The 72,089-nt window shown below is 36.0% G+C and overlaps 1 protein-coding gene and 1 pseudogene across 1 annotated transcript; both read right to left on the minus strand.

Annotated features, from left to right (window-relative positions):
* Nucleotides 1–23,417: 23,417 nt before the first annotated feature.
* LOC118854109 (40S ribosomal protein S15a) lies at nucleotides 23,418–23,860 on the minus strand. Its single transcript, XM_036764439.1, has one exon. The coding sequence runs from the start codon at nucleotides 23,848–23,850 to the stop codon at nucleotides 23,458–23,460; it is 393 nt and encodes a 130-aa protein (XP_036620334.1). The 5' UTR covers nucleotides 23,851–23,860; the 3' UTR covers nucleotides 23,418–23,457.
* A 9,197-nt stretch (nucleotides 23,861–33,057) lies between these two features.
* Nucleotides 33,058–43,092, minus strand: LOC118854852 (annotated as a pseudogene).
* Between the last annotated feature and the right edge of the window lie 28,997 nt (nucleotides 43,093–72,089).

A 72,089-nucleotide genomic window follows, 5' to 3' on the forward strand; every position in this document is an offset into this window, starting at 1 on the left:
GGCATTATCTAGCCATGAGAACTGAATATTTTTCTAGCTATTAAAATTATTCTTTAAAGGAGGACTTTGTAATTGAATTTATATATATTTTTTGGGTTTTTTTGGTAGTCTAATCCCCAGATGTTTTATGCATTTTGTAATTATTTGGAATTGCATTTCTTATCCTATTTTTGTGTTGTTTTATTATATAGAAATAATGTTGGTTTTTGAGAGTTTATTTTATAGCCTACAAGTTTGCTGAAGCAATTAATTTTCTCATTTAATATTTTTGCTGATTCTCTAAAATGTTCCAAATATATTGTGGTATCATCAGCAAAAAGGAATAGTTTTTATTTTAACTTTACCTATCTTTATGCTTTCAATTTATTTCTCTCATCTTACTGCTTTTGCTGGTATTTCCAAAACTACATAAAATAATACTGGAGAGAATAGGCATGCTTGCTTCATTCTCTTTTGGGAAAAAAATTCTAGTTTATGCCCATTGCACACAATGCTCACTTTTGATTTTAGACATATGTATTTTTGTGAGAGTGTCTGCACGATGTTTTAGAAGTATGCCATATAGAGTTTTTAGCATAAAAGTGTTGAATGTTAGCAAAGGATTTTTCTACACCTACTGATATGAATTTATGGTTTGAGATGTTTTAGTACACACACGTATACATAAATACATACATATATATAGTACGTGTGTGTGTGTGTGTGTGTGTGCATAGTGTTGATTGTTTTCCTAATGTTGAACCACTCTTGTACCTCTAGTATAAATCTCAATTGGCAATAATGAATGTGTTTTTGGAAAATCATTGTAGTCTGACAGGATTTTGTTTGAAATTTATGAGTAAATATTCATTAATGATATTGGCCTATAGTTTTCTTTCTTTATTTTATCTTTCCCTGGTTTAGGTATTAGGACTATATTTGCCATAAAAGCATGCTAGTGGGGTGCCTTCCATGAATAAGAATGTGATTTTTTTCTAATTAACGTCATAATGCTTTTTTGTGTCTATGTGATCTGAAAAAGTATACAATTCACAAAATCCCTTTCACTAAAATTATGAGTCAATGTGACCAAAGCATAATTTATTTTAGTGATATGCTCACTAAGTAGAATGAAATAAATATACCAAAAGTTCTACTTAGATGAAGACCTATTAAACTTCTCTAGCAAATTAATTATTTGGTATAAATTTCAGGATATACAAACATATTAAATAATACTCCTTACTGACAGACTGTTAATTATGATACTACTTCTAAATACACATGTAGTATTTATTGCTTTGGAGGCCAGCCCTTTCTCTCTTTACTGTTTCTGGCCTGGCTGTTCTTCATTCAACCTGCAACCAGACTAGCAGGTCAGGACTTCCCAAAGGGACAGCCATGCTGTCACAGCTCAGTCTCTCAGGATTTGGAAAGTAACCTTGGTGGTGGCAATATGCTCCAACTGCTCCATTACAACTGTGTGCCTGAGCACCTACTGGTGTGTTAACCCATTTACAAATCCACCAGGATGAATTCCATAACTCCTAGTCATGAACATTTATTTATTAAGAAACTAAATGAAAACAACAACACCATAACATTTTACCCACAAATTGAGAGACACTCTTTCACTGGTGTACAGTGTCTATGGTGGAGTTAGTTGGCACAAACTTGCAGAACTATTGGAAACTGCTGCATCAATATGGAACATCTGTGTTTAGGGCAACTCATGTCCCTCTGGATTATGGGCTACATCCTTTTTTCCCACAAGGACAATCTGTAACACAATTCATTGTTGATTGAGGGATTCTTCATCTGGGCCTCTTCAGTCTACCACTGGCTGGGGTGGTACAGTGGAAAAAGCACTATACCTGGAATCGAGAAGACCTAAATTCAAATCCAGCCTCAAATGCTTACTCTATGTAATCCTGGGCAAGTCACCTCAACTGTCAAATAAAAATAATAATAGTACTTACCTTCCAGGCTGGTTGTGAGGATTAAATGAGATAAAATTTGTTTTTATTTTTTATGAGCACTTAACATAAAGTCTGCTGATTCTTTTCTCTCTTTATCTTCCTGTACCCTTGGGCTGCAAAAGTAGAAGTAAGTCCTTCCATCAAGATTGAAATCTTAACCCCATAATTGACAAAATGCTTGACTTTGCACAGTGCCTGGTGCTAAGCAGGCACTTAATAAATCCTTGCTAATTGTAGATTGACTTCTTGGACTTAGACTTGGGGTTCCTATCTCAGCTCTGATTCTAGTTGTATGAGCAAGCCACAACTTCCCTGAATTTTAGTTTCCTCTTTTGTAAAATAATGATAATATACTCAAATGCCTCACAGGTTTATAGTTAAGACAGCACTTTATTAATATGAGAGCACCTTCACATACCAAAGGATTTGTAGCTTTTTTCCTAACTTAATTCTTTTCTTAAAATCTTACCTGTATATTTTGTGTTGCTATATTACACATTGGCTTATATGGCATTATCGCTTCCACTTATTAGACAGCTATGATGCATTATGTAACATTGTACCATACTAGACCTTTATGCCATTTCTTTTGCTTACCTTGCTTATAGTTAGTTATACAGTAGTCATTTATCTTCAACTCACCATATAACACAATTATCCTGCTGTTTCCCAAGCATGGACTTGCCCAATCTAGCAGAGAAAAAGCTGAGACAAGAATTAAAAATACCTCCAGAGTCCTGTGGTAAATTGAGAGGGACTGTCTGTGTTGATCCTCCCAGGGTTGATCCTGCTGCGAGAAGAACAGTATCATTAGACTATTCTCTAAAATCTGGGACTGTTCCAGTGACAAACTGCAACCAACACCAAAGAGATATCATCAGGGACTGGCCCCTAAAATTGAGGACATCTGGTAGCTCAGTATTCTCAAACCCAGTTTGGCCTTGCAAGACACTTTGCATACTATGGAAATTGTCCAGGTCAGTCTCAGCTGGAGAGGTTCATCACAGGATGAGACAGCTTAGCATAAAATGGGAGCAGATGTACCTGGTGTAATCTGTTATTTAGTGCAGTTTATTATTGCAATGAAAACATGACCAGCTCTGATTTCCAAACCTTGAAGGAATGTCCGTGTTATGGAAGACTTTGAAAAAGTGAAGGGATAAAAACATTGGGTTCAGAACAGGCACTAAACATTAAAAAAAACCAGAAAAAATTCAATCAAGACTGGAACAAGCAAGGGAACAACTGTTAGATGCACTGGGAAAATATTCTTAAACTCTGGGGTTGAGTTTAAAAAAGCAATTTAGAAGTCTTATTTCTTTGGCTGTTCACATACTAGATTTTGCATCTAAAATAAATATCTCTTTAGTTTTATTATATTTATTGACTTTCCCTCCCCCCACTATTTAGTGGTTTCATATTAAATAAATTTAATACTCCAATTTTTTAATAAGATAAATATAATTGTTTATAAATGACATAGTACCTGTCTGTATTTTTAAAATGCCCTTCATGCTTATGCATAAAAGCATGGTGTGTATTTTATAGTTTTTTTTGTTTTTTTTTTCATATTTTCCTTTTTTTATTTTATTTATTTAATATATTTAGTTTTCAGCATTGATTTTCACAAGAGTTTGAATTACAAATTTTCTCCCCATTTCTACCCTCCCCCCCACTCCAAGATGGCATATATTCTGGTTGCCCTGTTCCCCAGTCAGCCCTCCCTTCTGTCACCCCACTCCCCTCCCATCCCCTTTTTCCTTCCTTTCTTGTAGGGCAAGATAAATTTCTATGCCCCATTGCCTGTGTATCTTATTTTCTAGTTGCATGCAAAATCTTTTTTTTTTGGTTTTTAAACATCTGTTTTTAAAACTTTGAGTTCCAAATTCTCTCCCCTCTTCCCTTCCCACCCACCCTCCCTAAGAAGTCAAGCAATTCAACATAGGCCACATGTGTATCATTATGTATAACCCTTCCACAATACTCATGTTGTGAAAGACTAACTATATTTTGCTCCTTCCTAACCTATCCCACTTTATTGAATTTTCTCCCTTGACCCTGTCCCCTTTTGAAAGTGTTTGTTTTTGATTACCTCCTCCCCCATCTGCCCTCCCCTGTATCATCCCCCCCCTTTTTATATCCTCTTCCTTCCTCTTTCCCATGGGGCAAGATACCCAACTGAGCATCCATGGTATTCCCTCCTCAGGTCAAATCCGGTGAGAGCAAGATTCACTCATTCCCCCCCTCCCCTGCCCTCTCTTCTCCTCCCACAGAACTGCTTTTTCCTGCCACTTCCGTGAGAGATAATCCACCCCATTCCATCTCTCCCTATCTCCCTTCCTCAACATATTCTTCTCTCATCCCCCAACTTGATTCTATTTCTTTTAAACATCTTCCCTTCATCTTTACCTCACCCTGTGCTCTCTCTCTCTCTCTCTCTCTCTCTCTCTCTCTCTCTCTCTCTCTCTCCATATATATATATATACATATACATATATACATACATACATGTTCACTTATACATATATTTACATAAACATATATATATATGCATATTCCCTTCAGCTACCCTAATACTGAGGTCTCATGAATCATACACATCATCTTTCCATGTAGGAATGTAAACAAAACAGTTCAACTTTAGTAAGTCCCTTGCAATTTCTTTTTCTTGTTCTTTTTCTTGATTACCTTTCCATGCTTCTCTTGATTCTTGTGTTTGAAAGTCAAATTTTCTATTCACCTCTGGTCTTTTCACTGAGAAAGCTTGAAAGTCCTCTATTTTATTGAAAATCCACATTTTGCCTTGGAGCATGATACTCAGTTTTGCTGGGTAGGTGATTCTTGGTTTTAATCCTAGCTCCATTGACCTCTGGAATATTGTATTTCAACCCTTCGATCTCTTAATGTAGAAGCTGCCAGATCTGGGTTTATTCTGATTGTGTTTCCATAATACTCAAATTGTTTCTTTCTGGCTGCTTGCAGTATTTTCTCCTTGATCTGGGAACTCTGGAATTTGGCAACAATATTCCAGGAGATTTCTTTTTGGGATCTATTTGAGGAGGTGATCGATGGATTCTTTCAATTTCTATTTTGCCCTGTGGCTCTAGAATATCAGGGCCGTTCTCCTTGATAATTTCTTGAAAGATGATATCTAGGCTCTTTTTTTGATCATGGCTTTCAGATAGTCCAATAATTTTTAGATTCTCTCTCCTGGATCTATTTTCCAGGTCAGTGGTTTTTCCAATGAGATATTTCACATTGTCTTCCATTTTTCCATTCCTTTGGTTCTGTTTTACAATATCTTGATTTCTCATAAAGTCATTAGCTTCCACTTGCTCCCTCCAATCTAATTTTTAAGGTAGTATTTTCTTCAGTGGCCTTTTGGACATCCTTTTCCATTTGGCTAATTCTGCCTTTCACGGCATTCTTCTCCTCATTGGATTTTTGGAGCTCTTTTGCCATTTGAGTTAGTCTATTTTTTAAGGTGTTGTTTTCTTCAGTATATTTTTCAGTATTTTTTTGAGTCTCCTTTAGCAAGTCATTGACTTGTTTTTCATGGTTTTCTTGCATCCTTCTCATTTCTCCTCCCAATTTTTCCTCTACTTCTCTAACTTGCTTTTCCAAATCCTTTTTGAGTTCTTCCATGGCCTGGGACCAGTTCATGTTTTTCTTGGAGGCTTTTGTTGTAGGCTCTTTGACTTTGTTAACTTCTTCTGAATGTATGTTTTGGTCTTCTTTGTCACCAAAGAAAGAATCCAAAGTCTGCGACTGAATTTGGGTGCGTTTTCACTGCTTGGCCATATTCCCAGCCAACTAACTTGACCCTTGAGTTTTTCAGTGGGGTATGACTGCTTTTAGAGTTTAGAGAACTATGTTCCAAGCTTGGGCGGATGTGCTGCCACTCCAGCACTCCTCTTTGCCCAAGAACCCCCAACCCAGCCTGGACTTAGATCTTTAGCAGGCTCTTCACTCCTGCTCTGATCTGCCACTTAATTCCTCCCACCAGGTGGGCCTGGGGCTGGAAGCAATTGCAGATGTACTTCTGTAGCTGCCCCACCTCCGCTGCCCCCTGGGCAGTAGCCTAATGGCAAACTCCTTCCTCCCCCCGCAGCTTTTCCCACTAACCTTCTTTGTTGTGTTTGGTGTTTGTGGGTTGAAAAGTCTGGTAACTGTTGCAGCTCACTGATTCAGGGCGCTAGGGCATGCTCCACCTGGCTCCTGGTCTGGTTGGTCTGTGCTCCGCTCTGCTCCGCTCTGCTCCGCTCTGCTCCCAGCTCCTTGTGGGATAGACCTCACTCAGAGACCATCCAGGCTGTCCTGGGCTAGAGCCCTGCTTCTCTCTGCTGTTTTGTGGATTCTGCAGTTCTAGAATTGGTTCAGAGCCATTTTTTATAGGTTTTTAGAGGGACACAGCAGGGAGCTCACGCTAGTCCCTGCTTTCCAGCCGCCATCCAGGTATTTTATAGTTTTTAAGATATTTTAAAGTTAGCATTTTAAAGTTTTTGGGAAACAGATATGATTCCATACCTAAATTCAATTAAAAAGTTTTCCATTTTTCTAAAAATAACATTTATTTTGTATTTCTAATAATCTAAAATTATCAGGATCCAACTTCCAATTTTGAATTTACTCTGGCCTCCCCAAAAGTTTCTTTTATATGTATTTAATCAAGATGTTCCACTTATGGTTCATATAATATTCTATGGAAAACCAGACAGAAGCATATTTATGCAAAACATTTTCCAAACATGAATTACTCATCGAGGTTGGAACAACCAACCTTACTTTGACAAGTCAGATTCTGAGCAATTCCTATTGTATTTAGAACCATAAAAAAAAATATGAAAGCCTGTCATTCTGTAGGGGACATCTATCCATACATCCATTTGTCTATCTGTCTATCTATCTATCTCTCAATCTATCTACTTATCCATATAATCTACTTCTATCTCTACCTTTATAGATGTTAGATCTCTATCACTCTCTCCTCTTTCTATGTGTCTTTCCTCTTTCTCTCTACAGCTCTCTCTCTCTCTCTCTCTCTCTCTCTCTCTCTTCACACACACATACCCAAACACACACACTATATTATATACATATATATCACATTTTGATTACCAATTTGAAAAATGATAAATTACTAATATGGACTTAAGTAAGCCTCTACGTATCCCATGGAAGATATTCATCTTTCCTACATTGCCTTTCTGTTCTGTGAGATAGCAGAAAGATTATTTTTAAGTGTATTTCTTTTCTATTTTCCAGTAATGAAAAGAAGAGAGAGAGAGAGAGAGAGAGAGAGAGAGAGAGAGAGAGAGAGAGACTTTATATGGTGGTAGAGAGAAAAGCCATATGGAATTTTCAGTATTTCTTCCACTGTAACCATTACACATAATTCTGTTATTGGTTTAATATCTTGATGAAGCTGATCCTCACTCATTAATAGCTACATAATCCATGGAACAATTCAGAGAACCAAAAGATATATAAAAGAAGTTGGGGTTAGGATCTGGATCGTGGATACCCAATGAGTACACAGAAGGTTTTTGTTGGGGGAATATATCACGTATAATTCATACAGGCTACTACACAATTTCAATAGCAGATATAAAAGGTTAATATTCTGTCATGAGGGATTTCCATGCCCCCAAATATATTTATTTGTTAATAATGTAGAAACAAAAAGGGGAAAGTTATGTAATTGAAGGGGGACAATTACAGATAGAAGAAAGGAAGAAATAACATCTGTACAGCCTTGTGGTTAGTATTTGATCTAATAGAGATCCTTGAAAGAAGCAACTCATATTATTCAATATTGCATTAGAAATATTAGCAATAGCAATAAGAGAAGAAAAAGAAATAGAAGAAATCAGAATGGGCAATGAGGTAATAAACTCTCTTTCTTTGTAGATGATATGATGATATACTTGGGAAATCCTAGAGACTAAAAAGCTAATTGAAATGATTAATAATTTTAGCAAAGTAGCAGGATATAAAATAAGCCCATGTAAATCAACAGCATTTTTTTATATAACCAGCAAAATCCTACAAGAAGAGATAGTAAGAGATACCCCATTTAAAATAACCATAGTCAGCATAAAAGTACCTGCCTAGACAAACCCAGAAACTACAGGAACATAATTAAAAAACAATTTTTTATGCAAATAAAGTCAGATTTAAATAATGGGAAAAATATTAATTGTTCATAGGTTGGCAGAAACAATATAATAAAAAGGACAATTTTACCTAAATTAAATCCAATATATTAAAAAAGACAATTTTACCTAAATTACCTACATTAAAAGTTATTCAATGCCATCCCTATTAAATAGCCAAAAAATTATTGAGTTATAAAAATTATATCAAAATTCATTTGGAAGAACAAAGGATCAAGAATTTTAAAGGAATTAATGGAAATAAATGTAAAAGAGGTTTAGCAGTACCAGATCTTAAACTTCAAATAAGTCAGTAATTATCAAAACTATCTAGTACTGACTAAGAAATAGAAAGATGGAGTGGTGGAACAGAGTAGACATACAATGTACAGTAATAAATGATTATAGTAACCTTGTATTTGATGAAAATAAAAATTTAAGCTTTGGGGATAATAATATACTTTTTGGTAAAAAAAAATTGTCTGGAAAACTAGAGAGCAGTCTGGGAGAAAGTGAGTATAGATAAATATTTCACACAATTTACCAAGATAAGGTTAAAATGGATATATGATTTCTAGGCCTAAGGGAGATATCATAAAAAGTTAGAAGAACATGGAATATATTACATATCAGGCTTATGAATGGAGAAGAATTTATGAATGAACAAGAGATAAATAACATTGCAAGATGTAATGTAATTTTTATTACATTAAATTAAAAAGGGGTTGTGAAGTACAAAACTAATATAGCCAAGACTAGAAGGAAAGCAGAAAATTTGGGGGAAAGTATAGACAGTTTCTCAGATAAAAGTTTCCTATCTCAAATTTTTAGAGATTTTTGCCAAAATTATAAGAATATGAATTATTCCCCAGCTGATAAACAGTCAAAGGATATAAACAGGCAATTTTGGAATGAAGAAATCAAAGCTATACTTAGACATATGAAGAAATGCTCTAAATCATTGATTAGAGAAATGCAAATTAAAACCACTTTGGGATATCATTTCATGCCTATCGGATTGGCTAAAATGTTAGAAGAGAGAAATGCCAAATGTTGGAGGGGATATGGAAAAAATGGGACACTAATACGCTATTTGTGGAACTGTGAAGTCATTCAACCATTTTGGAGGGCAATCTGGAATTATACCTGAGGAATTATAAAATTGTGTATACCTTTTTGGCCCAGCAATACCCCTATTAGGTCTATTTTCCAAGGTGACCTGGGAAAAAAAAAAGAACCTGTATATTCTAAATAATTTGTAGCAGCTGTCTTTGTGGTAGCAAAGAACTGGAAATTTAGGGGATACCCAACAATTGGGCAATGAGTAAACAAATTGTGGTGTATGATTATGATACAATACTTCTCTGATATAAGAAATAATGAGCAGGTGGATTTTAATAAAACATGGAAAAACTTGCATGAAGGGTGAAATGAGCAGAACCAAAAGAATGTTGGCTACACGAATGGCAGTATTGGTTGAAAAATAACTGAATGACTAAGCTATTCTGAGTATTATAAATACTCAGATCAGTTACAAAGGACTTAGGAAGGAAAATGCTATCCATCTCTGGAGAAATAACTGATAAATAAAAGTGTGCATTGTGTGTCTGTGTTTGTGTGTGTGTGTGTGTGTGTGTGTGTGTGAAATGGCTTCTCTAGTGTGGGGTGGGGAGGGAGAGAAACATTTTGAAATTTAAATATAACAAAAATAGATAAAATTCAATTTTAAAAAAGAAGCAGTTCAGATGAACTGGCCTGAGCATACATGCTTCATCACTAAGCCAAATGCTCAGTGAGCTTTACTAAATGGTCAGTGACAGTTGCACCAAAGGGATAGATCATAAAATTTCTCTGTATATGTTCTTAGTGGAGGTATTATTAGGAAATGACTACAGATTCTAGGAAGGATACCAGGGCCAACAGTATGAAGAAAAGGCTATTGGACATTAAGAGGTGACATAAAAATTAAGCAGAAAATGTGAAAGAATCCGAACCCTCTTTTAATCATTATTTTGTTTCATTTTTATGGAAACCTTCATACATAGATGAATTAAGAGAATAAGGAATGACAAATCAACTATTTTGAAAATTAGGAGAGAAAGTTAACCCAATGCCTTGACCTCACAATCAAAAGAATCACTGGTAGACTGAATAATTCGTGATTTAGTTTATTGTTTAGGCATCATGTAAACACAACTTGAAGCTGTTTCTGGAGGGAAAAAAAAAACAACTACTGGTTATACTTCAACCAACATTACAAATGAAATATATCAAATATTGGTTTTGCTTGGTGTTTTCTTCCTGCAATTACTAGTGGTTGGAGTGAATTGACTGAATCAACTGGCTAATTGGGCATATTATATGTACAGGGACATTCTGGTACATATCTACCTCAAGGATCATACAGCAAATACTGTTTAATCCTGAAATTTCTTTTATCTTTGCTATAAAATATATTAATTTTAAGCTATTCAAGTAATAGACAGTACTTTGATTTCTTTTTTAATTCCTCATAATTCTTAAAACAGTATTCTGCATAAAGTGAGCATTTGAAAAAGGGAACTGATTATCTGATTGTTGCCTTCCAGCCTGCCTATGTCATCTGTGAAAACAATAGCCAAAAGTTAATTTAAAGTATCTCACTATTTCAAGCAGCTCACAAAATAGTCACCATGGTTGATAATGGGACACATACATTTTAGTATACCAATATGTTTTATTGTGTAGAATATAAGGGGGGAAAGTCACAAATTAATAATTAGTTCAATCATGCTAATTCATAATTTTGATAGGATTCATAATTTTGATCATATATGAGCATTTATATTTTCCTGTGTTTTGGTAAGATTTTTTTGATGCATTATGAACATCTGAAACTTCATTAAGTTCCTAGCCACTAAAAGGTAATAAAACCAATGTCTAGTCCATTCCAGTTAAATGAAGGAAGACACAGTATTTCTGTTGATGTATATATTTCTTATTTCAGTTTAATATCTGCCCCAAATTTTCTCAGTCAACATTTTCTGATATGGCAATATTTTTCACAATATTGTTTTTAAGAACACATGATGTTCCCATTAAATGTGATTTGTAAAGGAAGCAGTTAACTCAGGGCAGATGCTGAGCAGCATGCATACAGATCTATGGCAGGTACAAAATGACACATGAAATTCACAAGTGGGCATGAATGGCCAGATGGTATTGGCATCTGAGATTTATTGTACAAACTTGGCATAAACTTAGTGTGATCACCAATTTAACATCCAAAATTGGGTCCAAATACTTGTTTATGCTAAACAAATATCCACTGTAAGTATCAGGTGCAACATATTTTATTATTTAGTTTCATACATTTTTGGAAACAAAATCTGATCTAGAAAAAAGCATCATTTTTATGCAGAAAAATGTCATGCATATAGGCTATGGTTGAACAATCAAAGTTAAAAACTATAGATACTTTTCCAGACATTTCAATCCTCAAATATAATGATAATAGAGTATAAAGATCTTTCTCCCTTTAATTTGTGTGGACAATTTATCTGGACAAGTCTGTCTGGTCTAGTTCTACATTTTACCTTGCACAATTAGATTCAATAGTATTACATATAAGCTGTCGACCCTTTTACAGAAGTGGTGTGCTTCATATATAGAGACAGAACATTTCCCTATAATTAAAAATATGTTTGCAGATGGACTGCGTAGCACTCCACTTTCTGCATCATGGGGACATGGAGTTAGCCTGAGATATTTCAGGAGAAGAAAGGGGTTGTTACCAGTGCCAATAGATCTACGTAGGCTAAATGAATTTCCTGCTGTTAGTTTTCACAGGACTTCAGTGAACCTCAGTAGGCAAAACAGACACTACTGTTGTTGTCTGGGAAATTTCCCTGACATAGACATATCCCTCTCTGTCTTCTTGAGGTTGCTAACTGACAGGGAAGTTTCTTAAGAAGAATATCTTTGTTTATTTGTACCTTCCTGCCTGTCTGTTATCTTTTGTTGGCATATACCATCCACACACAAAAAGTCAGTGTTCAGGTAAGGGCTTCATTTTATGATAAGGAAACCTTTTAGAGATATATTATTTGCTGCTCTTGTTTTGAGACTCTGTCACATCATTCATTCAATAAACAATTATTAACTACCTACTAGGTTGGATATATATTGGATATATGTTGGATAAAAAAGGGCAAAAAATAGTCCTTAACCTCGAGAAGTTTACAGTTTAATGGAGGAGACAACATGCAAACAAATATACACAAATCAAGGTCTGTACAGGATAAATTGGAAGTAAGAGGGGGTAGGGAAGGCTTCCTGTAGGAGGGGAGGTTTTTATGAGACTTAAAGGAAGTATTACCCAAAGGGTCTTTTTTTAAAGAGGTCTCACATTATATAGCAGGGCTAAAATACCAAAATGTACCTGGTAGAAAATGTCCCCAAAGGTCCCTTTAATAATATATGAGATTAATTTCTACAATTTTTTTTAAAATGTTCACCACACTGGAATTACAGAATGGAATTCAGAAATCTCAGCACAGTTCCACTGCTAGACCGGACAGGCATAGGAACATTTTATTCTTTCTCCCTCTTTGTTAATTTGAGATACATTAGATGGATTGCAGATCTTTTCCAACATTCCAGATAAAAAAATTTAATATTTGGTTCAAATTACAAATGTTTTGCTTTAATAATATCTGGATATTCAGACGTAGCTGGACAATTTTAAGACTAAAAATAGCTATTATTTATCCAGCCTCAGTCCCCATGTCCAAACTAAAAACTCACAGTCAGTAAGAAGAGAAAAAGAAAATCTAACTCATTTAATATTCATTATCTCACATAATAATTCAATGCAGTTTTTTATCTATTCATCATTCTACTCTTGAGACTATTTTCCAAATTATAGTAAATAGAAGTTGGAAATAAAGTAAAATGAAAGCATAATTAAGTATTTACTTTGCAAAAGATAAAATGGGAAAATGTGGAAAACTATCAAGTCCCATTAAATTAGCATGGTTTTTATTATTTTCTTTGATATTGATTTGAATAATGACTTTTCTTTTGATTTCCCTTTCTCAAGTGGGAAAAATACCTGCTCAAAGTAATGTAGAGAGAAATAATTAAAGCATATCAATGAACTATTTTGTGCTTCTCTAAAATGAGTTATATTTTTGTCATAAAATTGCCTAAATCTTATTCTATAGGCATATACAAACTACATTTTTTAAAAATTAAGCAACTTTTTTATTTTTTTTCCCAGCAAGGTACCTGAAGACTACCTGTTGCCCCCTACCCCCAACTACTCTGACTATTCTTTGTCATGTGCAATCCTTTCCTTTTTTTTTGAATTTAGGGTCTTCCATAATCTAGCTCTAATTTATACCTTTATCTACCATACTTTCCAAACAAATTGGATTATTAATGTTTTCCTGATTATTTCCAGTCTCCACCATGCTTTTGAGGAACTTATCTCCCCTGCCTAGAATATATCCCTCCAAATCTTTTTTCAATATCTAGTTTAGATGGCACTTCTATAAATTTCTCTCAACCTCCTTACTCTTCCTGCTGGAGAGACCTTCTGACTGCCCTTCAGCCCTAGCTGAAAGTTATTTATTTCTCATATGTATTAGGATTGATTTTCTAGACTCCTCCTTTGATCTTGTTACATGTATCATACTTTTTGGGCTGGTATTATACCCCTCCTCTCCATTATGTTACAAGCTCCCTGAGGGCAGGGATTGTGTTGTTTTTCACTTATGTATCCTAGTTGAACTAAATAATGCCTTGAACATGTTGTTTTTCATCCTTTGCTTTTGAAGAGGACCAATGACATCACAGTGTTGGAGGCAAGGTACAGTGTATTCAGCTATGGCAGGCAGTCCAATAGAAGTTGCAAAGGCTCTCCCACAGGTTGGGCACAAGTAGTTCCTTAGAATAGTTGGGATGGATGTGTCTCTGGATTTGCAAAGCTCACATTCCTTTGTGCTACTGGAATTATGATTTCCTCATAGAGCACAGTGCCTTTCTTGATGTGGGTACACCATGCTGGGCAGTCCTGCACCAGCATCTCCCATATTTTGCAATCACTACTAAAGTTCTTCAGAGAGAACTTGAGAGTGTCCTTGTACCTCTTCTTCTGACCATCATGTATGTAAGTGGTTGCTTGCCTTCTGTAAGTTCTACATACAATAATATTTTAGGTAATCATGCATTTGGGCTAAGCAGCCAGCCCATTTTTGTTGGGCTCTCTGCAATAGAGTTTGAAAGTTTGGCAGTTCAGCTTAAGAGAAGATCTCAGTGTCCAGTACCTTATCTTGCTAGGTAACTTTCAGAATCTTTCTAAGACAATTCGTTTGGAAGTAGTTTGGATTTCTGGCATGGAACTAATAGACTATTGAGGTTTCACAGGCACACAGCAGAGAAGTCAGTACAATAGCTCTGTAGACCTTCAGTTTTGTATGCTCCTCTCTCACCTTTTTTTTTGGAGACTCACAAATGCTGAGCTAGCTCTGGCAATGTGTGCATCAACGTCTTCTTCTATGTGGACATCCCTGGAAAGCATACTGTCAAGGTAAGTGAATTTATACACAGCCTTCAAAATTTCTCCATTTACTGTGACCAGTGGTTGCATGTATGGATGGTGCAATGTTGAATGGTGGAAGACTCCTGTTTCCTTGGAGTTTCTTTCTGTTCACAGGTGATTGTATTCTCAAGGCAGCCTCTGGGAATGAAATGTAACAGAGTATGAGAGTATGGATTGTCTGCTGTTTGTGCTAATTTTGACCTGACAATCAACTTCGAGCTTACTTAGTACTTAAATGGAGATTGCAACCCAGCTATTTCTGCCCATTCTATGTGACTCCCATCCACAGCCTCAAAAAGTTCACCAAAAATTGGGTGGGACATATTAGGCACCTTGTACATAGTAGGAAATGAAAAACTTTGTCTGCACTTTGTATCAATTTAGCTTCAATATCTTACCTCCATTATAAAAAGAGTGCCATTTTCATTACAAATCATTTTAAAGACATGCCTTCATTTAAGAATATCACTCCATTGACTATATATGTATATGTATATATACATACATACAAATATGCATATATATACATATATGTATAAATGTATATATTTCCTAAAAAGTTAATTGAAAAAAAAGAATAGTAGGAAAGCCTATGATTTTTAAACACTGAAAAATACTTCTCAGGTTCTTTTAAGAGCTAGTGTAGTTAACTTTCAGGGAGTATATTTAAAATTTTAAATGACATTACAACCAAGAAATCTAAGAACCTTTATGCTGAAGAACAAAATCAGATAGTACTACTGTTCCCCCATATATACTTCTCTAAACAATGAAAATATTTTTTACTATGTTGTTTGCAACAATCATAGGAACAAAGTAGAATTAGTAATCAAAATTCAGATATATCACTGGACTAAAAATTTTTTTAACATATTACTGTTTCTTAAATAAAAAAAAAAACAACTTTATTGCTCAATAGCCACCAAACAGTATAGTGTTGTTCTTTGTCCTTCATTTTCAAAGGCATCATGGAGTGACATCTTGACTTTCCTGTGAATTGGATTTAAGTGAAGCAAAAGATGCACAAAATAGTCAGCCTCATTTTCTCTTCCAGAGTCACTGAAGTTCGGTGGCAAGGCAACAGTCAAGACCACTAGCAATGGCCCAAGATGCAGTGGATGACCGTAGCATCTTCGATGTCTGACCAAGCTCTAAGTACTTGGAGTACCTGTTTCAGCTGCCTTCATGGCCATGGGAACAAATTGTTCTCATCCAGTCATTCCACCATAGGGAAGTCTTCCCATGCTTGGGGTAGACATCTCCCTAACTCACCAATGGGTTTGAGGCCTATAGGTTATTCTCAATCTGGTTTAGTCTCTCTGACAAGAAGATTTTACCAGTTTGAAGCCACTGAGCATGCTATAGCATATTACAGTGTCTACAGAACTCATAGAATGAATGGATTTTCATACTTTTCAATGACATTAAATGAAATCATTTTTAAATGTAATTGAGTTGAAACAAAGAAGAGTTAAACATAGTTGTAGCAAATACTTTTCTTTTATTGCTGTTTTGCTGAAGAACTTCCAGACTAGGTTTTCTTCTTTGCCCATTTTTGAAAGTACAACTTTTTTTTTTAAAGAGAGTAATCTTAACAAATAATTTTGTGAATGATTATAGTTTGAAAAATTTAAACTGTAAATATTGTCTCAAAATACTATTAATCTTTTTCAATTTTGTCTTTTATTTTCTTTGTATTTTTTGGTACTTGGTTTAGTGCATTGGCATATAATTGATGATTAAAAACTATTTCTTGGATTTTATTGGTTGGGTTGGAACCTTTAGCATTGTTCTATTTCCATTGCTGCGATCTTAAACTAGATCATCCTCATCGCTGCCTTGAATCTTTGTAATAGTTTCCTAATTTTTGTTTCTACATCCAATTGATCCTGAAACATCTCTAGCAGACTAATCTTCCTAATGCACAGCTCAAAAATATATTATTCCTCTTTTCAGAAACTTTCATTGAATGGAAGTTCCTTGAGATGGGAAATTTCATTTTATTTTTTGTAATCTAAGTGCTAGGAACACAGGCCCAGAAATTGTAGAGCATTTGACATATTATTGTTGATAAATTTTTGATTAGTTGATTTCATATCAAGTTCTAATTTCAATTTTTTTTTCTGGTAAAGAGAAACGGTAAAGAGACATGTTAGTTTTTTTTTTTTTTACAAGCATTTGATAGTCCTTTTTGTGAAAGAAAATTAAAATTGCTTTTTTTGGGATAAGGAGCACTGGGTTGTGAAAGTATGATTGTTGATTGACTAAGGATTAAGATTTGTAGCTCTGGGAATTATAGATACATATAGACTTGAAATTGGGTGGAGGTTTTGGAGGAGAACTTCCTAAGAATTGGAGCTGTTCAATAGTGGAATGGGCAACTTAAATTGTCCCTTGCAGGAGGTATTCAAGTGGGGATGTAAAATTTGGAGACTGGGAATTCTTTGTTAGATGTTAGTTGGATAAGCCAGATTCTGAGTTTAGATTTATGACTTGGTGAAACTTCTTTTTGTTAGAGGGATCTCGTGCCTGAAGTTTGCTCAACATGCCACTAGATGGCACCTTGGACCCCGATGACATAAATCAACTTCATTAAGCAGGATTTAGTGAGTTTTGGAATATAAGCATTACTGAAGTATGAGCACCACTTCATTTCACTGTGTATTTTCTTGCTCATGCTGCATCATGTTGTGTCATACTTTATACTCTGTCCGGGATATCAGTCTAGCTTTTCAATTAGTTAACAAAGTAGTTGGACAAACAGCTGAGTAATCTTCACTCAATATAAGTGCTCATGCTACAAGTAATTCCACAACTCTTTTCTTCAACCATTCCCAAATTCAAACTAATTTTGGGGCCAAAGGTAGAGGATATTTTTGCTTCTTTGATTCTGTTATTTTCTTATTCTATCAGGGACAGGAACCAAAAAAATGAACCAAAAATTTGGAATGTTTTGTATTTCCCTAGAGATAAAAATTTTATACTCTTTTCCTTTTTCCTTATGTGATTATTTGAAGTGTCATTCAACTGAAAATGAAATGTCAGTGACCCTCATTCTTTTATATCCAATCATCTTGTTTATCATGACATGAATTTTTCCAGGTCATTCAGGTAAACTTTTATATCACATGTAACACTAGCTTACTTTGAATATTTAAACAGTAATTCCTATCCCCCCACCAATATTAACAGTTGTTTAAATAAAAGACTGATCTTCCACCTCACGCTGTTATTATTAAAACAGAGAAATCAGTATGTAGGACTGCTCTCTGAAAGAAGGTGATGAGTCTGTTTTTTTGACACATTGAGTATGAAATGATCATTGGACATCTAAGTGAAAAATTCTGGTAGGTAATAGAAAAATAGAGGGTTGGGACAGGAAAGATTAGGTCCAGAGAGATTTGAGAGTCATCTAAATAGAAATGATAATGGAAGCCCTGAGATTGAAGAATGGTATCAGTTAGCTACTACATGGTTTGTGCAGAATACAGTAAGAGGTCCTGGGAGTCAAGTAGCAGTAGGATTTGTAAACTTAATGGGATTTAGTATTATAGCTCCCAAACACCTACTTATTTTTTCCATTCCATTGAATTTTGGAGGATCATATCCTGTCATTTTCTTCCTCCCTCACACTATGTTATTGCAATATATTAATAATTAATAATTATTACAATGTAATATAATCATAACAATATAATAATTAATACATTGTAATAACTAACATGAGGGAGGAAGGAAGTGATTAGATGTGAACTTCCAAAGATACAATCTATTTCATTCTTTTCTGCCCATTTGGGGCATAACCAAAGTATTGGAAATTACATAATAACCATAAAAATTGCAAATGAAGAACCAAAATTGCGTAACAAATAGTAAGCAAGCCTTGCAGTTAGTAGGACATGGATTCAAGTTCTACATGTTACACATAATATATCTGTGCCTCTGGGCTAGTTGCTTAAACTCTCATGGTCCCCAGGCACTTCTCTAAGAAGATAAATCACAATTTTTTGATCTGCACTGATGAAGGTCATTTCCTTTCTGGGCATTCCTTATACCAATGAAATTACAAGTCTAGACAAACACAGCTAACATTTATCATAGTGTTTTAAGGTTTACACTGTTTTACCCAATTGATGTTCATCACAACTCTGAAAGCCTGGTGTTATTATATCCCACTTCTACAGATTAGGAAAACAGGGTTCAAGGAGATTAAGCAATGTGTGAGTCTAATTAAGAAAATCTAATATTATATCTGAGATAAATATCTGAGTAGCTACTTAGTATCTAAGTATCTAAGGTAGAATTGAACCCAACTCTTCTTAACTACCAATTCTAATGGCTTTATCCAATATGTCCCGCTATCTCTATATCTAAACAACCATATCTTCACTTATTAAACATTTTTTCCTAATATTTAAACTGTTTCCTAAAGGTAAGCAAGGAATCTTGGAAGTTGTACTATTTTCCTCCATTAAACCAAGAAAATGAAAGGGACTTTTCAGAAGCCTTGATATTAATTCAATTCTAATTTTGGAATTGTTGTCACTATCACAGTTTCCATGTTCTCCTTTCTCAGCCCTCACTCAAACTATGGATATTTGGGTCTGAGCAAGAATTTGATTTTTAGTTTCCAAATAGTTTGAGTTTTGGAGTTCTTTGACTTCAAACTACTGATCAAGGACTGAGAAAAACCATCATGTCTCACAATATACTCCCAACGAGAAAAAATTCTTCCTTATTAGGGCTCTCAAAATTCCTGATCTTCTTGCCTGGCTTTCCTTCTCACCATCCTCTTGAAGCATATGCTATGTCAGATTTTTGGGCCAGTCCAAGGCCTGATAAAATAGTATTCTTCCACATACATCCATGATATCTTACCATTTGGAGCCTCACTTCACTTTATTCCCGTTATCTCCTTACTGCTTTTCTTTAATGTGCTTTTTGTACCTTCCTATCCCTACCTGCCCCTTCCCTCCATCTACTTACTTTCCATTTCTGCTAGCACATAATTACATCAGTACTACCATTGATAATGGAAAAGGTGATATCAGAGTACTCTGCTACGGCTGCACTAATCATCCCTTAACTTTCCATATATCTTTTTATTGCCCTTCACTTCCTTTTCTGTGTTGTCTCTATATAAAAATATTATTTCCTTGAAGGCAGGGTCTGTCTTTGCTTTTTATTCCTATCTCTAGTATTTAAAACAGTGCTTGGCACAGAGTAAGTGCTTAATAAATGATTATTCATCCTTACCCCATTGTAACATTAAGCTTCAGGAAAAAGAAAAAGTTGGTCAAGAAGCATTTATTAAAGGGGGATAGGTTAGGAAGGAGCAAAACACAGTCAATCTTTCACAACATGAGTATTGTGGAAGGGTTGTACATAATGATACACATGTGGCCTATGTTGAATTGCTTGCCTTCTTAGGGAGAGTGGGTGGGGAGGGAAGAGGGGAGACAATTTGGAACTCAAAGTTTTAAAACCAGATGTTCAGAAACAAAAAAAAAGTTTTTCCATGCACCTAGGAAATTAGATATACAGGCAATGGGGTGTAGAAATTTATCTTGCCCTACAAGAGAAGAAGGGAAAGGGGGATGGGAGGGGAAGTGGGGTGACAGAAGGGAGGTCTGACTGGGGAACGGGGCAACCAGAATATATGCCATCTTGGAGTGGTTGGGAGGGTAGAAATGGGGAGAAAATTTGTAATTCAAACTCTTGTGAAAATCACTGCTGACAACTAAATATATTAAATAAATTAAATTAAATAAAAAAGAAGCATTTATTAAGGGCTTACTATGTGCTAGGCACTGATCTAAGTGCTAGGGGTACAAAGAAAGAAAATGTTGGTTCTTGTTCTCGAGGAGCTCACATTCTCATGGAGAAGACATATAGCAAACAACAATACAAAGAAGATTATATATAAGATAAATAGAATGCAAGCAACAGAAGGAATGCACTAGCATTAAGAAGATCAGAGGGACTGTATCTGGGACTTAAAGAAAGATAGGGAGGTTAACTAATTTTTTCTTTCTTCCTAAACCTATGTTCCTTAAACTGTTTATAGACTGAGTTCCAATAGACCTTAGATATTGGATTCCCTCTTCTGAAGTTTGGGAAGCAATCCCATCTCAAATTCAGGGTCATGAATTAATATCCTGCAACCAAGCATTAATTTAAAAACAACAGTGACAACAAAATAATGTGGAATATTTATCATTTTTTAAAAAGTGCATAATTATTAGGTAAGGAAAGTTGATTAAGAAAAAGAATGAAGGGCATCTAGGTGGTGCAGTGAGTACAGCACAGGCCCTGGAGTCAGGAGGTCTGAGTTCAAATCCGGCCTCAGACACTTGACACATATACTAGCTGTGTGACGTTGGGCAAGTCACTTAACCCCAATTCCCCTGCCTTCCCTCCTCAAAAAAAAAGAAAAAGAGAATTAACAGGGTAAATAGGATGGGTGTATATAAACACATGAATGGACCTTTGCATACACACACACAAATATACATTGCCAACTCTGGTAACAAGCGACCAAAGCGTCACAAAAATTTTGCAACCACAGTTAACCTCAAAATTACCAAGGAGGTCACACAGGTTAAAAGGAAAAAGCTTTCTTTATTACAGTGCGGGAGAGAAATTAGACAGATATTTCTGGGCCTCCTCTACTAGGAGACCCAAGGCAGTGGGGCTCAACCTTGAGTCATGCACTTGTGGCTAGATACAGAATCAAACAGTATAGTGTAGCAACAGTGGTAAGGCACAACAGCAACAGTGAGACAAGGTTGTCTGTGACAAAAATTCAATTCGTAGTAGGGCCTTATGTCTGAGCCTGTTGGTGCTTACCCAAGCTGTGTGTGTGTGTGTGTGTGTGTGTGTGTGTGTGTGATGACTTTTTGTTTCTTTTTATTTTTTAAATTTATTTTTAGTTTTCAACATTCATTTCCACAAGATTTTAAATCGCATATTTTCACCCCTCTCTACCCTCCCCCCACTCCAAGATGTCATGTATTCTAATTGCCCTGTTCCCCAGTCTGCCCTCCAGTCTATCACCCTGCCCTGCCCCCCTCACCACCCCCATGCCGCATCCCTTTCCCCCTTACTTTCTTGTAGGGCAAGATAGATTTCTATACCCTATTGCCTGTATATCATATTTCCCAGTTGCATGTAAAAACATTTTTTAACATTTGTTTTTAAAGCTTTGAGTTCCAAATTATCTCACTTCTTCCCTCCCCACCCACCCTCCTTGAGAAGGCAAGCAATTCAATATAGTTTATACATGTATCATTATGCAAAACACTTCCATAATAGTCATGTTATGAAAGACTAACTATATTTCCCTCCATCCTATCCTGTCCCCCTTTATTCAATATTCTCCCTTGACCCTGTCCCTTTTCAAAAGTGTTTGCTTTTGATTACCTCCTCTCCCTATCTGCCCTCCCTTCTATCATCCCCCCTCTTTTATCCCCTTCCCCCCTACTTTCCTGTAGGGTGAGATACCCAACTGAGTGTGTGTTATTCCCTCCTTAAGCCAAATCCAACGAAAGCAAGATTGACTCATTCCTTTTCACCTACCCACCCCTTCCCTTCCATTATAACAGCTTTTGCTTGCCACTTTTACATGAGATAATTTACCCTATTCCATCTCTCCCTTTCCGCTTCTCCCAATATGTTCCTCTCTCACCCCTTAATTTTATTTTTTAGATATCATCCCTTCATATTCAATTCACCTTGTGCTCTCTGTCCATATATACGTATATTCCCTTCAATTACCCTAATACTAAGAAAGGTCTCATCAGTTACAAATATCATCTGTCCATGTAGGAATGTAAACAAAACAGTTCAACATTTCGTTAAGTCCCTTATGATTTCTCTTCCCTGTTTACCTTGTCATGCTTCTCTTTATTCTTGTATTTGAAAGTCATATTTTCTATTCAACTCTTTTTATTTCATCAAGAGTGTTTGAAAGTCTTCTATTTCATTGAAAAATCCATATTTTGCTTTGAAGTATTATACTCAGTTTTGCTGAGTAGGTGATTCTTGGTTTTAATCCTACATCTTTGACCTCATGGCTTTCAGGTAGTCCAATAATTTTTAAATTATCTCCCCTGGATCTATTCTCCAGGTTGGTGGTTTTTCTAATGAGATATTTCACATTGTCTTCCATTTTTTCGTTCATTCTTTTGGTTCTGTTTTACAATTTTTTGATTTCTCATAAAGTTACTAGCTTCCACTTGCTCCATTCTAATTTTTAAGGCAGTATTTTCTTCAGTGGTCTTTTGAACTCCCTTTTCCATTTGGCTAATTCTGTCTTTTAAGGCATTCTTTTCCTCATTGGCTTCTTGGAGCTGCTTTGCCACTTGGGTTAGTCTATTTTTTAAGGTGTTATTTTTTCAATATTTTTTGGAGTCTCCTTTAACAAGGTGTTGACGCATTTTTCATGATTTTCTTGCATCACTCTCATTTCTCTTCCCAAGTTTTCCTCTATTTCTCTAATTTGATTTTCCAAATCTTTTTTGAGCTCTTCCATGGCCTGAGACCAATTCATATTTTTCTTGGAGGCTTTTGATGTAGGCTCGTTGACTTTGTTGACTTCTGACTGTATATTTTCATCTTCTTTGTCACCAAAGAAAGATTCTATAGGCTGAGTCCTTTTATGCTTCCTGCTAATTTTCCCAGACAGTTACTTGACTTTTTTTTTTTTTTGGAAGCACCACAGTCCATTGGAGCATTTTATTGGTATGTTTGTTTTACACCCTTAGAAAAAGAATCCCAGGATTTTTCCTCCTGTGTGTTTTCGTCTTGCTTCCTCATGGTCCATGATGCCAGCTGAGGTTGTAAGCACAATAAACCCAAACTGACGGGATGGTAGGAGATTATTCTGCCACTTTTCCAGATCTTTCAATTGAACATCAAATCTGGGGCTGATTACACCACACTTGTTTAATCTGCCCGTGAGGTTCACAACAATTTTCCCTGCTCTGTGATCATCAATGATCTCAAATTCGCCAATATAACCATGCTTCATCATCACAGTTAAGAACCGGACGATTACTTTGGAGCACGGCCTGATGAGAACCTGGCGTTTTCCTCGCTTTTCTGCATTGTTGATGCTTTTGAGAGCATCTGCCAGGACGTTCATGCGCACCATGGTGGCAGCGCTGCAAGATCCAGTTACTTGACTTTTGATCTCTTTGTTAGTGTATGACTGCTTTCAGAGTGGAGAGTGCTCTATCCCAAGCTTCAGGGGTTTTGCACTGCTGTTTTCAGAGCTACTTCTATGCTGAGGTGGTATGATACTCTTCTCCTGGTCTGTGCTCTGGTCTGTGAGTGCAAGCACTCCTTTCTGCCATGCAACTACCAGGAGGACTCCCTCTCCACAGCCACTAGAGGCTCTGCCACCCCAGCATTCCTCCTCCCCCAAGGATCACCAACCAGTACTGGGACCCAGATCCAAGCAGGGCAAAGCAAGAGAACCCTGCCTTAGTGCCAGCAAAGAGATCCCTGCACTCTTGCTCTGATCAGCCACTTGCTGCCCCCCACTGTCTGTGGGTCTGGAGCTCCGTAAGCTGCAATCCTAGGGCTGGGGCCAGACCACACACTTCTCTCACCCAGGTCCAACAGTTTTCCCACTGATCTGCTATGTTGTCTTTGGCGATTATAGGTTGAGAAGTCTGGAAACCACCACAGGTGCCAGTGATTCAGTGCCCTGAGGCTTGCTCCACCCAGTCTACTCCAGCCTGATCTGTCCTGGTGTGGCCCATGCTGGGCTGCACTCCGCTCCCAGCATGGTGCAATAGATCCTTCCCAGCAACCATACAGGCTGTCTTGGGCTGGACACTTGTTCCACTCTGTCATTTTGTGGGTTCCATAGCTCTAGAATTTGTTTAGAGTCATTTTTTACAGGTGTTTGGGGAGATTTGAGGGGAGAGCTCAAGCGAGTCCCTATTTTCACATCACCTCATCAGTTCTATGATTTAATTGCAGCAAAGTTTATCTAGAGTGCAAAGGATTGTTGTTATTCCAAGCTCAGGGCACAGCTTGCTTGAGATGCCTTAGTTCTGGAAAAAAAAGGGTATCTAAAAAGAGAGAGAAGGTCTTGGATCCTGACCACACATGCAAATATGTGCTGTGACCTTTGAAAGGAAATAAATGTGAGTGAGAATTGGAGCAGGACTATTGTCTATTAAAAAGTTGGCCAGGAAGAGCCAAGATGTCTGAGTAAAGTCAGGCACTCATCTGAGCTCTCCCCCAAACCCCTTTAAATGCCTTAAAACAATTGACTCTAAACAAATTCTAAAACAGCTGAATCAAAAAAAAAAAAGATGGAATGAAACAATTTTCCAGCCCAAGACAACTTGGAAGGTTAGCAGGAAAGATCTGTTGCAGTAGGGTAAGAGAGGAGTACAGTCGAGCATAGGGCACTTCACTGCAGACTGGGTCCTATCAAACCTGGAGCAGCCTGTGGGGTGACTGAATCAGTGGCAGTAGTGACAGTTTTCAGACCTCTCAGCCCACAAATGCCAAAAACAATTTAGAAGTTCAGAAGGAAAAGTCTGTCAACCACTGGCTGAGAGTAGAGCACAGTCCAGTGAAGGCTGTGCCAGCCCCAGCCCCAGCCTGGGCCTAGCAAAGCAGAAGCAGTCCTTTGTGTCACTGAATCAGCAGTGGCAAGGGCAGCTTCCAGAGCTCTCAGGACACAGATGGTAAGGGGGTTGAACAGCTGGTCAGAAGGAGATTACAGGGGTCTCTTTGCTAGCACTGAGGGAGTACTCTGTTGCTTTGTCCAGACCTGGGTGGCAGTCTCAGGGTAAGGAGGAGCAATAGCACATGACCGCTTGTGACCACAGTGGAACAGGAACCTGTTTCACAGTTCCAGGGTAAAAAAGAGTACTTGTGGTTACCCATAGAGCAGATCACAGGCTGGGAGAGTAGTAAACATCTCTCATATCCACCTTGGAAGAACTGAAAACTTACAGCTCCCTAGAAATATCTCTGAAAACAGCTGCACAAAAACAAAGAAGCTTGGGACAGTGAGCCCTCTGCCCTGAAAGCAGAGACCTACTTTCACAAAGAGTTGAGTCAAATAATAGGCTGAGAAAATGAACAAACAACAGAAAAAATTCTTACCATAGAAAGTTACTATGGTGACAAAAAAGATCAAAACACACACTCAGAAAAAAAGATAACAAAGTCAAAACTCCTACATCCAAAACCTCCAATAAAAATATAAATTGCTCTCAGGCCATGGAAGACCTCAGAAAGGATTTTAAAAATCATGTGAGATAGAGGAAAAATTGAGAGGAGAAATGAGAACGATACAAGAAAAGCATTAAGAAATGAGTCAAAAGTTTGGCAAAGGAGACACAAAAAGATCCTAAAAAAAGAACACATTAAAAGACAAATGAGGGCAAATGGTAAAAGAGGTGCAAAAAGCCAATGAGGAGAAGAATGCCTTAAAAAGTAGAACCAGTCAAATGGAAAGGGAGGTGTAAAAGCTCAGTGAAGAAAATAATTCCTTAACAATTATAATTGAGCAAATGGAAGATAATGACTTTATGAAAAATCAAGAAACAATAAAACAAAACCAAAAGAATGAAAAAAATAGAAGACAATATGAAATATCTCATTGGAAAAACACATGACCTAGGAAATAGATCTGGGAGAGAGCATTTAAAAATTGTTAGACTACCTGAAAGCCATGATCAAAGCCTAGATAACATCTTTCAAGAAATTCCCAAGGAAAACTGCCCTGATATTCTAGAACAAATAAAAATTTAAAGAATTTTGCTATTTTGCTATTGCAAGCAGCCAGAAAGAAATAATTCAAGTATCATAGAGCCACATCAGGATAACACTAGAGTCATCAGCTTCTCTACTAAGGGATCAGAAGGCTTGGAATGTGATATTCCAGAGGGCAAAAGAGCTAGGATTACAATCAAGAATCACCTACCCAGCAAAAGTGAGAATAATCCTTCAGGGGAAAAAATAGACATTCAATCAAACAGAAGACTATCAAGCATTCTTGATGAAAAGACCAGAGCTGAATAGAAAATTTGACTTCAAATACAAGACTCAAGAGAAGCATAAAAAGGTAAACAGGAAAGGTAAATCATAAGGGATTTAATAAAGTTAAATGGTTTACATGTCTACATGGGAAGATTATACTTGTAACTCATAAGAACTTTTTCACTATTGGGGCAGTTAGGAGTATATATAGACAGAGGGCACAAGTGTGAGTTGAATATGAAGGGACGATATCGAAAAACTAAAATTAAGGAGTGAGAGAGCAATGTACTAGGAGAAAGGGAAAGGGAGAAATAGAATGGGTAAATTATCTCACATAAAAGAGGCAAGAAAAAGGCTTTACAGTGGAAGGGGGAAGGGGGCAAGTGAGGAGGAGTGAGTGATCCTTACTCTCAAGAGAAGAGGCTCAAAGTCAGAATAACATACACACTAAATTGGGTATAGAAATTTATCTTACCCTACAGGAAAGAGGGCAAGGAAGGGGATAACAGAAGAACAAGTTATAGAATGGAGGACAGATTTGAAAAGGGGGCAGTCAGAAGCAAAACACTTTTGACAAAGGACAGGGTGAAAGGAGAAAGAGAATAGAATAAACAAAGGTGGGGAAATAGGATGGAGGGAAATACAGTTAGCAGTAGTAACTGTGAAAAAAATTGACATAAATTTCTCTGATAAAGGCTTCATTTCTCAAACATATAGAGAAGTGAGTCAAATTTATAAAAATAAGTCATTCCCCAATTGATAAATGATCAAAAGATGTGAACAGTCAGTTTTCAGATGAAGTAAACAAAGCTATCTGTAGCCATATGAAAAAAAAATGTTCTAACTCACTATCGATTAGAGAAATGTAAATTAAAACAATTCTGAGGTGCTACCTTATATCTTTAGATTGGCTAATAGGATAGAATAAGAAAATGACAGGAGGGGATGTGGGAAAAATGAGACATTGATGCATTGTTGGTGGAGTTGTGAACTGATTTAATCATTCGAGCAATTTGTAACTATGCCCAAAGGGCTATAAAATCATGCATACCCTTTGACCTAGCAATACCACTACTAGGTCTGTATACCAAAGAGATAAAAAACAGAAAAAGAAAAGGACCTATATGTACAAAATTATTGATAGCAGCTCTTTTCTGGGGGCAATACATTGGAAATTGAGGGGATGCCCATCAGTTGGGGAGTGACTGAAAAAATTGTGGTATGTAATTATGATGGAATCCTATTGTGCTATTAGAAATGATGAGCAGGATGTTCTCAAAAAACCTGGAAAGACTTGCATGAACTGTTGCAAAGTGAAATGTACTGTGTACAAAGTAACAGCAATATTGTATGATGATCAGCTGTGAATGACTTAGCTATTTTTCAGCAATGCAATGACCCAACATAACTCTGAAGGACTTATGATGAAAAATGGTGTCCATCCCAGAGAACTGATGGTGTCTGAATACAGATGGAAGAATACTTTATTTTGCTTTTTTAAATTTTTCTTGAGGGTTTTTTTCCTTTCTTTTTCTTTCCTTCTTCCTATTAGGGAAATGTTTTGCAGACTATACATGTATAACCTATATCAAATTGCTTGCCTTCTCAATGAGGGGGTGTACGGAGGGAGCAAGGGAGAGAATTTGGAACTCAAAGTTTTAAAACCAATGTTAAAATTGTTTTTTACATGTAACTGGGGAAAAATAAAATACTAAATAAAGAGGAAAAAAGAAAAAAAGTTGGCCTGGACATTCCTGTAGGAGACAGTAGAAAATCAAATCCTAAGCTTATTTTCTCAACCAAGATTAGATTTTCATCTGGTGTCATTTCCCCTCCCCCATCTCTCTGTCTCTTTCTGTCTCTGTCTCTCTGTATCTGTCTTCCCACCTCCCCATCCCCTCTCCCAGGCATAAACAAAAAAAATCCAAAGAAGAATTGTATGGCAATGTTTATAATAATATTCCTCTTCTTCTTCTCCCTCTCCAAACTCCAGTTCCACAGCAAGACTTCCCATGGAAATGTTCAGAAAGCATCTCCTTCCTCCTTCTGCCACTTTTTTCTCTCTCTCACTTTCTCCTTCCCCTTCTCTTTTTCTCTTTCCTTCTCCCAAACAACAATTTCACATCAATACATTCCTTGAAAATGATTCAGAGAGAATCCTTTCTGGGTGTCACTTTGGTTGGATTTTTTTCTTATTGATCTACTGTGTCACACTCAAAAGAGAAAGTTTGCCATGAGACCTTATTTCATGCTGTTCATTGATCTGTAGTGATGTACTGTGTCATCTACTTAGAGAGTGTTCATTTATGAAGAGCACAGCTCTACCATCAGGGATGCGTTTGAGCTGAATTCCTGAAACCCCAAGAATCTGCTAAAAATCTCATCCTTTGATAAACATATATTATGGCTGCACAGATGTGGTTGTTGATGGAATTTGGAGAGCTATACTTTAGGAACACAGGCAGTATTCAGTAATCAGACTCAGTCCTGCATGCACGTTAGAAGGTTTGGGGTGATGTGGATGGCTAATTCAAGCTGTTGAGCTCAGAGCTGGCTTCTTGATCCTCTTGAAGTTAAAAATGATTGTCTTTTTATATGAGATCATAACTTATATTTATAGATATTTCATGACTCCAAAAACATTATACATATTATCACATATAATCCTTGAAAACAGTCCTGTGACACATATAAGCACAAATATGATTGTCCCCACTTTAGAGATGAGGAAACTTAGAGGTTAAGTCACATGCCCAACCCGGGTTGCAAAAATAATAAACAATGAGGTTGGGGCACAATTGTGGGTGCTCTGACTTCCAGTCTAGTGTTCCTTCTAGGCTTTATGTCATTGTTTTCTCTTCTCTTGATCCTTCCAGCCAAATTACCCTATATCTGTGTTTAGTTAAAGCAGTAGTATTAACAATGCCTAGCTGTACTTCTAGGCTTTGGTCAATGAATATTTTGTTAATTTGATTGAATCACAATTAATTATAAGCCTTCTCAATTCTGGTAGGGTTTAAGAGGTTAGAGAGCTGGGTGTTTATTTTTTTTCAGCTTAGAGGAAAAGAATGCCAAAGAAACACTTAAACTCAAATGCCAGAAGCAAATTTGTGCTTCTTTCAAAAGGAGCATAAATGGAAAATTGTGTGACCCACCCAGTTTTCTTCCTAATGATATGATAGGATTTAACTTACAATTTCACCCCACTCTTCTGCCATGCCCTTGCCTTCTGGCTCTTGCTTCTCATTCTTTGGTCTCAGATTAGATTGGTAATCAAGCGATGAGTGAATAGTTTAAAAAAGAACTATAGCTGTTTGATCCCCGTTCCCCTCCAAACAACAACAACAAAAACAACACACATTTTTACCTGAGATTATTTTAGTTCTCTCAATGAGACAACTAGATCCATAGATATAAGATATGCTTACTCATAAAAATATCTGTATGTATACATATTCATATCAATGTGCATATTCATATATACACGCATATGCATATATAGAGACATAAATAGGTGGCACAGAAAGATCTGAGTTCAAATTTGTCCTTAGACACTAGCTTTGTTGGCAAGTCACTTGATTGCTGCCTGTTTTAGTTTCCCAAGTTATAAAATGGAGATAATAGAACCTACCTCACAGGATTGATTTGAGGGTCACATAAAATAACATCTGTTAAGAACTTAGCACAATCCCTGTTACAAAGTAGGCACTTTACAAATTCTTGTTCCTTCCCTTTCCATTCTTACTTTATCACTTTTTCTTGGCTTTTGTCTTCCAAAGTTACACAGAACCTAAAACTCCAGATTTTATGGTGAAGATTTAAAATCTCATGTCTTTCCATATCTAGTTCTTTCATATGTCCAAGAAATCTGAAATGAGAACTTATTGGTTTTCTAATGGGTTATACAGGTTGATTTCTCCTGAAAAATTCATCTTAATTTATTTTTATAGCCCAGCATTCTGCAAAATTCTTTCATGAGATAGTCAATATTTTGTCCTGGCATATATGCATAATGAAATTTAAAAATATATATATAATTTATTCCTAGCCATTATGCTTTAATTCATACAAATATTATTCAAATCTTTTCATACTATTTTACTTTCTCACAGTCATGCTTCTTTAGCAGTATAAGATTTGTAAATAGTAATATTTCATAACATACGCATACAACAATTTGTTCATCCATTTCTTAATCAATAGACACTCATATTGATTAGATGCTCTGCTGCTACAAGAAGAGCTGCTTTAAACACTTTGTAGTACGGGTGACCTTTCATTCAGCCTCTCACCATCTGGTGGGATTGTTGGATTAGGGGCTAAAAACATAATGTTTGGTTTTATTGCACAATTCCAAAAGGTTTTCCATAATGGTTAGAACAATTTATAGCTATACTAGCAGTAATATATACAGTGTGCTTATGATTTGAAACACACTGAACACAAACTATTTCCTTCTTTAGTTATCTTTGCTTATTTGATAGTTATGAAGAGTTCCTAGAGAGTCATTTGTATTTCTCTAATTTATAGTAATGTGGAACATTCTTTTCGGGTGGTTGCTGATAATTTGAATTCAATTTTCTTCTGTTTTTTTTTTCTAGTCAAATTTGTTGGGTTCCCCCCCGCCTTTTTTGAGCTACAACATCCATTTATTTAAAAGCAGTAATAATTTAAAATTATAAAAACCCTTTCTGTTGTCGAGCATTAGAGGGTGAGGTTATAAAGAGAGACAGTTTGATGGGGGAGAGGACAGCTGAAGGGGCGGTGGACAGTTCGCATGTTGGGTGACAATTGTGTGGGATGAAAGACCCTCACCAATCAAAAGTTAATAAGGAGCCATTTCAACGTGGAAACAGAAATAAATTTTATTCAATTCTTGAGAATTGGGTGTCCCTTGCTAGCACAGAGCGGAACCAGCAAAGGAGGTGCTTTACAAGGAGCAAAGCACCCATAATTATACCTAACACAAAAGAGTTCCTGTCCACCTCTGACCCTTCACACCATTGGCTGGGAGGTGAGCTTACAATCTGAGCATGAAAGCTAGACAAAGAACTGGGACACTGAGGTACAGAAACTCCAATTCCCATTCCCTTAGTTAATGATTACAACTGAGGTGACATCTATAAATCTAAAGAAGGAGAATAGGATAAGGGGAGGGGGAAGACCCTTTCCATCTCTTACAGTACTTTTACAGTAAGGGAAAGCAGGTCACAGTGACCCTATTCTTACTGAGTAAATCTTTAAACCAGAACCAGAAGAAAGAACAAAATATTTCAGGGTAAACTTTCCCAGAGAGCCATCAGACTCTCACAGCGCGGATTTTTTTTTTTTACTTCCCTATTCCCCTATTTCTTGCTTTTTAAACATTTGTTAATATATATATATATATATATAAAAATATATAATACACACATATGTAATACATACATACATAAACATATATGTATATATGTGTGTATATATGTGTGTATGCATGTGTGTGTGTATGTATATATAAATGCGGATCCACTTCCCTATTTCCCTATTTCTTGCTTTTTAAGCATTTGTTAGTACATATATAATACATATATATAATACACACATATAATACATAAACATATATTTATGTGTATATGTGTATATATGTACATATATGTGTGCATGTATATATATATGTGTGTGTGTGTGTATATATATATATATATGTATACGTATGTGTATATATATACACACACATCTTCCCTGTGAAATCTTCACATTTTATTTAGCTCACACACAATGAAACAGCCACATTCCACCAGGCCTTCCCACCTGGGAGCATTGTCTACGGTCCCTCTGAGGGGGTTACAAAGGTTTAGGAGGGTGTTAGGGAGAAAGGGGAAAGTATCTGAAATACACAACCATAGAGATGGCCTAGACACAGCCATCCTTCATTTCAAACAATCTGGTAGCTGCTAGGATCCAGCCTGATGAAACATAGTTAATGTGACCTGGGGCTTTATAAGCCAGTGAAGTAGTAGCCATCAATTGGAAGGAGAGACAGAGCTTCCCTGGAACTGTCGGTTGAGTTGGATACCTGTGGGTAGAGAGGGAGAAAAGGCCTAAAGGCCTTTGGTGCTTCCAAAGCTTATTTAAAAAAAAGGAAAGAAAGAAAGAAGGAAAGAAAGAAAATAAGGAAGAAATAGGGGTCTTGGGGTCTCTCCTGCCCCCTCTCCTTTCTCCCAACTCTGTCATCTGAGTTCATTGCTGGGTGGGGAAATATGAGCTGCGTCCTCTGACCAAGAAGCAAATGGATGATGATTAGGGTAGGGTTAAGGTCAGAGGTGAAAGAGGGAAGCAGGTGGTTGATTGGACTGGCTGGTGATGGAATTCACGAGTTGTTTGTTGAGTTCTCACTTCTTGGCTAACTGGAGGAGAAGGAGGAAGAGGAGGAAGAAAATTCGATTTCTTTCAGTCCCGGGAAATTAGTAGCAGTGTTCCATCCACTTAAGCTTTTCCAACACACGGGGCAGGGATCATGTTGTTTCAGCTAGGGGACTATGCAACCATCATGGAATAAGTGATTCTAAGGTAACCGCCCGATATTCTCACCCAGCATATAGTCTTTGTGTACAAGGCATTCGAATGGTCGGAAGGGCTTGTATTTTCTCTTTGTCTGACTGTGGGGAACCGGTGTTTTCAAACTGAGTAAGAAGCGGTGTAATAATCACATGCAGGCCATTAGGCCCCCACGCATAGTCCATGGGATTTGAATGCAGAACACTCCAAGGACTCAATCCCAGGTTTGGCACGGTTGCTGGTGCAGTTGCTGGACCAGCTGCTCGACCAGTTGCTCAATGATCCCTTCTAATGTAGTAACGCCTTCATGCACGCCCTGCCTTGAGGCGGCGGGCCCGTGGGCCATAGCCGGGGCTGGTCTTCTTTCTCCCCACTGTTCTCCTAGTCCCTGGCGTTCTCGGATTGCACCCCAGAGTCGAATGTGGGAAATTCAAAGCTGTCTTCAAAAATCCCACAGGCAAACTGGCCATAGCCCTGTGGCATGGTGAATAAATGCGGATTCACACTCGCAAATGGTTGGCTGTTTTGATCCCTGGGAGCTGTAGCAAAGTAGGACTGTATTCAGCATTTCTGGTTTCTTTCGGAAGCTCTTGAATGCAATCAGGCTCACACCTTGGGCAGATATAATCCTGCAGCCGAACAGCAGTGGCCCTTCTCCCCCCCACTCCTCCGCCCAACCCCAGCCTGTTGTTTTTTAGTGGTGTCCAGCTCTTCGTGACCCTATTTGGCGTTTTCGTGGAAAAATTCTGGGGTGATTTTTAATTTCCTTCTCTAGCTCATTTTACAAATGAGGAAACTGAGGCAAACAGGTTTAAATGACTTTCACAGTGTACACGACTAATAAGTGTCCCAGACTAGTTTTGAACTCAGAGTTAAGTCTTCCAGACTTAAAGCGTTGCCTCCTAGCTGCTGTATAAACAAATTAGCCATAGCTTTATCAATTCTATTCCCTTGTAAGCACTCCCAGTACCCTTTGCCTGCTGTCCCAGATTCATCTGGGCCTTCCCAAATAAACAGATCATTAAATAAACAACTCCTAAACCTTTTGAGTTCAAGCCAAGTCTTTTTGTTTCTTCCCTTACTTTTTTCTAGCCCACAAAATATTGATTATGTAAGGAAATGTTTTATTCCAAGAAAATGTTAATACAGTTCACGCCTGTTTCATAACCACCTAACCCCAATTCTTTTGACCTTACTTGAAATTGTGACTATGGACTCTTTGTTGCCTCTTTGGTCACCCCCACCCCCCACAAAAAAACAAAACAAAACAATTTTGTCTACTATTAGAAATATGATATCATGTATTTAATTACTTAGTGCTTTCTCACTAGTACTTATTTATTTACCTTTCTTATATTTCTTGAGGATGCCTGTCAAATACCCTGCTTACTTCTGGTTTGTTCTGACTGAATGTCTTAAATTCTTTATTTTGCTGAAAACTGCTTTAAAAAATAATTAAGTTCACAGTATACCAATGCCTGTTGCTTTTCCAAAAATAATATTCCAATTTTTTCTTTGACATTATTTGTAAAGAAGGCATTGTTTTGATTAATCTGGAATGACTTTCCTTGACACATGAAAAGTATCTCTTCACTGTCTGCAATATTTATTATTTAATTTTGAGGTACTATGTCCCTTTGTTATTTAAACTTAAGGTTTCTCTACATGAATAATAGTGCTATTAGCACTACGAATTTTTCTATAGTACAATCATTTTTTTTTTTTTTGGCCAGAACCAGAAAAAACTACCATCTTTCAGCACCTGAGCTAGGGCCCAATGTTAAACTCTAATAGTCATTCAGAAGATTTATGTAAATACCAAATATGTGAACTAACTTGCTTTGCAAAACATGGAATAACCTACTTGCAGACATTTATTAAAAAGAGAGAAACTCACAAAATAAAAATGTCTTTCTCATATTCTGAAATTTCTCTTGTTTCTGGTAAAGCATCTCTATTATGCATGTATATATTTGTATGTATTTAGAGAGATACATATTTGTATATGCACACATGTGTAGACACATACAAATATATACTATACAAATACATAAATTTATATACAAATATTATGTGTATATTCATACATATGCATGCATGTAGCACATGCTCTGGGGCTATAATCACAAACCTCTGATCACACTATAACAAATCAGGTTTCCAGAGCAAAGCCCCAGTGTTTCCCTACCAATGATTATCAGTAGATATCCATTTATCAATCAGAATCAATTAGCTTTTGAAAACAGCCATTTAAAAACAGCCACCACCCCTTCCAAGGCACCTGCACACTCCTCCCCAACAAAGTCCATACCGAACCCAGGGGATGCAGATTAAACTGGTTTAGTCTCCTTGTCTCATGTCTGTCCCCATTCCAATTTATCTTCTACTTAGCTGTCAAAGTGATTTTCCTTAAGGACAGGCCTGACCTTGTCACCTCAGTACTCAGCAGACTCCAGTGGCTCCTAATTAGATCCAGGATCAAATACAGACTCTTTCATTTGTCATTTAAGGTCCTTCATACTATGTTTCTAGTCTTCTTATGCTGTATTGCCTTCAATGTGCTTTGTGATCCAGTAGCTGTCTTGCTGTTCCTTGGAGAGGATACTCCATTTTCTGAATTTGCACCTTTTCACTGTCTATCCTCCATTCCTGGAATGTTCTTCCTCTTTACCTCCATATCCTAGCATTCCCAGCCCACTTCAAGATTCAGCTCAATTCATACCTCCTCTCCCACCACCTAGCCCAGTACCTTCCTTGAGATTATTTTCCATTTGCATTGTGTATATGTTGTATATACATATTTGTTTACATGTTCTCTCTCATATGTGAGATCTTTGAGGGCATAGACCTTATTTTGGCCCTTCTTTGCTTTGCTAGAACTTAGCACAGTGCCTGGCATATAGTAAGTTACTGATCAATCAATGCTTGTTTACTCTCTGACTCAAGGTTATGGAGCACATGAGCAAAGGATTGGAAAAATTCCTTTTCTACTTTTGTGGATTCCCTATGTTGTGCCTAGAGCCTTTTAGATTACAGAGTGGATTGAGTACTGGATTTGGAGTCAGAAAGATGTGAGTTCAAATTCAGTTTCATATAATTACTAGCTGTATGACCCTTGGAAAGTCACTTAAACTCTGTCTATTTCAGTTTCTTCAACTCTAAAATGGAGATAAGAACAACATCTATTGGAGTTGTGAACTGCTCCAACTATTCTGGAGAACAATTTGGAATTATGCCCAAAGAGTTATAAAACTGTGTATACCCTTTGATCCAGCAATACCACTATTAGGCCTGGATCCCAAAATGATCAAAAAAGGGGAAAGGACCCACATATACAAAAATATTTATAGCAGCTCTTTCAGTGGTGGCCAAGAATTGGAAATTGAAGGGATGCCTCATCAATTGGGGAATGGCTGAACAAGTTGTGGTATTTGAATGTAACGGAATATTATTGTTCTATAAGAAATGATGAGCAGGCAGATTTTGGAAAAATCTGGAAAGATTTATATGAACTGATGCTGGGTGAAGTGAGCAGAATCAGGAGTACATTGCACACAGTAACAGCAACATGGTTCAATGATCATCTATGATAGACTTATCTTCTCAGCAATATAATGATTCAAGACAATTCCCAAAGACTTATGATGGAAAATGTTATCCACATCCAGAGAAAGAATTTTGGCATCTGAATGCAGATTGAATCATATTATTTTCACTTTGTTTTCTTGTGGATTTCCTTTTTATTCTGATTCTTTTTTCACAACATGATTAATGTGGAAATGTTTAATATGATCATACATGTATAATCTGTATCAGATTGCTTGCTGTCTTGGGTGGGAGGGAGAAAAATGTGGAATTCAAAATTTTACAAAAATCAATGTTGAAAACTGTCTTTACATACAATTGAAAAAAAACCCAAAATCCCATTAAGTACATAAAAAAGAAAGAAAGAATAGCACCTACCTCCCAGGGTTATTGTGAGGATCAGAGGAGCTATTTGTAAGGTGCTTAGCACAGAGCCTGGCATCTACTAGGCACTAAAAAAATGCTTATTCTCTTCCTTTCCCCCTCTTCCACCTTCTTAGGAATTTTGTAGCTTTCTACTCCTTGTAGAAGTCTGAAACTATCTTATCTCAGTATATCTAGTTTTTATATGAGCTCCTGATTCAGACACACTCATTGGCTACTGCTTTTCCCAAGTCATTGCTGGGGAGTCCAACAAAAAGTTCAAATAATCTGACCCATCAAAGTCCACAAGGTTATCCTAAAGGCTCTTCTCTCCCTTTTCCTAAGCGATTCCCTCTCAGGGGCTTGACTGGACTGTTCTCTCAGAAGCTCAAGAGCCCAAATTCCTGAATTGCCTTGCTATTTTAGTCAAAGCTCCATAGGACATATCAGCATATCAGAGTTTCTTCAGCCAATCCCGATATATTCCCTTTTCAGCTTCATTTCATTACCAGATGATTTGAAACATTGTCCCTCCCTAACTTGAGTAACTAGATCCTTTGCACTTAGTCTAATGCATGTGATTGATTGCTTCATTCCATAAAGATGGCTAGACCTTGTTCACACAAAGTTTATACCTCTGATTAAATCAATAATTATTAAGGTAGAGGTATGTAATTGTTCTCCTAACAATTCTATGCTTCTGAACAAATGCTGTCACTATGCTAAGTGTGGGTATACAAAAACAAAAATGATGATAGCCACTGCCTTTAAGGAACTGACATTAAAGTGGTCAGTGATACTATTGACGCTACTGGATATGTGATTTCTAACTCTGTACGTGCTCACACACAAACATGTGTGTTTTTATAGTGGGTAGGTTGTTAGGCTACATTGAACCATGCACTCTTTTCCCACTCAGCCCTAACTATTTAACCGTATGGGTTGGATTGTCAGTAGAGGCTATCAATCTGTAAAAGTTAACCAGTTCATTAAAGGGATCAAACCTTATTAGCAGCATTCTGGCATAAACCAAGCTTGTGCAAAGTGAAGAAGTATGTGGCAGATGAATGCAGAGGAGATGAGTGGACAGGTGGTATTCATCAAGGATTATTGAAAATGAGAGTTTTGGAGGTGGTAGACATGGCTTAATGAAGAGCAGTGGAGGAGAGGAATCATCTCTGTTGGGGCAATGGCAGGCCCAAAGGCGCATAGAGTAGACAGAAGAGACAGAAATGAACATAAAATGAATAGAGAACGGAAAGAGGCAGAAATGAACACAAAATGAATAGAGCATGAAAAGTAAGGCTTCTACTGGACTACTGTATGTATATTATGTAGAAGAAGGCCCTGCATTTAAATAAAATGCTTCTTAGCTTCTTAAAGTTTTTTAAAATGTAAGTAGAAAATCCAGTAGGTTGATTCCATAAGTAGGAGAATGGATGGGAGTGGTGGGGGAGAAGAAAACATAATATATCACATAGAAAGATTAAACAAATCTTGAAAATGAAACAGATGTAGAAGAAAGGGGTCAAAAAATGATTTCAAAATTTAACTGTTCATCAAATCCCGTTATATCACCTCTGATAAATAATGTGTGTGTGCATTTAGATTTTCTCAGACACAGAGTACCCCATCTTGGTTATTGTTTATGTAGAGTTTTTCTTATTGAGTGGGGTTTTGTTTCAGACAAATATAAAGGAACAATAAGCAGAGTTGAAAGATTTTATAGAGTATCATGAAATAAATGTCAGAAGGCGTGATTTACATATACTCCCCATATGTTAATTTACATATGGGGAGTATATGTTACATAAATCAAGTTTTGTGACATTTATTTTAGGAAGCATTATAAAACCTTTCAACTCTGGTTATAGCACTCACTTTGGATTTTATCTCAATGATAGTTCAAATGCTGGATGAGGAAATGGCAGGCAGATTGGTGCATCTATTTTTTCATCCAGTTGCATTACAATTACACGAAGCTGTATGTTTCTGCATAGTGACATTATCCCTTGTCAGAAGCATATCAAATATGTTGACATTGAAACAAATGAAACATAAATATATGTAATCTTTCTTGCCACTTCATCAAATTTCAATATACTTCCACAACAGAAAATGAAATTAAAATATTGATGGCAGAAGGCTTCTACTGGACTACTGTATATTATGTAGAAGAAGGCCCTGCATTTAAATAAAACATTTCTTAACTTCTTACAATTTTTAAAAAATGTAAGTATTTTACATTTTATATGCATTAGAATACCAATACCTGTATAATTGAGTCTGTTAAAATTAATTTTTCTTCCACTAAATTATATAAAAATATTCCATCCTTTGTATCATGGGACAAAGGGAAATCCTGAAGAGTTTTTAATCTTTAGTATTTTATTTCCATTACTTTTTAATGGTCAAACATATCATCTTAAAAATAGGTTAAATTTTAAAAATAAGTTAAGTATTAATTTCTCATTACCTGTGCCATTCTGTTAGCATTTTCAGCTGGAAGCAAATTTTTACTTTTGGGTTCTCAATGCAGGAAAAACAGAGCTTTGAATGGAGAGCCTCTTGCTGAAGTAGCCTTCACAGTGGTGGCATAACAACCAAGACTGGTATTATGAAAATACCATATATTTATGTCTTTCAAGCTGCTTGCACATTTTTTTACTGTTCTTTGTGCATATTACAGGATCCCGATGCAAGAGAATTGATATTCTGAACTATTCAGGGATTAGCAGAGGTTTAAATGTTAATACTCCACAACACTACTTATTCTGAAAAATTCTCATTTAAATTCTTCGAGGTACTTTCATAGTGTACACTATTTTAAAAAAGGATATCTGTTAAAGAAAAAAAAAAACTCATGCTATCTTAGGGATGCAAAAGGCAGCATACCAGAATAATCTTTGAACACCATGAAGCATTCCCTTGTATTGGCTTGGAACACAATAGACCTTCAATCAGTGCTCTTTGACTGATTTCTTTTGCATAAGCAAATATTCTGTGTAAACAAAAATGCTCTTTTATCCCTTCCTTAAAGTCCAAGATGGTTGTGTTTCTAATAAACGTAATAGAAATAGTATGAAAAGGAGAGAGCAACTTTTTTTCTAATTCCATTTCCTTCAATCAACAAAGTTTAGAGTCAAGTTGAAATGAAACTTTTAGAAATACACATCATAATCACGTGCCACAATTTGTTCAGTCATTCCCCAATTGATGGGCATCTCCTCAGTTCTCAATTTTTTGCCCCCAGAAAAAAAGCTGCTATAAATATTTTTGTACATATAGGTCCTTTTCCTTTTTGGTTTTTTATTTCTTTTGGTCTATGGACCTATTATTGGTATTGCTAGGTCAAAAGGGTATGGATGGTTTTATAGCCCTTTGGGCAAAATTCCAAATTGCTCTACAGAATGGTTGAATCAGTTCACAACTCCACCAACAGTGAATTAAAGTCTCATTTTTTTCCACATTCCCTCCAACACTGGTCATTTTCCTTTTCTGTCCAATCTAATAGCTACGAGGTAGCAAGTCAGAATTGTTTTAATTTGCATTTTTCCAACCAGTAGTGAGTTAGAACATTTTTCATATGGCTATGGATAGCTCTGATTATTTCATCTGAAAACTGTTTGTATCTTTTGATCATTTATCAGTTGGGGAATGGCTCTTATTTTCATAAATTTAACTCAGTTCTATATATTTTTGAGAAATAGGGCCTTTTACAGAGAAACTTATTTCACAATTTTTTCATAATTATTATTACTAACTGTATTTCCCTCCATTCTACCCCCCCTGTTTTTTCTATTCTCTCTCTCTCCTTTCATCTTGTTCCTCCTCAAAAGTGTTTTGCTTCTGACTACTCCCTCTCCAAATCTGTCCTCCCTTCTATTACCCCTCCGCTCTCTTATTCCCTTCTCCTCCTACTTTCTTGTTGGGTAAGATAGATTTCTATACCCAATTGAGTGTGTATGTCATTCTCCTTTTGAGCCAGTTCTGATGAGAGTAAAGTTCACTCCCTCTCCCTCATGTCCCCCCTCTTCCCTTCCTCTATAAAAATTTTTTCTTGCCTTTTTTATGTGAGATAATTTACCTCATTCTATTTCTCCCTTTCCCTTTCTTCCAGTAAATTCCTGTCTTACCACTTAATTTTATTCTTTTAGATATCATCCCTTCATATTCAATTCACACCTGTGCCCTCTGTCTACATAATGAAAAAGTTCTTGTGAGTTATAAATATCATCTCCCCGTGCAGGAATGTAAACAGTTTAACCTCATGATTTCCCTTTCCTGTTTACCTTTTTTATGCTTCTCTTGAGAATTGTATTTGAAAGTCAAATTTTCTATTCAGCTCTGGCCTTTTGATCAAGAATGCTTGAAAGTCCTCTATCTTTTTGAATATCTATTTTTTCCCCTGAAGGATTATACTCAGTTTTGCTGGGTAGGTGATTCTTGGTTGTAATCTTAGCTCCTTTGCCCTCTGGAATATATTTTAAGCCCTCAGATCCTTAATGTAGAAGCTGCTAAATCTTGTGTTGTCTTGTGGTTCTACAATAGTTGAATTGTTTCTTCTGGTCGCTCATTAATATTTTTTCCTTAACCTGGGAGCTATGGAATTTGGCTATAATATTCTTGGCAGTTTTCATTTTGGGATCTCCTTCAGGAGGTGATTGGAAGACTCAGTTTATATTTTGACCTCTGGCTCTAGAATATCGGTGAAGTTTTCCTTGAGAATTTCTTGAAAGATGATGTGTAGGCTCTTTTTTGATCATGGCTTTCAGGTATTCTAATAATTTTTAAATGATCTCTCCTGGATCTGTTTTCCAAGTCAGTTGTTTTTCCAATGAGATATTTCATATTGTCTTCTATTTTTTCATTCTTTTGGCTTTGTTTTATTGTTTCTTGATTTCTCATAAAGTCATTAGCCTCCATTTGCTCAATTCTAATTTTTAAAGAATTATTTTCTTCACTGAGCTTCTGTACCTCCTTTTCCTTTTGGTCAATTCTATTTTTTAAGAATTTTTTTCTTCAGGAAATTTTGTGCCTCTTTTTCCATTTGGCCAGTTCTGCCTTTTAAGGCATTCTTCTCTTTGGCTTTTTGTCCCTCTTTTACCATTTGGCTTTGTTTGTTTTTTAAGGTGTTTTTTTTTCAGTATTTTTTGTGTCTCCTTTACCAAGCTGTTGACTCATTTTTATGATGTTTCTGCATCGCTCTCATTTCTTTTCCCAATTTTTCTTTGATCTCTCTTACTTGATTTTCAAAATCCTTTTTGAGGTCTTCCATGGCCTGAGACCAATTTATAATTTTCTTGGAGGCTTTGGATGTAGAAGCTTTGACTTCGTCATCTTTTTCTGAGTGTGTGTCTTGATCTTCCTCGTCATGTTGTAACTTTCTATGGTCAGAATTTTTTTCTGTTCTCTTTTTTCCAGACTATTTCTTGACTTTTAACTGTTTGTAAAAGTGGGACTTTGCCTTCAGGGTGGAGGGCCCACTGTCTCAAGCTTCTTGGGTTTTGTCCAGCTGTTTTCAGAGTAAACAAACCTCTCCTTAGGGCATACTCTCCTGGCCTGTGTTCTCATCAGTGATTGATCACAAGCACTATTTTCTGCCTTGGAACTGTGAGAAGGGTCCCTGCTCCAATGTGGCCACAAGCTGTGGTGTGCTATTGCTCTTCCTAGCCTTGGGACTGCCACCTGGGACTCCAACCCAAATCTGAGTGTGGACAGAACAACAGAATGCTACCCCCAGTGCCAGCAAAGAGGTCCCTGTAATCTCCTTCTGACCAGCTCTTGAACCCCCTTACAGTCTGTGGACTGAGAGCTCTGAAAGTAACTGCTTCTTCTGCTGATTCAGTGGGTCCCAAGGGCTGTTCCTGGTTTGCTTGGGCCTGGTCTGCAGTGGCATGGTCTATGCTGAACTGTGCTCCATTCCAGGTATGACAGACCTTTCCTGCCAACCTTCTAAGTTGTCTTTGGCTGGAAAATTATTTCACTCAGCCCTTTTGTGGGTTCTGTTGCTCCAGGTTTTGTTTTATGGTATTATTTAAAGGTGGTCAGAGAAGTTTTGGGGAGAGCCCAGGTGGGCTGTTATCTTTTTTTCCACCATATCGGTTCCTTACCATCATGCTAATTTGAAGGTAGGAGTACAAAATTCACAGGTAGTGGATAACTTGTCTATGTGACCAGTGTTAGGAGACTGAGTGATCCCTGCCCCACCCCCCCAATCTGATTGACAAGCAGGACTGGGAGCAATGGGATACTGAGTCCATACAACTTTTGAAAATCATCACTTTTTACACTCATTCTAAGCCATCAAACCTAAAGCCACAGTGGCTTGGGCTGGAGGGCTATGATTGGCCATTCAATGAAAGCCATAGTGATTCAGATTTAAAGGCCTGGTCAAGTAGCTCTATTTGAAACACAATTTTTTTTTGTTTTTTTTAAAGCTTGTTTTTTCAGAGCTATGTTTTAAGACATTGTAAATGAAAACTGCGTAGTACAAAAAGTAAATTATTGCAGGTTTTTGAAAAAAATAAAAATAAAAGCTTAAAAATATAGCCCCAAATCTCAAAATATCTTACAAAATATGAGCAAACAAAAATTATGTTCCTATGGATAGAGCACCCACATGTAAGAATGTGGCACCCTGAACGGAGAGAGGGACCACAGAAAAGAAGAGAAAAAAAGAAGGAGAAGGTGAAGAGGAAGTAATGACCGCATTCCCCAACTTTTACTCAAGTTGGCAAGTTGGGTCCCTAGAGCTCAGCTACTACTACTCTCAGGGTTCTAGAGATACCTCTCAGAGACTATATTATGAGTATATTATGCATACATCAATGCATATGTGTATGTGTGTGTGTTTATTTCATAAGACTTAAGTCTGTGAAGGAGCCTTAGAGGACATTAAGCCCAAATCCTTTATTTAATATATCAGTAAATTGAGGCCCAGTGATACTAAATGTTTTGCTGAAGATCACCTATTAGTAAGTAATACAGAAAGAATTTTAACCAGGGTCCCCTGATGCTAAATCCACGGTCTTTCAAGTTTTAGAATATTTGTGTGCAGTACTACTTTAGTCAAGGCTAGTCAACAAGCACTTATTAAGCACCTGCTAAGTATCGGACAGTATGCTGAGATTGTGATAGATATTTATATACTTTAGTAAGATTTATCTTACTAATAATTGTTGTCATGTAGTAATTAATACTTCATTTACATATTATATGTTTACCCAAGTTAGTTATTTTTATGAGACATAATTATATGAGAATAAGGGCAGAATTTGCAATTTTGCAACATAACAATTTTTGAAATTTGTGCTTCTTACGACAACCTGACATGCGAAGGCTTTCCTGATATTCCTAGCTGGCAGTGCCTCCCCTGACCTGGCATTTATTATGCACCTATTTTTAATAAACTAATATATGTGAATGTTATCTTCCCCAATGAAATGTAAAGTACTTGAGGGATGGGACTGTTTACTTTTTTCTTTATGTACTGTTTGATTATTATAGTGTCCAGCACAAAGGAAAAATGTAATCAGTCCTTTGGTTTGATTAGTTAACCCTTATTAGGTAAGTGGGACAGATAGCATTGCTTTTTTAGAGGAAAAGAGAATTCCTTGATGCAAGAACTTTTCACCCAACCCCCAAACTGGTCCACGTAAGTTTGTTTTTTTTTTTACTTCCTAGTTTATTTTGAAAAGCAACTTTCTCTAGTGGATAAAGTGATGAACATGGAATTAGGCATCTATTTGACTATAGATGAGTCATTTAATGTTTCTGAGACTCTAAAATGGGGTTAACCTTACCTAGACAACTTTGTTTACAGAGGCTCAAATGAGATTATATAACACAGTTGCGAACTTTAAAATATTTTGTGTATATGTGTGTATGTATATGTACATATATGCATTGTGCGTATATGTGTATATGCATTTAGATACATACATCTACACATATGTATATGTACATATACCTACATATATAGATGTATGTATGTGTATGTGTATATATGAAATTATATATAAATATCAATATAGGTATATATATTTGTATGTGCATGTGTATATATACATACATACATAAACACACACACATACACACACACATACACACACACACAGACATGATATCATCATCATGGGAAGCTTCCAGTGCCGAAACTCTCCGCTGATGCAGATCAACTACTCTCCAAGTCATCATCTCAAAGAGTTACTTGGGGTAATGAAAAGTTGGGTGATTTGGCCATAGTCATACACCTAGTGTGTTTCAGAGTTAGGATTTGTGTCCAAGTCTTCCTTATTCCAAGACCAATCCCCCATCTATAAAATTATGCTGCTTTTCACTATATAAATGCCTAGTATAATCATGGTATAATCCTCAGTTAAATAATAAATTTAAGCAAATGTAATTATTTGAATAGATTAGTTACTTAAAAGCATGAAATAATATAACACGATTCGTATGTGATAGTAATATAATACAATAATTCATAATATGATTCATATTTCAAGAGTCTTCTAGCACTTAAAATAGAGAAATGGGCTATAGAATAAATAATTTATCATCTCCCACTGAGAAAGAAAAATAGCCTAGGTAACAAAAACTAGACTTTGTTCTCTTCTTTTTATTGTATCTCTAGGAGGGAGTTTTCCATCTTCTCCACCCTGTAGTCCCTGAGACTCAGTGGGAATTAAAAAAGGTCAATACAATGGAAAACTGATACCATTCCTACAAGGGAGGCAATTTCACTTCTCTTGTAACGCCTAGTGAGCAAACAATATCCCAAAGGTCAGAGCAACAATGAAATATTGCTGTTGTCACCATAGAACACAAAGACAATGAAGCTGACATTGATGAAGAGCAAATGTTATGTGTCACTGAAACCTTGACCAAGAGTTGTCTAAATAAAATACATGAACATCTTGGTTTTTTTTATTCTCCTATCTTCTAATGCTTTTTACACAATTCATAAATCAAGCTTAATCAGAACATAGTAAGGTAATGATCTGAAGAAAGAATAAAGATAATGTGCCATTCAGAAAGGGAATAGATCAAGTTCATGGAGATAATTACTGTGATCCCAGCCACAAACTCTTGCAGAGGGTAAAGAAAATATTTCACTTATATATAAGTATAGCTGCTTTTTAAACAGGCCATAAGAAATAATCATAGCTATGGACTCTTGCCTTAAACATACATAAGGAAGAGCTGAAATGCAGCAAGATCAGTGTTTCCCACCTGTTGGCCAATCAACGAGCATTCATTATATACCTCTTATATGTTAGCATTGCTAAGCCCTGGTCCTATTATTTTATGGTCTTGTTTGCCTCATTGTGCTCACTGGAAAGAATATTGAGAAGTGCAATTTGATGTTGTTTAAGTGGATCTCTCTAAGGTATTTACCTTAATTGAGATGACAGCAATAGTCTTCAGCTAGGCTTTCTGTAATGATAAATGGTAAGGGCTCTTATAGATATGAAAGAGGGACAATAGCAGATAATAAAATAAACAAAGTAAAAGGATAACTTTTATGACAGGAAACTAACTTATGTGAAGGATTGTCAAGTAAGGATTTCACTCGTTCTGCTTGGCCACCCATATCAAAATAGACATCAATGAGCCAAAGTCTTAAGGCAGGTTTCAATTTGTTGTACAGAGAAGCAAAAGCTGTACTTTGCCCCTGTGTCTAGTTGGTCACCTGACAATGTCAGTTCTTCCTTTCAGGCACTTCTCACATGTTTTCCTTTTTAAAAAAATATTTTATTTATTTTTACTGCTGCTGCCATTTTTATTCAATACTTTATCACCCCACACCAGGATTATTATAATAATCTTTCTTCCCTTGTTTTCCTTTTCTCCTTCATTAAATTCATTCCATACAACACTGCCAATTCAATATACATTAAGATAAATTTCATATCATGTCATTCCTTTTCAGAACTCAATAACTGCCCTTTAGGGAAAGAATGAATTCTTCCCATTCTGAATGCCTCCTGTAGCATCTCCTTCAAGATTATATCTGAAGCCAATATTCAGTAAATTTTCACTGAAATTAATTATTACATTATTTAATTTCCAAAACACTTTGAGAAGTAAGTCTTAAATGTAGTACATTAAGATATCTTTTTGTCAAGGAGTGGGGAGAAGAGAAGTTATCCATCCATTTCTTGCACATCTGAAATGATATTTCAACAGATCTATGTTCTCATCCATGAGGCTGCTCCTACCAATAATGTATATTACAACGAATCTAATCCTTCTAATCCTGTTTGACATTTGTCCATGTCATTCCATAATCATTCTGTAGAATAATTCTTCTTAGGAATATACAACTTCTACAGAAGTTCTGCCATTTAGGTTTAGAGGCCTTGCTCCGTGTATTTCAACTTAAAAGGAATTACTCCTTGAGATAGCACCCTTTGAGATTATGTGTGTATCTATCTATCTATCTATCTATCTATCTATCTATCTATCTATCTATCAACACAAATGTATATATGTACATACATATATATGTACGTATGTTTGTGTGTATACACACACACACACACACATATATATATACACACATATACGTACACATATGCACAAGGGGGAAAGAGAGAGAGAGAGAGAGAGAGAGAGAGAGAGAGAGAGAGAGAGAGAGAGAGAGAGAGAGAAGAGAGAGAGAGAGAGAGGAGAGAGATACTCATGACAATGATTCTTGATTTCCTCAGACTCAGGTTACAGTTCCCCAGAAATCTCTTCAGCCTAGAAGTTCACTTCATCCTTGGATTTCACACACTGGAAGTACCCTTAACTCCTGAAGCTTCTTTTTCTGATCAGCTGGTTCCTTCTAAATCTCTATTTTAAAGAGAAAGATCAGGGTATCTTCATTCCTCTCCAGTCAGTACAACTGAATCTCTCAAATTTTTTCTACAATGACCCATGATAGAGATCTACCTGTCCTTTCAGCTCTTTTTTATATGCTGTCTTCTTACATTAGAAGGCAAATTCTTTGAGGGTAGGATCTGCCTTTCTTCTTTAATTTGTATTTTCAGTGCTTAGCACAGTATCTGGTACTTAGTAAGTACTTAACATATTCTTGACTTGACTTTGACTTAATGCAAGTCTTTCATATGTCATCAAAATATACTAACATTAAATGAACATGACCTTACACTATTATATATTAGATCCATTTATGAAATCAACACAATTCTTTCATATCAATTGTATCATTTATACCTACCTCCCAGTTCTTCAGAGATAAAAAGAGATAACATTTGCAAAACCTTAAAGTTCTATATAAATGCTAAATATTATTATCATCATCATTCATATAACGTAGGGAACTTTCCCTAAATTATCCAAACATTATGTTTTAATAACTCTTGAGTTTTCTCTGGTTAAAATATCTCTACCAGATTTGGGGATGGGAGAATTCAGACTTTGAAGCCACATTTTTTTCTCTGCTCTTTTATAAAGTTTTTTTTTCTACATAACTTTCAAAAAGAGAAAAGAATGTGACTTAATATAGTACAAGTCAGCCTACTGCTGCCATGAATGACAGATTCCTGGTGCCGACCAACTAGCTGGGAATTATAGCCATGTCAAGTCTCTGGGTCCTAGAGCATCAAATAAAATGACCCTTCAAGGTGAATCACTCAGCAGGTCTGTGGATACAATTCGGCAGGCCAACAATATTTTTTTCTTCAGGAAACCTACATTCTATGCTATCACCAGCCACCACTTATGAATATTTCTGGCAACGGTAGAGTTGAAAACTTGAGGGGAAAAATGGAAAATTAAACAGAAGAAGGGTCGTTGGGGGCTACAGTTGAAAACATAAAATGAAATAATGATATCTCTTGTTGGGAATAAAACATTGCCTCATTATCAGCACTCTTAGATCACCCATCTAGTTTACTTTCTATTTTTTCATTCTTTTGATTTTGTTTGACTGATTCTTGATGTCTCATAAAGTCATTAGCTTCCACTTGCCCAGTTCCAATTTTTAAGGAACTATATTCTTAAGTTGCTTTTATACCTCCTTTTACATTTGACCAATTCTACTTTTGAAAGAGTTGCTTTCTTCAGTGGATTACCCCCCTTCCCCATTTGGCCAGTCCTATTTTTTAAGGAATTGCTTTCTTCAGTCAATTTTTGTGCTTCCTTTTCTAAGCTATTGGCTCTTTTTTCCATAATCCCCCCTAGATATCTTTCATTTCTTTGCCCAATTTTTCTTCTACCTCTCTTACTTTATTGTAAAAATACTTTTTGCTATCTTCTAAGAGGACTTTTTGGTCTTGAGATCAATTAATATTCCCCTTTGAGGCTTTGTGTGTAGGTATTTTGACATTCTTGTCCTCTTCTGAGTTTGTGTTTTGATCTTGCTACTGCCATAGCAGCTTCCTATGGTCAGGGCTCTTTTTGGTTTTTTTGGTCACTTTTTAAAGTTGAGTTATGCTTTTATGGCAGAGGGGGCACTGTCCCAACCTTCTTTTGTTGGGGGCCAAGGCTCTGGTCACTGGCTTTCCACACTGGGGTCTCAGTTGCTTGTGGCTTGCCCACTGTTCTAGAGTCTCCTGAAATAGTTGTACTTGTGCCAGGGTTCCAGAGCGGGCAATTTGCCTTCTGCACTGGGGCTGGAGGCCTCACAGCTCACCCCAGATATTTTTAAAGACAGATATTATCAATTCCAAAAATAAAAATCACTTCTTGATGACAAACTCCATAGTCTCTAGCCACTGGAAAAAAAACAAGCAAAAACAAACTATTTTACTTCTTAAGGCCTTTAAAAACATACCACGTTTCCTTCCCCATGCATTTAAAAACATATTGGGTTATCTGTCAAAAACAAAATGGAAAAGAAATTGACATATTTATGTCATCAACACAGCTACACTTAACTGACTCAATGATTTATTAAGCATTTATTCAACTAGGAAGGGCCATTTTAATTTCTCGGGCAGTACCAGAGAGATTATTCTGAATGAGCTTGAAAGGCAACATATTTCTTATTAAGTCAATTAGCATATGATTAATTTTTTTATAATGGAGGAAGAGGCGAAAACTCCTCCTTTACTTTAAGCTTGAAGGCAGAGGTCTGGCCAGATGGAGTCTTACTTTCTACTTAGTGTTCACTAGTCACTGAAATAATTGACCAATTATTACATCTGTTCAAAATATCCTTGTACAAGGAATAAATACAATAAAAGGAATATTTGTAAAATTACACTAATTCTCACTGTTTTAGACAGACAACTCTTATCAATCACCTTGTCTTGTAATTTCCCACTGTTTATTTTGGTAACAAGTACTTGCAAACAAATACGTGTTTTTTTTTTTCCTTTTTCTTTTTCTTACATCTTGGGGTATTTAAGAGCTCTGTCAAAATGTGAGTATTTTAAGGAAGAAATATTCAGTGCCACATGCATAAAAATTTCCAAAAAAATGCAAAGGATTCAGCTGGATTCATCCAAAATATAAATTCTACCCCAAAGTATTCATTCAAAATTTTAAATTACTCTTTAGAACCAAATTAGCAATTTAGGAAGTGTTTTCACCATTTCAGGATAATATTATACACATTTTAGTGATTTGTTTTCAACTGAGAACTTCATGATCATTCAGAGAAAAAACAGTAAACAATTCTCAAATACAAAATAAATATTTGCCAAAAATCACTAATATTTTCAAAGTTCCACTGCCATTTCTAACATGACTATTTGATTTTTAGTGTATAACTAATACAATTTTAAGATTTGGTTGCCCAACAAAATATCTCCTATACTTTGTAGCATGGATGTGGGATTTTTGAAGGAAATAGTTGTTCCTTGGAGTTTTATAACCACCTTTTCATAATTTTGCCACTAGTTATCTGGAAAAAAATAGCAGCAACTATAGAATAGATCCAGCAATTGTGACAGCAACACTTTTCATTAAGGCCAGGTGAACAAATAGATATATCTCCATTAATACTCCTAGCACATTCTACAATTGGGACCAAGGAAACTAAAACTAACCACACAAGGAAAATATAAGTGTGTTATTCAACCAAATGCAACAAGGACTAAAGGCTTTTTTTTTGAGGTGGGAGGGCAGGGCAATTTGGGGTTAAGTGACTTACCCAAGGTCACACAGCTAGTAAGTGTGTCAAATGTCTGAGGCCAAATTTGAAATCAGGTCCTCCTGATTCCAGGGCCAGTGCTCTACTCACTGTACCACCTAGCTGCCCCTAGAGGCTTATTTTTTTTAAATGAGATTTTAAAAGTTTGCTAAAAATAAGAAGCATGACCATCTTTCTCCTACAATAGACCTTTGCATATTAACTTAGTTTATAATGTATATGTATCATAAAAATCAGCTTCATTACGCCATTTCAAAACTAAATATCTAATATTCATTTGGACTCTTTGACTATTTAGATATTTTCCCAATGAAATAAATTTTTTCCATATGTTATCCCAGTGTATTTACATTTATGACCAAGAAATCCTCATCTTACTATTCCTACTATCCATAGAAAAATCTTAGGATTTATATATGAAATATAGGAATTATCTGATCCAATCCATTACTTCACAGAAAATGACATTCTGAAGTCCAGATGGCAAATTATGAAGTGACTTCTACACAGAATGAGTTCATTCTCAGAGCCAGAATTCACAACCATGGCTAATGACTCTATATCCAGTACTCTATAGAGGAAGGGGAAGTTAGGAGTAAAAAGAGAAAAAGCAGGAGAAAAATATTTTGAAAAGATATTTACATGAGCAATCTTCCCTTAGGGAAAACTAAACCATAGTTGACTTTTCAAGTTACCCTGCTCACTCTTGGCTCTCTCCAATTCCTTTAGCAGCTGTTCTTCCCCACTAAACTCCACTGGTAGTTATACAGTTATGACTGCGAGAAATGATTATTGATAACCAATGATTTGGGGAGATCCAGAGTTCCCCTTTTCCTATAGTTATCATTTCAAAGTTCAGTGTCTTGACGGATATTGAATTAACTCTCCTCAACATTGGTCAGACCCTACCCAACCTTGCAAGGAATCTCTATTCTAAGGTGAATTCCACTCTTGACTGATAGCTTGATTGCTAGGGTGGAGATAGATCCTTTTGCCTAGATTTCCCAAGGCTGGGAGTAATCTGGACTCTCAGTCCAAGAGTGACATGATGTCATTCTCAGCCCCTCATTAGAGTGAGTTCACTTCTCTTTGTAAGGTCTGTCATTAAATGTTACCCAATCAGAATTGATTGCTTCCTCAGGAACACCCCTCTTCCAAGGGCACATAAGCTATGAATCCAGCTCCATGATTGTTTTTGGCGTTCGAGAGTGCCACTGACCTTTTATTAAAATGCTGGCATTATTAATAAAATGACTACTTACCCAGAAATCACATATTTTGAACTTTCTAATTAGGACATGACCTAACTTGTACTTTGCATTATCATCATATGCACTTGCTAGTAGGTTTCTTATGTAGGTATTCTTGTCTTTTATTATGTGGGCTTATCCTATCTCCCCATATAAATGGCAAGCTATTCAATGAGTAGGAAATCTATATTCTGTTTCTTTCTAATACCTCATAATGCCTATATTTGAGAAATACTGATTTGATGGATTTGCAAGCAAAACAAATAAAGATGCTTTTCAGTTGATACTTTATCCATGTCTATACTATATTGTAAACCTTTAAATTGTTTAAAAGATCAGAATCAAATATCAATGCTTTGTGATGATGTCATAAATTTAATATAGCAAAATTGAAGTTTCAATGTTTTGAAATTACAAACTCAGTAATAATAATAATAATAAATAACCAACATTTATATAGTGCTTACTACGTGCGAAGCCTTTATAATGATTATCTAATTAGATCCATACAACAACTCCAGGGGATAGGTGCTGTTATCCCCATTTTACATATAAGGTAACTGAAGAAAAGGAATGCTAAGTGACTTGCCCGGTGTCACGCAGCTAGTTAATTGTTTGAGGCTGGATTTGAATCCAGATCTTCCTGACTCCAAGTCTGACACTATACCCACTGCACCGCCATGAATTTGTGTAGTTGTGAAATTTTTCCTTATGGAAAAAATGGCATTTTTGGTATAGGATTTTAATTCTGCAATTACAAAAACATGGAAAGGTTTTAATCCCTGATTTTTAACATTTTGATAGTATCATTTAAATATTTCCTTGTCTCTTACCCTAGTAGCTTACATCTTTCAAGAGAATAATTCTTGCTTGAAAATAAGTTTTCTTTAATAATAAAGAAATAAGAAATTTTCCACTAATCATATATTAATTATTTTCATAACCTGAGTAATTGCATTTAAAGTGGTCATGTAAAAAGGAAGGCAATAATATCTTTCAGCATATTGGTAATACATTGACAACTTACTAATATGCAGTTTCTTATAATCCTTTTAGGGGGTTTTAGGAAAATTCATATTGCAAGAAAGAAAGATAATTATTTGCTTTTAGAAAATTGAAAATGCATTGGAAATTGGATAATCATTATATACTATCAAAGACCAAGAATAGAGAAATAGAAGTTAGACTTTGTATTCAGGCTCAAGTACAGATTTTGTTCTGTCCGTCTTATTCAGTGCATCCTACCAGAAATTTCTAGCTTTCTTTTATGTTGGAAACAACTTGAGTTTTGTTCACTTTTTAAATAAAAGCCTTTCTAAGAATGGTCTAAAAGGTTTCAGTTGGGGAGGGGCCAGATGTCAGCAGCCCAGATCTTTTTAGTGGGACCATAATGGAGAACGGCTCAGTGATTACTGCTGTGGAATTTAACCCTCAGGTCAACAATCCAATCCTTTAGCAATGGTGGCCTTTTGATAATAATAGTTCTCCTACTTCTGGGACAACAGTCACTTTTTTATTGATAGAAACAAGAAAGGAGGAAAAAAGCATTTAAGGCAAAATTGTAAATTGAAAGAACATGGAAAATTATTGTCTTGAGACTGAGTTTCAAAGATCATATCAGGGAATTCTTGACAATTATTTCCAACATGGAGGGATATGCTACTTAGGGAAGGTTGAATTTAGTTGCTTACCAATTTTAAAAATTAACATATATAAAGTAATATCAAGGATTCCACTTTGGCTTTCAAGTTTGTTCTACATATTCTAATATTATTTGTAGATCTTTAATTTGATTGATTTGCTGTTGTCCTTGGCAGTGATCAATCAGTTAACAAGGATTTATTAAGATTTTACTGTCAGCTTTCATACCTATTTTTAAACTACATTATATTTGCATAAGTGAACTTTGGCCAACTTCTTGCTGCTCCAGAAAATGGTATGAAAGATTCAGTAGATGATGCTCTTTCTTTTGAGTTCTGAATAAGACAGCATTATTGTTGAATAGGTAATGATTGGGACAGATTAGAGACGTTGTTCTTTTCTTTTAAGAGGGCATCCATATGATTCTAGAGCGGGGAATGTCCCCAGGTTATAAAAGAGGTCAGTTAAGCTGGGGAAAGGGAAATACAAGGCAGAACAAACCAGAGTCTTCTCCCAGATGGAAATTGGACCCATAAGATTCTTGCTTCTAAGCAGTCTTTTCTCTGAGTGACCCATGATAGAGGAACCAAAAGAGTTATTTTTAGTGACAATATTAATGAAGGTATTGACACACTTCTGAAAGTAAATTGATATTTTATACAGACACAGACACTGACACAGACATACATACATATGTGTGTTTGTGTGTGTATATAAACATACATACATATATATTATATATATTTATATACATGGAGAGAGAGAGAGAGAGAGAGAGAGAGAGAGAGAGAGAGAGAGAGAGAGAGAGAGAGAGGGAGGGAGAGGGAGAGAGCGCATGCACACAGAGACAGACAGACAGAAGAGAAGAGAGGAGGAGGGGGAAGACTGGAAACAGACAGACGTCATATCTTATGAAGCAGCAATCAACTAAAACATATGTGGGATATCAATGTAAATAATCCCATAGCATTTTTGTAAATGATATATATTCTACTATAAACCATTCATTAATATTACTGCAAAATCGTATCTCTTCAGTATAGGTATAGCTTATCTTCCCCAATGGAGCATAAGGACTTTATCCTTCACTTAACTTGTATACTCTAAAGAAATCAGTACTATCCAAGTAACTGGCACTTGATGAATGCTTCTCAAATATGAGTGAGACTTGTAATGAAGTGTAGTTTGAGGAAAAAATCCATAGATGTCTTTGATAGCACATACTTTCATACTACAATGTTTAAGACAGAATCTATGTTATCTTTTCACTTTCTAACATACTGAATTGAGTTTAGTATTTATTATTACCCTGCCCCTGGGCATTTATCTATTCATCTTAATATCATGAAACAATATGTACCTGAGAAACTATCTAGTTACTTCATAAAATCTCAAAATTCATCCCATCTTGAAATCGATTCCCAAGGCATAGGGTTTCTGAAAATGAGGAAATTAGCTCCATGATACTGAACACCCATGACCTTTGATGCAAGATTATTCTCATCTTTCCTATAAGTAGTCAATCTGATCCTTTCTATCAGATTGTACTTTGCTTATCATAGTTAGATTATAAACTCAGTGGTTGGTTCTAAACTCATGTTATCGGTAATTTAGGAATTTTTTCACCTGTCATTTGGGTAGATCTGACTATTTTAAGAGGGGAAAACGGCTAATCAAAAACATTTCAAATGACATTTTTGTGCTAGGAGTGCCTGTGGCAAGGAAGGTCATAGATATCATACTTCAATTGCTTCAATATTCCCACTGGGAAATCTCTCCATTGGACAGACCATCTGCAAGCAGTAGAACCATTATATATCTAAAATGTTTTAGGGGGCAAATGTGTCACAGAAAAGCAAACTATCATAGCATTAAATCCCACAATATCCCAGATTGAAAAATTACCTATGGTCACTTTATAGCTTTAGAATACGGGCTCCTCTCATACTCCATAAGTCACTCCCCAGGTTTGCCCCTGTGCTGCTTCCAAATGTTTGCAGAATTATGATAGCTCACTCATCGTCCCCTGCACACCATTAAAACCTTTGCTCACTCCCCACCTGCTCTAGCAGAAACCCCTCTTGTCCTCATTGTCCTTTTCTTTACTGTCATTTCCTGACCATTAGGAGTCCTGCTGTTCTCTCAGGTTACTCTGGTTGCCAGAATTAGAGAGAGTGTTAAATGTTCCTTTCTTAGTCTAACACAGGAAAGAAAGACTATAATTGACAACATTCTAAATCTTCTTTCAAGAGGTCATAACTGCAGCAATCTGATGCCAAACCAACCTTCTGTAGCTTATTACCTCTTAACACTTAGAGACTTACCCAGGACCTGGGAGTTTCTTTCTCTTATCTTAAAACTCAAACTCTCTTCCTCCAGCTATAAGAAATTTCTCAGACAAACTCTTGCATATTGGGTATCTGGAATTTTTGCTACTGATCATCATTAGAGTTAGACATCCCTCTAACAAGGGGGTATTATCTACCAGTATAGCTACTTTCCTGTTACAGCCAAACAGCTGACAAACCACCCCAAATGTTCTTTAGGCACTGGGAACAATTATTCAAATATAACTTTTCTCAGAAGCAAATAGAACATGTATGCATGTCCTGGCTTAATTTAGTCTCTAAATCAGATTGAGGAGAAAGGGAAGAGTCAAGCTCAGCTGGAAATTGACTATATGTTCATTGGCCAAGACAAATCTAGAAATACTAATTTTGTCTTCATCTAATAATATCGCTTTATAGGAAGAAGACACATAGACAAATACAAAACACAACTAGTTATGCTTATACACATATTCCATGTGAGTGAAGAATTGGTGAAAAGAGTACCTTATTATTCTCAATGAGTTCAAGTCACCAGGTTTGATGATACCCAAAGACACTAAATAAAATTCTGCTTTTGACTGGTCAGTAACTGTCAGAGAGCTTTGCAAAATCATGGAGAATGATACAATTGTCAAAGGACTAGATATGGACAAATGTCCAAATTTTCAACAACCTCAAAAAGTAGATATTATTTTTATGGATGGTGAACTTGAGTTTAACTCCAGGTAAAATTCTTTGACTGTTTATTAAAGGAATGATTTGTGAGTGCTTAGAAAGGGAACATGGGGTTCATTAAGTTATAGGATGACTTCAACAAAACATCATTTTATTTATATATATGTATGTGTACATATATACATATATTCACATATATACATATATAGACATACACACACACACACACACATATATATCCTTTTATCGTAGGGGTACTAAAGTACTAGGTGACCAGGGTAAAGCTATGAATGTAGCATGTCTGGATATTAAGAAAGCATTTGGCCAAATCTCTCATGATATCCTCATGCACAACTGGAGAGCTTCCATTACAGGATAGTTTAGGACAGGGAGAATTAATAATAGCTACTATTTATATAATGCTTTTAGGTTTGCAAAGCATTTTATATTTTTTTCCTTCATTTGGTCTTCACAACAATGCTGTGAAGAAGGTACTATTCTCGTCTCCATTTTACAGATGAAGAAATTGAAACACAGAGAGGTCAAATGAGTTGTCCTCGGTCACACAGATAGCAAATGTCATTTGATAGTAAACTCTTTGAAGTCAAGTACTATATTTTGTCTCTTTTTCTATAAACAGAATTTAGTACCATTCTTGGAATGTAGCAGGTGCTTAATATATATATATATTTACTAAAGTGGATTATTGAAAAGTGCCTTAGGTAGGATTCAAATATAGGACTTCCATATTCCAGGTCCCATATTTTGTCCACTGCACCATGTAGCTGCCTCAGTGATTGAATGATTATGTCCTAGGAATAATGATTAATGGATAAATATCAAATTTTCAAGTGGTTGCTCAAGAGATCTGGCCTGAAGCAGTTCATTCAATATTTTTTAGTCACTTATATGAAAGCAGAGATACCATGCATACTTCAGAACACGTAAAGGTACAAAGGATAGGTAATGTTTTAGGCAGTAGTTAGTATATGAAAAGGTCATTATAAGCTGTAAAATTAGAAAAAAATTAAGAACAGGAAATTTGATAGTAACAAATTTAAAATCTTGGACTTGATTAAAAAAACTAAATCGATAGTTACAGAATGGGGGTAAGGTGATTAGATAACAGTTTGTGTGGAAAATATGTATGAGTTTTAGTGAATTGTAAATTGAATGTGAGCAACATGGAAGCCAAGAAAGCTAATGAAAATATATTTTAACAAAGTTAACCTTGGTACGGAATACTATATTTAGTTTTAGATACCATGTTTTAGGAAATAAATTGATAATCTAATTTGTTTCCAGCAGAGACTGAATAGTATAATGAGATGATGGCTAACAACTGAGTTTCTACTTCATACCCCTCAGATTGGCAAAAATGACAAATAAGGAAAATAGTTGTTTGAGAAGCTATGAGAGAATTAGCCCCTAATCCCCAAAATATCCTACAAAATATAAGTGACCAAAAATATAGTTGCCTGTGGACAGAGCATGCAGTACATTCATCTCTTACCCCTTAATTTTATTGTTTTTAGATATCATCTCTTTATGTCCAACTCATACCTGTGCCCTTTGTCTCTACATATTCCTTCTAACCACCCTAATAATGAGAAAGGTCTTATGAGTTACAAATATCATCTTCCTATATACAAATGTAACACTTTAACCTCATTAAGTACCTTATGATTTCCCTTTCATATTTACCTTTTTATGCTCCTCTTGAATCTTGTGTGTGAGAGTCAGATTTTCTGTTCAGCTCTGTTTCTTTCATCAAGAATGTTTGAAAGTCCTCTATCTCAGTGAATATCCATTTTTCCCTGAAGGGTTATGCTCAGTTTTGCTGGGTAGGCTATTCTTGGTTGTAATCCTAGGTCCTTTGCCCTCCAGAATATCATATTCCAAGCCCTCCGATCCTTTAATGTAGAAGCTGCTAAATTTTGTGTTATCGTGACCATGGCTCTTTAACACTTGACTTGTTTCTGTCTGGCTGTTTGCAATATTTTCTCCTTAACCTGGGAATACGGATGCTTTTTAAAGTTCTTTTTTTATTAAAATCTTGTTTATGATGTGCTATTTCATATTCAAGTAATATATTAATTTTAATGTACTGTGATATATAATTTGACATGTTATAAAATAATTATTGTCAAAATGCTTTATAGTTTTTACAGTTATTTTTGTCAAAAAGAATTCCATCTAGCAATAACTTACTTTCTTGATATTATCAAATACTGGCCCATTGTTTTCAATTATTCTATTCTAAGCTTAAATAGTGTGTTCTGTTAATCTACTTTTCTCTACTTAATAGTGCAAATTTTGATGACTTTTGCTTTATTCCATCATTCAATATCTGATAATGATACATTCCTCCTCATTTGTAGTTTTAGTTATTATTTCCCTTGAAACTTTAGACATTTTATTTTTCTAAAAATGAACATTAATTACTGTGTTATCTATGTCTGATGGGCTGGCCACATTGTTTGAATGCAAAACTTACACAGGACAAGTGTTCACATGGTGGTTAGAAGAAGCAACGCAAGGACACTCTCAAGGTCTCTCTTAAGAACTTTGGGAATGATTGTGTGACACAGGAGATACTGGCACAGGGTGACTCAGCATGATGTGTCCACATCAGAGAAGGTGCTGCACTCTGTGAGCAAAGCAGAATTGAAACAGCTCAAATGAAACACAAGATGTGCAAATTTAGAGAATCCACCCCAAATGTTCACATGGACTATTTGTGTCTGACCTGTGGTAGAACATTCTGTACTTGTATCGGTCTGATCAGCCATAGTCAGACATACTGAAACTTGACTGTAACACAGTGATGTCATTTTGGTCTTCTTCTAGAATGAAGGACAAAAGCCAACCATGTATATCAAATACCCCTTTTGCAATTTTTGCTAAATTTTTGTTTGAAAAGGTAAAGACACAGCAAAAAAATCTATAATTAAATGTATGTAATGCATTTATTATACAGACTTGGGTCAACTATAAGCAGTGAATTTAACTCTAGTTACTTGTTTTCCTTTATTCTATAAAGGGTATTTTTTGTTTTATTGTTTTCTTGCATTTGTACTTATAGTGATCTTGCATGTGTCTGATATATTATATCCCAGACCTTGCATGCATCTTGGAGATATTTTGAATGGACTTTCTCTTATTTTTAAAGTCAAAGCAAATTACTACTTCCTCCAAAAACTTTTTCCTCGCTACTCCAGCATTTCTTAAGTAGTGAAAATTGGAGCCATAGTATCCGAGTATTAATACTCGTTCCATCCTTTATTACCTGTGTGTCCTTGGACAAGACACTAAACTTCCCAGGGCCTTTGTTTCCTCTTCTGTAATGAGGAGGTTAGATTAGATGGCCTCTAAAATCCTTTACAGCTCTAGAAGTAATATCCTATTTTTCTAGGAATTCAGTATTAATATCTTAACACAAAGAATTAATTTCATCAAAGAAGTTTAAAGTTGGAAAGGCCTTTAGAGGTCACCTTTCACCCTATACATCAATTTCCTTTATAACATCTTTGACAAATGGTCCCTGTGGAAAACTTCCCATCATGGGGTACTCACAGTCCAAATAAAGAGCTCATTTAATTTTCACTCTTTTGTAAGATCATAGCTTACAGGAGCTATGGAATCCTTAGAAGTAATTGAGTCCAGTTCTTTCATTTATAGTCTCATAAGCTGAGTCTTGGAAAGGTTAAGTCCCTTGCCCTGGGTCACAATGCTACCAAATGTCTGAATTGGGGAATAAACCTTTTTTTTTTTTTTTACTTCAAGTTCAATGTTCTATCTACTATACCACAACGTCTCTCTCTACTCACAAATAAGTATTTCCTTATGTTACATCTAAACATGCATTCTTTATAACTTACACAGTTTGGTCTGACTTCTGAAACCTGAAGAGAGACAGAATTAGCCTAGTTATTGATAATTGACTGAACCTCTCATCTTGATGCTTCACCATGGCAATGAGGTGACTCTAGATTCTCATGGTTTATGCAAACCATATGCAAACTCTAAATGTTTCTACCAAACTGGAAATACTTTACGTAAAGACTAAGACAGATTGTCTGTCTGTCATCTGAGGCCTAAGGTAATCAACAGGACATTGGATACCAGGCTATGATGCTTTCTTGGGGGAAGAGAGAGGCATAGCAGTTCATTAAAAATAACATAAAATTGGGATTGAACTTGATAGGATAAAAAGAACACCTACAAAAGAAAATCGTAAAGTGAATACTATTTTTGGATCATTTTACATTCCCCACTATCATCTAAAGAAGTATAGCTACTGGTTGATGTGTATCAGTCTTGTTTCCTCTGCAACTATATGCTACTTTATCATATGTCTTCTCTATTCTGTAATATAGAATAAGCTAGACCAGTGTGGTGTGCAAGTAATACACACTTGATAAATACTTCTTAATTGATTCAGAGTCATGCCATTCTTATAATGATGTAAGCCTTATGCTAGTAAATGTTTAATAAGCAGCTTTATGAAAAATAAAAGTATGTACAACACATTTTTAAGTTTAATCTAAATTATTAACCATATTTCCCTAATTTTCTTAAATTTAGATTAAATTAAAATAAGTTTTGTTGCATTTGCTCATTTCCAAGGTATAGATGCTCATACTGAAAATTTAACAATTGGGTTATACTATGTGCTGGCTTCAACATACTCTTACATCACTTACATTTCTAGTCACCTTAAGGATTATAAAGCAGTTTCCCTACAAAAGCCCTCTGAAGTGTGTATATCATGTACAATTAGTACATTTAATACCTACCTCACAGGTTCTGTGTGAAGAAACTGCTTTGTAAATTTTGAAGTAAAAGTTAATATTAGTAGCTAGGATTTTTATTTCACCTTAAGGTTTAAAAAATATGCTTTACATACTATTTCATTTGATATAATCCTGTGAAGTAATTTCTATTCTTATTCACCTTTTACAAATGTGGAAACTGATACTGAAAGTCCTTAATATGAATGACAGCAAGTAAATGTCTGATGCAGAATTTAAATTCAGGTCTTATTCCAAATACATCACTAATCACTGTCACAGCTAGCCACTTAGTTTTTATCATCATCATCATCATCATCATCATCATCATCATCATTAATTGAATGTAGTAGTTGATGAAGAATTGAAGTGGCAGGTCATCTCAAAAGCTATGAATATACATACATACACACACTATATATATATATATATATGCATATATATATATATATATATATATATATATATATATATATATATAAAACGGCTATTAATTGGTTTTAACATTGTTAATAAAAATTACCTATGAGTAGTTGAATTAAAAAAATGTTAGCAATGTGTGGACCATACAAGGTGGTCTGTCAGGAAAAATCAGTATATGGACTATTTTTTCCATTGATGCCAATACAATGCTAGGATACACAGAAGAAAGACACTAGCAACTTGGACCACTGTGAAGGATTTAGAAGAGTGCCTGAATGAAAGTTAAACAGGATGAGAAATTGCAGAAGAGATGTAATCAACTTGTCTGGATTCATTTATGTAGTCACAGATTCACTGAAGCATTAAAATGGTATGATCATCTCCATTTTACAGACAAACAATTTGATGTTCAGTGTGGTTCAACAGTTTTCCCATAGTCATGTAGGTCAGTGTCAGAGCTGGGAATCAAATCTCGGAGTCCTTTTCCAAGTACAGCACACAGTAATCTTGACCTTTTCTAGTGTTACACAACCACAGAGAAATGTTTTGCAAATATAGATAGAATGTATTGGTTCGAATCCAGCATGATATTGGTTCACTCTCACAATGTAGCTGGGGGAAAATATTTCTTTCTTCCTTAGTTGGAGTTAATTGTGTTTTATTTTTATTATTTTTGAAGTTCTGCATGTTTTGTTTGTTTGGAAAAACAAAGAATATTCTTTCTTAACTTTTTTTGGATATAGGTAAAAAATACTCCTGGGACCAGACTGTTGCTCCTCTAGAAAAATAAAATAAATTTAAAGAAAGTAAAAATGGGATAGGGTATAGGGAGGGCTGAGACAAACTTCTATTATTAGAAAGAATGATTAGAAGGGATAAAAATCTTTGAAGTATAGGTATCTGGATGAAACATAGCCATGAGACCAGATTAAGGAGAGATCACTTTGTAAACTACCATCTTGGATGGAAAGTCCTAGAGCCAAGATGGTATGATTGAAAATGTGAAAGGTTCAAGAGGTGATAGAAAGAGACAACAGGGAAGAGAGATCCTAGGGGGATGAAACTCCATTTAATAGTGGGAATCAGTCACCATCAGGATTGCTACTTAGTGTATCAATTCAATTTCTGTTGATTTAGGGACTTAAATGAAAAATCAATACTTTGTAAACCAATTACTTCTACAAGGCCTAACCTTTCAACCATATCTGGAGAAAAAAACAACTCAGGACTAAACTTTATGTAGTATTCCTCAGTGAAAAGAAGGAGAAAAAAAGAAACAGGAATGAGGTTACAAATCCCAAAAGGCCTACTAGGCTGCAGGGTATAAGGTCATCTGCTAGTTTCGGTGGGGTAGTGGTAGTGAGTGACCACCTTGGATTGAAAGAGTATGGGTCAATAGACTTTCTCATAAAAGACCAGGACCATGCTAAATTTGCTATGTTAAATTCCTGTTTCATCAACATATGGTCTATTTTCAATGGACACTTTCCTATATTAATGAAAATCATAATACAGATAAATACAAGAGAAAACTGTCACTCAAGATTACCTTATGTAAATATCCTACATTATGATCACTGCCCTCTGAAGTGTCTTTTCAGGATCCTCTGATGCTGCTTTGTTGTTTTCCTAATAGGTGACCTCATCCTTCAATGATTTTTCAATGAATTTCTGAGATTCACAATGTGGGTAATATTTCTAACACTACAGAATGCAAAACCATAACATCTTTTCTTCCTATGAAATGCTTGTCTATGTCCTCCCATATATTCACCATAGGAAACCCCACCAATAAATTTGATTATGACTTTCCTTCCTAAAGATTTCCTGTCATTCATGGATATTTTGAATGTATCCATGTACGAATGAAATATTTTCTAGATCATGGATAGAGTGGAGCATGTTATTCTTTGCTAACACTACATGGCTTAACCATCTCCTTGCAGTCAAACATGCCTGTAGCATCTTTTTTGCTACCTCTCCTGACCAAGTCTTAGTTGGCAATGCTTGCATAGATATTCTGATCTACCATGAACTTATCCGCTGCCTTTTAAAATATGTATAACTTTAATTCTTTGAAAATTGTTGTAATTCTTAAAAGAGTTATGTAAAAAAGACACTCTGTTTTTTAAGGCAGGTACTTAATTTCCTTAAAATAATGTAGAATTTCCCAAAGATAATACAACTTCTTCTTCTCTTCTTCTGAAAATTTTGGCTGAGCTTATTATCTTTGTGCCAGATCCATCAAAAACGTATCAGTTGTAGGGACTCTATATCCAACTACTTGTCACAGTCTGAACAATAGCCCTTAGATGTTCCAGCTGCCACCCTTGTAGACAAGTAGACTTTATAAGTACCAAATCACCTAGTCCTCATCCAGCATAAGGTCCTTATTTCGCTTACCAACTATCTGTCTTCCCTGTAGGAGCAATCATTAGTGGAACCACCTCCCTTCTCCAAAGTAAGGCCTTCTTTATTTCTCCTTCTTTTCATTACTTTCCCCTTCCTCATCTGTTGGCTCCTTTTTTTCTGAGGCGAGAGAGGTCACCTTCCACTCATTTCTCATCCTTGACTAGACTCCAGCACATTACACTCTCCTCTCTATCCCTTTGCTCCCCTTCCTCTTTTATGTACCCTCCAATGCTGTAATGTAGGAGCATCCATCTGTAGGCAGAATGTCACCAGGTTGTGTCCATAATGCCCACTGTCTGCCTCTTCACTGTTACCTCTATCAGAATTCTGTCTTCCATCGTGTGTATGTTTAGAAAGTATCTTTTGCTCTTCTTTCTGTTGTCACCCTGTTGCTATTGTCGTCCTTGCCTGCAGCATTTATTTACTCCTCTGGCATTTCCTTTATTTGGGATGTTAGAGAAGTAAATAACTTCTTCATTTCTGGTTTTATTTTTTAAAATGTTTCAAAGTTTCAAACTCATCTTTACTATTGAATGTCCATCTTTTATCGTTTATGGCTAAACTTATATTTTCAGGATAAGTCACCCTGGGCTATATTCTGAGCTCCATTGACTTGTGGAACATATTCTATTCCCTCTTTTTTTTCTACTCGTTGCAGAATACTTTTATGGTTTAGAAATATCTGTTCCTTTGTATTTGAAGGTATATCTCCTGGAGGCTTGCAAAACTTGTTTCTAAAGAAAATTGTTAAATATAACTACTGTGTTTCTTAGAGTTTGCACCTTGGGTTTTTTCCCTAGAGGTGATCTGTGAATTCTTTCAAATGCAATTTCATTTTCTATGTTCAGATGTTCTGGGTATTTATCTTATTTCATTAATTATGGTATTCATTTTGTTGTTTGTCCTATTTCGTTCTTTTGTTGTTTGTTTGTCCTATTGTATTCTCTTTGGGAGATGTTTGAGAGATCATGGAGATAAGGGGAAAAGATTATCAAGTTCACCACATTGTTGCTCAAGTGACCCAAAAATCTATGAAGAGATTTAAATGACGAACACATCATTTTATATTTGACAATAGGGGTAATAAAGAACCACTAGAGTTTAACGAGTCGGAAGATGGCATGATAAGACCTGAACTTTAGGGAAATCACCCTGGCATCTGAATATAAGGTGGATGGGAATGGAGATATGTGAGGCAAGACCAACCAGAAAACTATTTAATTAGTGTGGACAAGAGGTAATGATAACCTGTAATGTAGGGTGATGGCTAGGTGAGGAGAGAGAGAAGGAGCCTCTGCAAGAGATTTTCTGAATGTAGAAAAAGCAAAATTTGACAATGGATAGAATATAAGTGATGAATGGAAATGAAGATTTAAGCATGACACTATAGTTGTGAGTCTGGGTCACTATCGATAGGTAATGTCCTTGCAAGTGATCATAAACCTTATTGTGAGCCTATTACTTGGTCCAAGAATTGATGTGATCAACACAATACCATTCACAGAAAAGAGAGCATCTAGAAACATTTGTTATTTCTAAAGAATACATATTTCATTTAGACCGTGTTGGAGATTATCTATGACAGTGGGAGTACATTTCAATGAGAAGGTATTTAATAGATAATTTATTTCTAATTTTATATCTGAAGGCCATCAAAAGTACCTTTGTTGTTACATTTTTAAATGAATCTTCTTCATCTATGATATATGTGCCAGAGTCACCTTGCTGAAAGAACACTTTTAAGGTGGCTTTTTTCCTCTATTTAATCATTAAAAAATGGTCTAAAAACAAAAAGTATAGCAGAATTTTCATTCTCTACAATTTTAAGCCAATTGTATGATTATAAAGATGTAGTCTATTGCAGAGTATTATTTACATAAGCCTATTTCTGCTTTTCTCACAGCATAAGCTAGGATTTCCTCAATGCAAAACATTGTGCTACATTATTCTCATAAAAATTTTGTAGAGAATACAAAGTGTGTATATATACATATATGTATATACGTTTGTATGTGTGTGTGTGTGTGTGTGTGTGTGTGTGTGTGTGTGCGTGTATGTAATTCTTTTAGGTTTCCATAATCTGAATCATTCAGTTTGGAGTGTTCCAATCGTATTCCATATCATGTTGTTTTTGTTTGTTTGGGTTTATTATACTCTTATATTGAATTAGTTCTAGGCTCTAACAAATCAGAGGTCTGACCATCTATAGATAGCTGATTTGTGAACGACTCCCATGAATATAAGCAATCGGTTATTGTTTGTATGTACAACTATGTCTCATAGTTTATACAAATATTTGGTGGTCCTCATATCTAATATATACCTTCTCAAAACAAACTTTTATATGACATATTAATAGAGTTTTGTTATTTTATAACCACCTAACATATAGGAGAGATTAAGAAGCTTTACCATCTTAAAACCTGTGGAGTCCTTTGAAACTTAAATCAAAGGCTCCCTTCTGCAAGAAACCTTTTTCAGTTTCCCCAGCTTCCAGTGGCTTCTACTTTGTTTACCTTCCCTAGACTCTATATTTATATTGCACATATATTTGTTGTATATGTTGCCTCCCCCATTAAAATGTAAGCTCCACACTAGCAAGGACTGTTTTGCTTTCTCTTTGAATCTTCGAGAATTAGCAAAGTGCCTGGCACATTATAAACACTTAAAAATATTTGTTGATTAGTTAATTGAAGAAGTAGAAACTATGCTTACCAAAATTCCATCTCTGTACCTTAAAATCATAGAACTTTGGTTTTGAAAGAGGTCTTAGATGTCATCTAATCCAGCTTCTCAAAGTGCCTTCCTTTACCTTCTCTGATACAGCTTCATCCCCCTAAGCAACCTGATAAGCCCCAGATTCCCTAATACATCCTGATTTGGGACCATAAGAGTTGCTGCTTCTCAGACTTGGTGGATACCGGAGGCCACTTATCTGTTTCATTAGTAAGTAATATATCAAGGAATGGTTGCATCATTATACATCTGACTGCCCACATCAGGTGTCCAAACTCCCATAAGTCATGTCCTTGAAAAATTGATGCCACCCTGGAAAGGTGAAGGTCACCTTCCTCTAGTGGTTTCTGGCTCTACTTCCTATGAATATTTATCTGATAAGAATAGACTGTTTCTGGACATAGTTCTGGTAGTTTTGCTCCAACTCTTTCTTAGCCTTAAGGTATTTTTTTTGTTTGTTTTGCCTTCTCAGATAGGTCCATATACCCTGAAAAAACTCGTCAGGTTCTTACTGATTATCAGACTTCCTTGTATTTGAGATTTTTCAGGAAACTCCTTCCAAGAAGAAAAGGCATGAGGAACCAAGGGGTGGTATTTTGGGAGGCATTTTACTTTCTAATAGCCTGGGAAGAGGAAATTGTTGCTATATAATTGGTGAGTGTGTATTTACCTGGAAGAAAGCAGATCCCTCACTTGACTTGTTGGCAGTTCAGAGTCTCTGGATGAGTTTTATTTATCTTTCTTTAGACACTGTGGAAGAAAGGGACAGCCCTTTCACAATGGCCTCTGAGTGGGCAGAGATTTTTATCATACTCCTGCTATAGGTCTTAGGAATAGGCAGGTTTTGGAAAGTGGGCCAGGAAATACTGAGTAAGTGGTGATACGAAGAAAGCCTTCATATTCACTTGGATCCTGAGATAGGTTGTTTGCAAGCCACCTATAATCTCTTAATCACCAATGAATTTAATGCAGGAAGAAATTGTTGACCATGCCAGAAATATTTGTAGAAATCCTGATGTTCCTGGAGTTTCTCTTGTTCATCAGCATCACAACCTCACATTAGGAGAAGAAATCTGTAACTACAATGGTATTATCATCTGTGATGTGACTCTGATGTTCTTGTTGCTTCTCTGGTTCACATCACTTATTAGAAGACCAACTGTGAACTTCAAAGATGTGATACCATTGATTAGAAGGACTCACCTGTGAGGCTTTGAGAAAAATTTAGGATTTCTGGCTTTTGTATTCCTCTATTTTTTTGGTTCTGTTTGTTGTTGCTGTTGTTATTTTCCCCTTCCCCTTTTAATCCTCCTTTAATATTACCCTTGAGAAGAGGACTATCTAGTTATTTCAATTGTGGATAGGATCTTGCCACCAAAGGGTGTTATATGGCAGGACAGCAATTTCCTAATACACCTTGCCTGACCCTGTCTCTGGTGCAACTTCCCACCCCCACCCCCATGCAATCTGATTGACCCCAACTTCCCTGACACAGCGTCCTCGTTCAGGAGTATAAAAGGTTCCAGCTACATACATTTGTCGCCACTACATCAAACAGGATATAAGGAGGTGATGTGAGCCATCCCTTCAAAACCCATTTATAACAACTCTGGCAAACTAAATAACTTAAAAGCTGCTGTCTATGTCCATTTGAACTCCAGTAACTGAGAACTCACCATCCCTCCCTCTTTTGAGACATTATAATTTTAGTTAATCATAAGTTCTGATTATTTTATTTCATTTTATATTAGTTGGTTTGTGATCATGGCTTGTCTCCTTGTTGTGTTGGCTTGGCTTACAAATAGAGAAAACTTTTTTTTTGGCCGTCATTTGGTTAGCTTTTCATTCCTGTTTTCCTGTATGGGTTTTGAGTGATTGAACTTATCAATCTTCTTTTAAATGTACATGACATTCTCTGGGCAACATTTTTCTATCATTTGTAGTTACAGAATATAGAACATAATATTGTATTCATTACATTGACACTATCTTAGAAAGTAAACCTCTCTTCAGAATTTTGAGACTTTCGTGTAATCCACCTCTGACATTCAGTATTACATTTACAAATTGTTCAGATTTGTTCAGTGTGGCTTATAAATAGCTCCTTCTCTCATTTTTATTGTAAAATTCCCCTTTTTCAAAAGTAGTAGATTAAGAACAATTCATGACCTGAGCTTATAAAAAAACAAAGAAATACATGGTGAGGACAGTCTGGAAAAACCCTGGCAGAATTCTGAAATTGTTCCTATGTTGATGGGAAACTTTACAAATGGATTAATAAGTCTCTTTACATCATAGGAAGAGGGGAACAGACATTGGCATTTGAAGGGAACCTACTATATTAAGAGATGAGATATACTGCAGCTCCATTTGAAGGTGACTAATAAATGTCTTATAAAATTGCAACGATCATGGTACTTGGCATCTATCTCACAGTTCAGATAATGTCATCATTCGAAATATATGTCCTAATCATATAATAATGAACACAATAAGGAATGAATAGGCCAAAGAGAGTAGCCTGAGGCTACTATAATTTTAATGTGATTGAACAGTAATTTTCTATTAACTCATCTTTAGTGATTCTATCTTGATCTCTGTTCAATATGATGTGTGCTTAATTGTAATATGACCATTTCAGAACAATGATATGCTGCCTGTCCTCGAATCTATGATAATTTTCTTTGTCCATAGGCATAGAAAGCTATCTCTATAGTCAAAAATATGGTGTAATGCGAGCTTCTGTGTTTTTTGTTTGCTTGCTTCATGATTAAACTTGCCCTCATGAAAATGATTTGATAGTATTGAACATGTGATTGCCTTGCATTACCCCTTGAGTGGAAAGAAATCATCCAAATATGATGCCATTAACACTATTTGAACTTGTTATATCATTTCACATCATTAATATGTTGGCAAACATATTAATACCTAAATTATATGGTGACTTGCAGAATCCTTTAAATGGAAATCTTCAAAGTCAAGTCAATTCAACTAGCATTTTAAAAGTACTTACCATGTACTATACCTACCAGGTACTATGCTAAGAACTGAAGACACACAAAGAAGTTAGAAAATAGATCCTGTTTTCAAGATGCTATAACCAAATGGGGGAGAAAGTATGCAAGCTATGTACAAAAAGATGAATACAGGATAAATTAGGGTTAGTCTTAGAAACAAGGCATGAAGATTAAGGAGGACCCAAAAGGCTTCCTTCAGAAGGTCAGATATTTGGTGAGACTTGAAGGAAGCTAGGGAAGTGAGGAGGTAGAGGTGAGGAAGGAGAACATTGCAAGCATGAAAAAATATGCCTAGAGACAGGAGATGGAATGTTTTATGTAAGGAATAACAAGGTAGCCATTGTCACTGGATCACATGGTAGTAGGGCATAAGAAAATTGGAAAGGTAGGAAAGGACCAGGTTATGAAAGTCTTTCAAAGCCAAATGGAGGGATGAGGGGGAATCAGTGGAATTTTTAAAATTGTATTATGGTGGATTATATTGGATTATCATCCAGACCTATGATTTAGGAAGGACACTTTGGCAGCTTAGTGGAGAAGAGATTCAAGCAGGTAGATACTTGAGGTAATAAGAAAAACCAGAAGGCTTTTATAATAGTCCAGGTTGATTTCAATGTCAAAGGAGAGAAGGGAGAGAAAATTAGAGATATTGTGAAGGTAGCAACTACAACTAAAAATGGAAGGGGACAGAAGGTGAAAAGTCAAGGATGACACCTAGGTTGCAAGACTGGTTGACTGGATAGAAGGTGGAAGACTTGACAAAAATAGGGAATTTTGAAAAAAGGGAGGCTTGGAGGGATTGATAATGAGTTTAGTTTTGGACAATTTGAGTTTAAGTTGTCTATGGGACAGATAGTTCAAGATGTAGTCAAGTGACATGGTGGATAAATTGCTCAACCTGGAATCAGGAAAATCTGAGTATAAATCTGGCCTTAGAAACTTACTAGTTTAGTTTATTCAGCTATAAAATAAGGAAAATAATAACATCTTCAAGGTTTTTTTTGAGGATCAGATGGGATAAAACACTTAACATAGTGTTTAGCATATAATAGGTACCTTGTTTCTTTCCTTTCCCGTCTGATAAACAGTAGAAGTCACTTAAATCCAATTCACTTGCAAGTCATGACATCACCTTTCTGATGTCCTGGTCCTCTTCTAGAACTAAGGACAAACAATGAATGAATGGGATGATGCAAGATGAAAAATCTGAAGAGAACTTAGGGTTGGGAAAGTAAATCATATTATGGGAGCTGGTGAGATAACTAAGTTAGAGGGAGGGAAGACCCAGGACAGAACCAGGAGTGTTCCCCTCAATTATCAGGTGTGATATAGATTGGTTGGTTGTTGTCCTTCATTCTTGAAGAGGACCAAAATGATACCAGAATGCTTGAGTCAAGATTCAATGTGTTGACTGTGGCTGACCAGGCCAATACAACCTCGGAATGCTCTAGCCCAAGTTGGGCACAAATAGTCTGTGTGAACATTTTGGGTGGATACTCCTAACTT

The sequence above is a fragment of the Trichosurus vulpecula genome, chromosome 6 (genome assembly GCF_011100635.1).
Source record: "Trichosurus vulpecula isolate mTriVul1 chromosome 6, mTriVul1.pri, whole genome shotgun sequence".
NCBI classification, from domain to species: domain Eukaryota; kingdom Metazoa; phylum Chordata; class Mammalia; order Diprotodontia; family Phalangeridae; genus Trichosurus; species Trichosurus vulpecula.

Coding starts and splice junctions, on each gene's coding strand:
- LOC118854109 (XM_036764439.1), bottom strand. CDS start 23,850: ATGGTGCGCATGAACGTCCTGGCAGATGCTCTCAAAAGCATCAACAAT.